We start from the raw sequence: 71,862 nt of genomic DNA, 5'->3' as shown, positions 1-71,862 counted from the left end.
GGTGTGTGTATTAAAAAATAAATTTTTTGAAACTTTATCCTTCTAGAATAACAATCATAATAAAAATACTTTGAAGTAGAAATTCTATTCTGGCTCAAATACTTCCCAAATAAATAAAACATCTTCTTCAGAGAAAGAAATATCAATGAGAGAATATTGGAGTGGCAGGGGAAAAAATGACAAGAAGGAAGATAAAAAAGCCCTGACCGTAAACATTCAGTCTAGTTTTGGTCTCGCCCTGGGTCTGAAGCAGACGTGGAAAGCGAGCTTGCTGTGGGAACAGACCTGAGAGTCCAGTTCTCTCTGGAATCCCAAGGCCACTTAAGCCGAAGCCCAGAAGAGAGTCCAGTTCAATTCCATAACTCTTCACTCCACTGGAGTTTTTGATTCCAGGTGTGTCTAAGACATGTGGTCATTTGGTCCCCTCCCGTGACAGACCGAGATACTGGACAAATCCCTGAGGTTGGGAAGGCACGTTCTCAGGTTGTAGAAGCACATGCTCTGAGAAGACACATGGATGTGCAGACACAGAACTATGTGGCAACAGTGCTCTGGGGATACAGAGAAGGGAGCAACTGTCTACCTAGAAGAATTAAAAAAGAAAAAAACCTTCCTAGAATTGAGCTGGGTCTTGATTTCAGACCTTTGGTGTTTCTTTAAGCTTGATTCTGGGTGGGTACTGGGTTCCTGTCCACACGGACCTTCCACCCACACATGGAAAATCAGCTCTGTGTCACGCGTTTGGGAAGTGGAGACATGAGCCAAGAGAAGGCGCTTGCCAGAGGGGAGGGGCTCACCTTTCCTCTGCTGGTTCCTGGCTGGGTGCCTTGGCTTCAGGATGAATTGGCCTTGTGTGTCTGGGGACTCCTGGAAGGTGGAGCCCTCTGGTCCCTGTGGCAGGAGCCCAGTGGCTGGACGATGGCTCATTTTAATTATGTAGGGATGCTCATGTCCTGTACAGAGAAAAATCTAACTATGCATCAGGATGATGGTGATGGATTAGGATCAAACCTCCTTACTGTGAGCGTGTGGGCCACACCAGTGTGTGCTGCCATTCTCCCGCAGCTTCTGGATGAAGAAGGCTGTGCTCCCGAGCAAGCGCCACGTGCACCCTCACGGGCGACACCTTGCAAAAAGCAGGTGCCCAAGCAAAAGAGTTTAAAAAGGAAAGAGAAAAAGATTTTTAACCACGTTGCTTTCTTTGGAATGCATAGATCCGTAAGTGCATTGCACAATGTTGACTTTTGCTGTGTTTCCCTCCGAGAATATTTAATGCCTTCTAGTTTCTGCCTTGACACTAACTAGATCTGTACATCTGAGGCAAATTACTTGACCTCTCTGAGCCTGACATTCATCCTTTTAAATGCTTACCCTCACACAGATTTATAAGGATCAAGGAAAATATATTAATAAACATTGGTGGTCAATGGTTTTTAAAGAATTGGACCATATATATTCAGAATTGCTGTGATCACTGTTGTCTCACTCGTAATGTCATTTTAACACAGATTTTTTGTTTCCTTTTGTCAGTTCTAAAGACAAGGGCTCCTCAAGAGCAGCAGGGCTCTGTGCCTTCAGCTGCCCTCCCACAGCTGCCCACCCTCCCAGGGCCCTGCCAGGCAGCCATCAGAGGGAAGGCTGCACGGTGTTGGAAACCCAGAAGCAAAGTGCAAAACAGTGTTTACAGAGTGGAAAACTGCCCCCAACATCACCGGGAGTTGCCTGCCATGTGATTTGTTTTGCTCTTCCATGCTTTAAATTGCTTCCTCTCCATAGAGTTCTCTGTGGAGAATTGCACTTTTCCCCAACAGTGTGGTGTGGATTTCATTCTTGAAGAATACAGGCATGCCTAGTTTTATTGTGCTTCCCTTAATTGCATTTCACAGATACTGCGCTTTTTACAAATTGAGAACTTCCGGCAACCCTATGTCAAGCAAATCGATCAGCACCGTGTTTCCAACGGTGTTTGCTCGCTTTATGTCGCTGTGTCATATTTTGATAGTTCTTGCAATATTCCAGTCTTTTTCATGATTATTATAGTTGTTATGGTGATCTGTGATCAGTGTCTTTGATGGTACTATTGTAATTGTTTTGGGGCACTATGAACACTGTCCATCTAAGATGGAGACCTTAATGGATAAATGTGTGTGTGTTCTGACCTCTCCACTGACCTGACATTCCCCTCTCTCTCCATATCCTCAGGCCTCCCTGTTCCCTGAGACATGACAATATGGAAATTAGGCCAGCTAGTAACCCTACAATGGCCACCATCTGCCTGCTGTCTCCTCACCTGCAGGAGATAGAGGCTTGGCCCGGAAAGCACAGTGGCTTTCTGGGGGTGGCCCTGCTCACCCCATCTGTAGATGGTTTCCACAGCAACTCTGCTCTGCTCTTGGAGCCAGCCCAAGTACCTGAGCCATTGCCGTGCTGCCCGGCCGGTCGCGGCACAGCCACCAGTGAACCTTGAGTGCAGGCATGGCCCTCAGGGCCGAGGTCTCCCCAGGGCCCACTGAGGGGTCTTGGGGTCCGGGCTCCTCCTGGGCAATAGAATCCTGGAAGCAGAGAAAGACTCAGACTGGTCTGCTTTTTGGGGCTGGAGCCCAGCTGCTTGCCTCCCTTGTCCCTGAGGGTCCTGCCACACCAATAACAGCTTTGAGGGAACAGGCTCTGTGGGCGTCCCCGATGAGCTGATAATTTAGGCCCCTTTAAGGCCACGTCTTCAAACATGTATGTGCCACCAGCATCCTGGAGGCCCTTGGGTGTGGTCACAGTGTCGTCCCAGTCACCTTTGAAGCAGTGCTCTCTCTTGAGGAGAAGGGCCCCTCTCTTCAGGGGCTGGGATAATCCAAATGGCTTGTGCACCCCCCCCCTCCCCCATTTAGGAGCCTGAGCCAGGAGCCTCTGGCCTGCCTCCCTCCCATCCAGCCCAGGCTAGCCTCACAGCCCTGGCACACTTCCCCTGGGCTCTCTGACTCAGGGGCTGATGCTCAGGGGCTGAGGGTCCCGGGCCCATGCCGGCGTGGCAGGCCTGGCTGTGCCGTGCTTGGTGGTCTCCTGCCAGGCCATTGCGGGAGCCACAGGTGCCCTCACCTGGTGCACATGGGCCCCCAGGGGCAGCCTGGCCCGCTGCAGCACAGAAGAGCCCAGGTGGGCAGGGCAGGCACCAGCTCACGTCCGGTGCCCCTCTCTCTGCGTTCCACGTGCCAACAGGGCAGGGCCACTGCCTGGGGTCCTGGGTGCCAGCGGGGCAAAAATGACCGAGAGGGCAGAGGTCACCAAAGGGGAGTCCCTCCTGGAGGAAGAGGGGCCTGTTGACGCTTAAATGTCAAGAGCGAGGGAGTTCTCTTGACCCGGTTCCTCCCCAAAGCCCCTGTGGGGAGGCCACCTGGCTCAGCCCGGCCCCTCCTGTTTGCTTACATGCACTGATCTGCACTGACACCTCCCTCTGGGGACTGCTCTGCGAGTTTAACGTTTCAGAAAAATGAAACAAATTTTAATGTTAAATACCCTAAACAGTCCCGACTCTCTGCCTATCTGCTAACAGCTCTGGTACTCAGCTTCAGCTGCGGCGAGGTCCCTCTGTCTATCATCCACCCAGCCATCTACCTACCTACCTATCCAGCTTCTCTTTCTCACTACGGGCCACCCCTTCAGTCCTCTGTGTCAGGACAGTAGACCCACTTATGATAATAGATACCTGGTGTCCCACTGGGTTGATATGCCATATCTCTGCCTAGATATTTTCCTATTACGGGGCCTCTGTGGTGTTTGGTGTTTTTGTTTTGTTTTTGTGTTAAAAATCTGTGGTGTTTTGAACATCTTTACGTAAATGACTTTCTTTCCCCCCTCAGGTTCTCTCCAGGAATCATTGGATCACAGGGTGGGAACTGCCTGGCGGCTCCTGCTGCATCTGCCGACTGAGTCCGGCAGCCCTGGGCAGGGCAGTGGGGGAGAGGCCCTGTCCACGGTGGTGCCTCGCCAGGGCTTCCGCAGTTGCGTTTGCTTTCAGTAATGAGTAGGTGCACGTCACACAAAAGTGGCTTCGCTTCACATGTCCTTCCTTGCCAGTCCAGCTGCGCCTTTTCCTAGTGACAGATTTGTGTTTGGTCCTTTTTCAGGTGGGAGCCGGAAGCTGACGTTAGAACTTTGGCACTTTCCTTACTGTCTCATGTTTTCATGGCCCTGTTTGATGGCTGAGGTTCCTCCAGCTCTGCCCCTGCAGTAGTTTCAGCCTATCTTCAGTGGGAGCTCCCTGTCACCCTTGGGCAGTGAGCCCCAGAGGGCAGGAGCTGGGCCTTCACCTTCTGGTATGTTCCCCTGACCCCAGCCCAGGCCTCTGTGCCGAGGCCAGCCTTGCCTCTAGGAGGCCGAGTGGGGCCTGAACTCACCGGGGTGGAGGTGTTAGAACCAGGCCCACAGTGATGGCCAGGAAGGCACAGCCCCTGGGGCTTGGCCAGGCCGGCTCTGCCACAGAAAGCCCCAGGGCGGCACGGCTGGCAGTCTTCCACGCGGGCGGCCCCAGGGGCCTCTCTGAAAGTGCCCTGGGCAGAGAAAAGGACACCGCCAAGGTCAGGGTCCTGGAGGCCAGAATGAGGGCTCCGGGCCTGGGCAGACAGGCTGCTCTGCCAGGAAAGGAGCAGGCAGGCCCTCCCACTGTGCCCCGGACAGACAGGGCTGCAGGGAGGGGACAGCCTGCACAAGGACTGAGCCCCCACGACACTTGCAAGAATGGTGGTGTTTACTTTTTGAGAGACCAAAAGTGTTTGGCAACAAAACACCCACCCAGAAGGGAATGTTGTAACCAGAACTCACAGCAGATTTTGATAGCAGGCCGGAAGAGAGAATAGAGGACACCAGGTCATCTGAAGAGGGGTGTGTATCTCTGGGAGAGGAGGCCCTCCCTGGCTTGTGGGGGAGTGGAGAGAGAGGGGCTCCCAGAGGCTGCAGATCCAAGGCTGCTGCGCCCCTGCTGGGAGCCCCTCCTGAGCCTCCTCTCCAGCTCCCCAGCCCCTCCCTCCTCCTCCTGGCTTCCCTCCCACCTCTACACCCCGGGTCACTTTGCACCTTGTGGCATTCTGCTCTAGCACCACTCTCAGAAACCAGCTGCGGGAAAGTGAGTGGTCGGGCCCTCCTCTGAATGGGGACCGGAGGCAGAGGGCTGGCATGTAGTCACGTCACAGTGAAGAGATGTCACCCATCCCAACCACCAGTACAGGGCTGGTGGCTCCAGAGCATTCCCATGCAGAAGTGAACAGACGCCAGAAGGCTGAGGGGAGCGTCTCACCACCGGGCAGGGGATGGACAGCAGGCCCCGGGCTGGGCAGTAGTGCCCGGGTGGACACGCCGTGGGGCCAGCCAGCTTCGTCTGGTTGCAAAGTGTTCCTCCTGGGCACTGCTGGCACCAGAGATGGCCTGGGCTCTGGAGAGGAGGGTTGGCCATAAGGTTGGTTTCCTTCCACACCTCTAACATTTGGTTTGGGCCTGGGCATAGCAGACACTCAGGAACCGTGTTGAATGAAAGTGGGAATGCTGCTGCCCAGGCCCCAGGCTCTGTGTGTGCACCTCCCTTTCCGAGGAGTGCGGCTCGGAGCAGGGCAGATGCCAGGAGAACTGAGGTGCTCTCTGAGCATCTGGCGTGGTCCACAGATGGTCAGTGCTGGGAGGAGGGGACCTAGGACGGAGGCTTCGCTAAGCCTCCTCACCTCCCTTTAGGAATTTAGGATCCTCCTACTTCCGGGCCCTCTGAGGGATGGCGTCTGTCCTGGGAACCCTTACTGAGAAGCTGCCAGCGCTGCATGGCCACGGAGTGGTGGTGCCGGGCTCAGGGCAGTGGTGGCCAGCGGGGCACAGCACACAGGCCGCAGCCAGCCTCGCACCTGGACTCTGGCGGGCGGTTCCCCTAGAGGAGGAGCAGAGAGCTGGAGGTGTGGCAGCCGTCCTGGGGGAGAGGCCGTGACGTTCACATGGGGTCACCATTGCCAGAGGCGGGGAGCCCTCCACTGCCCCCAGCCTCACCCACAGGGTCGAGGGCTGAGTCCCAGCCTGGCAGCAGGCCCCAGAGTCAGGCTGTGGATGAGGCTGCTGTGGCTCCAGGCATGGCCTAGTGCATTGAGAGAGGTTTTAAAACCAGGCTAATGGGCTCAGAGTGCTGCTTTTAAAAGCTGTCTCTTGCCCCACTTTGCCATTTTCTCTGTTGGTGCGGTCTCTCTCTCCCTGTCTCAGTCTTGACTGCTTTGTAAGACGCTCTGTACAATAAGGTGGTAAGAAGACAGATGCTTTTCCTGTCAAAAGTCTCTCCCTGCTTTGCTGTTTGCCTGTTAACTTGGTTTATGGCACCTTTGAAGGACAGACGCTTGAGGCCCTGCATGCAGACGCCACGTTCTTTTCCTCGGTTACTTCTGCCTTTCATGTCATGCTCAGATTTTCCACATTCTCTTAGATCTCATAAAGATGCTATATTTTGTTTTTTACATTGAAATCTGTATTTGATTTGAAATTTTTTTTGGTTAATGCTGTTTTCACTTTTTGCATGAAGAACATGTATTGCATTTTTTAATGTGGAAAACTCTAAGTTTTGTTTTTTGACTGGAGGAATAAAAGGCACATCTTCATAAAACAGTAAAATCACCAGAGAACCCCAGAGCTTGGGCCAAATGACCTCTATTGAGACCTCCGCTGGAATTAGCTTCCAGAGTGCTTGGGCTTTGGGGTGTTCTGAAGCAGCTTCTCTGTGGGGGATGGGTGCACTCCCCAGGCGACTCCAGCCCAGAGTGAGTTCTCTCTCTTTCAACACTGGGGCCCGTGGGGCTGAGGTGCAGCGCCCAGGCCAGCCCGTCCCCCTGCAGCCCTGAGCCGGGCCCACCTCTCCTGTTCCTCTGTGTCTTGTCTGAACAAGCTGCCAGGTGCCAAGGGCAGGCTGGGTGCTTGTCTCTCTTTACACATCCCTCGGTGCCCAGAACAGTGCTGGGCTCTGGCATGTACTCGATAAACAGGTGGTAACTTAACTTCATGAACAGCTACACCCCTCAGCCTCTCTTACCGTGGGCAGAGCACAGGCTTGGGGGCCCCCCTGGGGCAGAAGGCCCCTGGGGGACAGGGCAGACAGTCTTCCACCTGGCCGTTGCCTGCCTGAGAGCTGTAGGTGCCCGCTGGGCAGGGGAACTGGGTACCCCACTTTGTACCTGTTTCAGAGAGAAGGAGAAGGGTCTGAGGAGGTAAGAGGGGTGCCAGAGCTGCATCATCCAAGCACAGAGCTCCCCATTTTACTCCCTGGGGACAATTCCTCAAGGGAGGCCACTGGAGAAGCAGCAGGTGACAGGGGTGCCACTTACCTGGGACCCAACCTTTGTCTACGTGGAAATGCCCCGTGAACCCCCAGTTAGGATGCTCAGTGGCTGACCAGTCCGAGTCTGTCTCTCAGGCAGGCCTTCCTGAGATCTAACCTTAATCTGGGGAGGTGTGCAGTCTGGCCCATGGCATTCCCTTCTTGCACTCACCTGTGACCTTGCCAGGGCAGATCCTGGCCCCACTCACCTTGTGGGCAGTAATGCCCAGCTTTGCATGTCCCTGAGGGCACCTGGGCTCCGCTGATGCAGAACCAGCCCCTGGGGCAGGGTGCACACGCCCTGCTCGCGGTCAGTCCAGGCTGGTTACTCCAGGTGCCCAGGGTCACACTGGAACTGGGTTGGCTGTTTGGTGCCCCGAGGGCAATAACAGCCAGCTGGGCAGGAGATGGGGGGCCAGTTTGGACCCCCGGCTCCTGCACACACAGTCCTGAACTGGGCCCAGAATAGCAGCAGCCCCTCTAGCCGTATCCCGCTGGCAAGTGGCAGGGACACAGGCTGGGGCTGGCATTGGGGAAGGGGCATCTGGGTTGGCAGTGGCCCAGAGGCTGACCCATCTGGACAGCGGGGTGGGGACTCAGTGCTCTACATTCTCCCATCCTTGGGCATCCTAAGGTGAGGTGTACCGTGCTCTTTGTGGGGAACAAAGGGGCTGCGGGCCAAGGTCTGTTTTTTTGGCCTCCCTGCCTTGGAGTGGAGCTGGGCTTTGACCCAAAAGTAGGGTCCAGCAGGCAGTAAGCTTGCCTTTCTGCCTTCTCACTCACCCCTAGGACAGGCCAGTCTGGTGGGGCAAATCTCACAGTGCGACAGGTTGGAGAGGTTGGTGCGGTTGCTGAAGGTCCCAGGTGGGCAGGCGTGGCGGGGAGCGTGCAGACAGCAGGAGCCCACAAGGCACACATACCTACGACACCCATGGAGTTGGAGCCAGGTATGTACCCACTGGATGGAGGCTAACATCTTGGAGAGTCACAGTCAAATCCCATTGTGTCCACCAGCCTGCTGTGTGGCTTTGGCACAGTAACTTGGCCTCTCTGAGCTCCCTTTTCCCCACAGAAAAACCAGGATTTCCCTAGCTGCCTCCTGAGCATGCTCAGGCCCTAGTGCTCCTGTGGGAGGTTCTGGAGTGCCCTGGGCTGACGTGACACTGAGCCCTGATCTGGAGCCAGGGGCCCTCCCAGGACATCGAGGGGGATGGATGCTTGGAAAAGCCTTGGCTGACCCTGAGAGTCTGACCCTCTGACAGCGGTAGAGGAAGGACTCTGAGCCCCCAGCCAGTCACCCCATTGTTGAGAAATCAAACCCCCTTACCCCGGTGCACACTCCGCGTCTGGCTGAGGCAGCCCTGCCTGGGTGCAGGCCCTGCCTGCTGGGCAGGGAGCGCAGTCTGCGGCTTCATCCTGGCCTGGGTGGGGACTGAATGTGCCTGGCTGGCACGGGATGAGGTGGGTGGCCCTGTTGGGGCAGAAGTGTCCTGCTGGGCACTGCAGACATTGGCCAAGAACTGGGGAGAAAAGAACCCACATCACTGTAGTTCTCTCTGAAGGGCATGGGCTGCTGGCTAGGCGCCAGTGCTGTCGGGCCCCTCTGCTCTCTACCCAGGGCTGGGGCCCGGGGGAGCTCCCGCTGCCTCAGTGGCACAGCCCATGGACTGCCGTGATGGGGAGTCTTCCAGCTTCTCAGGCCCCCATTTTCCTTTCTATAAAATGGAGATCATAACACGTCTTCCCAGGCTTGCTGTGAGGACTAGATATGACACTGATCCATGTGACAGAGCGCTGCCCAGTGCCGGGCACATGGCAAGCCTTAGCGAGTGCTAGTTACACCAACACAGCTGCCATGCCCCTGGGGGAAGGTGACACTTTCAGGCTGCCCTGGCTCATGCTAGCCCCACGTTCACTGTCCTTGGAGGCTCCATGACTTCTCAGTTCCTACTTCGCCTGTTTCTCTGGCCCTGAGAACTGCTGCCCTCACTCTGCCCTCAAGAGAGAACTGGGCTCTTGGTGAGGGAGCTACTGTCTGACGGCAGGTGGTGCTGCTTGACCGCCCCTCACTCTCCAACTCCTGGGACCAAGGAGGAAATGGCTGCTGCCTGCCCAGCTTGGCCCTCTCCTTCAGGGGCTGGCCCTGGGTGCGGGTTGGCCTTGGCCCTGGCCTCAAAGGAGATGCCAGCATTGGGTGAGGAGCATGCTCCTGCATGGCTCCGAGGAATGGCCCAGAGGGTTGGTGGCTTCAGAACTTCATGGAAAAGTAGGCAGAGACCTCATCACAGGAATCTATTTCTTTGAGCCGTTTACTCAGGACTAGGTCCTGTCCTTGGGGAACAGCCTGAGAACTGGGTGAAATAGAGGCTCTGAGGAGTTTGTCCCTGGGATCTCTTTCTCATCCTGTCAAAGCCTGGCCAATATCCACCCTTTTCCGGGGTGGGGGACTTCCAGGCATTTTGGAGCAGTGCGGGGAAATGGGACAGATGTGAGTCTGCACTGTGACCTCACACTGTGCGACCCAAGCCACTCAGATGACCTCTGAAGTCCAGAGAGGATTATGAGTTCCAGCCCTTGGGCTCGTAGATGGCGCTACAGGAGCGAATACATGTGGTAACACTTGGTGCAGAGCCTGACATCCAGTAGATGCTCCAGCCCCATCCTACCAGCGCCTGGAACCCTGCCCCGTGCTTGGGGCCCTTCCTCACTGCCAGGTCAGACATGTACTGTGTCACACAGGGTCACAGACTCAGAATATCAGAGCTGGGTGGGGCCTCAAAGGCCATGGATGCTTTGACTAAACGAATGCACCTTCTCTTTCCCCAGACCCATTCTTCCAAGGTGGGAGGAGACATTGTTGATGGTGGTGATTGTGAAGACAACAGGAGCTCTTTGCTGAACACTCACTAGGTGCCAAGCTCAGTGCAAGGCCCTTTCCATAGGCTGTCTCGCCTGATGTTCACAACAGCCTTATCAGGCAAATATTACTGCCTTTCTTCTAAAGATGAGGCTCAGAGAGGTGAAGGAACTTGCTGATATTACACAGTCAGTAAATAGCAGATCTGGGACATCCCTTCCCTGCTCCCCACATGGTGGTTCTCTAAGCCCCTGCTCCAGGCCACTCCTGCCAAAGGCCTCCCTTGTTCCTATGAGCACTCTCGTTCCTCACTTTAAAACTGTTCATTTCTTTTTCTACATGTCCTTAGTGTTGGTGGTGCCCAGCCACATCACCCCTCTGTCTTTATGCTCTATGTTGTGTGCAAATGAATGAAAGAAACCTTAACTAAATTGGACTTGGGAAGGCCTGTAGGGGGTGCTCTCAGCCCATCACCCATCCTCAATTACACCAAACAGGAAGTACAACTACTTTACTATGAAGGAAGATTTTCCTCCACACCTGGCAACAGCTCAGCCAATGAGAAATGCTGCAGCCCAGCCAATCAGAAACGCCACAGCTCAGCCAATGAGAAATGCCACAGGTCAGCCAATCAGAAACGCTACAGCCCAGCCAATGAGAAATGCTGCAGCCCAGCCAATCAGAAACGCCACAGCTCAGCCAATGAGAAATGCCACAGCTCAGCCAATCAGAAACGCTACAGCCCAGCCAATGAGAAATGCTGGAGCCCAGCCAATGAGAAACACCACAGCTCAGCCAATAAGAAGCCATTTCCGCCCTGAAGTGTTACTTCCCCCAATGGACTTTCCTTTAGAACAGCTGCTACCTACTCCCCTTTTCTCTATAAAAGCAGCTCCACTCCTTTGTTTTCTGGATTTACCTATGGTTTCCCATAGCATGCACATCCCCAATTGTAATTCTTTCTGCTATTCCTGAATAAACTCATTTTGACATAAAGTAATAGGCAAATTTGCCTTTCAAGTTGACAGTTGAATAATTTGGGCTGCCTTTGAACTTGCTGAACAGGTCCTGATCTTCCCAGCTGAGCACAGAGAACTCTCAGAGCTGGGGGCCTGATGGGTCTGCTGGACCCAGGCTGTGGCTCTCCTGGTGTTTGGCCCTCACCAGTGCCCGGACACGCTGCTGGGCATAGTCAGCATTGTCAGTTCAGCTTCCGTTAGCCTTTGAATAAGCACCTAATTAGTAAAGTTAGAAGAAAGCCACTCTTCCCATTCCTTGCATTGTGCAAACAGCAGGCAGAATTCAGAACTGACCTGCTGAGCAGAAGCTGGCGTTGGAGTGCAGAGTCTCTCTCTTGTCCTTGAAACTCCTGGCTGGGCACAGTGCAGCAACAGCACCGTCTGGGCAGATGTGTTCTGTGAGGGGAAGCCTCATGGGTGGGTCCCACCAGGGTGCAGGGCTGCATCTTAGGAGGAGCTCAAAGGCTGAGGGAGGGTGGACTGGGAGTCCTGGACCAGGGCTGACCTCTGATGGGGTCTGCACTACCCAGGACGTGCCTGGGCCCCACCTGGGGCCCTGGGGTGGCATTACTGCCAGGTAGAAGGTCAGGGCAGCAAAGTCTTTGCTCTCTGCCTCTCTAAAAAGCTGCTGCTTCTGCTTGGAGGGCTCTCCCTGCCCTCCCTGACTGACTGAATCCTGACACCTTCTGGGCCTGGCTCCAATGTCCACTCCTCCAAGAACCCTCCCTTACCAAGCAGACTCTCAGTGGGGCCTCTGTCTGAGCTTCAGTGGCGCTGTCCCTACCTTGATTCAACCCTCTCCACAGTGCAGTGTAGGGACGGTTCAGGTGTCTGTCATTCCCCTGACGGGGAGCTCCTAGGGCCTGGGTACTGGCCCTGTGCCTGGCATGTGCAGGTGCTCAAGGAGAGTGTGCGAGGCAAAGCATGGGAGGATGGGGGGCCAGTGGGGCCCCAGGTTGGCTGTGCTCCTCTTTCCACTGCCACCCCTCCAGCCCTCCTGCCACTGCAGTGTAACCTTTGGTCCCCCTCTGAGGCAGCCCGATGCTTAGCCGAGGACCTTGCCTGACTCTGGTCCTGCCATGTACTTCCCCAGGGTGCTTCTCACTGAGGGGCCCTCTTTGTCCCACAGGAAGTGGCTCTTTAGCTTAAGTCTCCTCTCTCTCTGCTGACCACCATTTACACAGTTAGCTTTCCCCCCAGCCCTGGGACCTGGCCTGCCCCACAGCACACACCAAAAGAGCAGGTGGGCACAGGAGAGGCTGGGTAACATTGAGGTGGGGCCAGTATCCCCCACAGAAGGAGAGGGAAGAGATTAGAAGCCACGACTGCTCACACAGGTGTCAGCACCTGCCATGTCAGCCTTGCTTCTCTCCCTGCCCACGGATGCAGGTGCTCCGTCTCCATACCCCTCCCTCTACTGCCCTTTGGTCATTGCACTGGAGTGCAGACACATTTCGTTTTCAACCTGAACAAAATTAACAGGGTAAATCTTTTGCTGCTGAAAGAAAAACTTACACAGTCCCAAAGTTAACAATAGTAAAAATAATGAATGCCTTGAGATGTCCTCTTTCTGGTCTTCAGAGCCCAAGTGTCTCGTGGGCCTGTGAGTGCTGCTGATGGCCAGAGAGGCACCTTGAAGCCCAGTTCCTGGTTTCCTCTCCTCTGGCCACCCCACTCTGAGGTCTGGGGCACCCTGGTTGTTAGGGGCTTGGTACTCTCTGGTGTCCCCTCTTTTCTCCATATGGATTTTCCTCCCTCTGGCCCTCAGTGTCCTTCATGGTCTTTGTCACTCCAACCCTATCCTTGCATGGCAATGGCATCATCTGTGCACCCTTGAGTGGGACAGGGGTTCCACAAGCATCTTCTCTTGAGAGGGAAGACAAAAGGATGTAGGAGTCAGAGCAGTGGGGAGGGAAGGTAACTGGGTGAGAGGACCTCTTTATCCCTTTCCCCCTGACATTTCTGGGTTATGGGATGAAGGACAGCCCCACCCAGGCATCTCCCTAGCCCACTCCTATCTGTCTATCCTGCTCCTGCTGCTAAGAACATGGGCAATAATGGGCTTCTTGAACACTCAGAAGCAGAATAGAGGAACAGGGGAATAGAGAACAGAGGAAGGATAGGGGGACTGTATGTGTTGGAGGCTGCATGGCTTGCAGAGAAGGCTCCATACCAATGGGAAGCAGAGCCTTCTGGGAAGTGACAAAGCTCTTGTCCCTGAGATGAGGCATCTAATTGCCTGTTAGTCGTCTTTAGCCACAGAGTTCTCAGCTGGATGTGAGGAGTCTGGTTATGACTACAGGAGCTACCAGTTACTGAGTATCTACTTTGAGCTTTTGACATATGACTTTTTATGACTGTTAAAGGCATATTTATGGGCCAGCCCTGTGGCTGAGTGGTTAAGTTTGTGTGCTCTGCTTTGGTGGCCCAGGGTTTTGCAGTTTTGAATCCTGGGTGCAGACGTGGCACCGCTCATCAGCCCACGCTGAGGCAGCGTCCCACATAGCACAAGCAGAGGCACTCACAACTGGAATCTACAACTCTGTACTGGGGGCTTTGGGGAGAAGAACAAAAAAAAAAAAAAAAAAGAAGACTGACAACAGTTGTTAGCTCAGGTGCCAATCTTTAAAAGAAAAAAAGGCATAGTTAGTCACTATTATTATCAACTCCACTTTAGAGATAAGGAAAGAGAAGCTGAGGAAAATTTAAATAGCCTTCCCAAATACACAGATGACCATAAGAAAAGCCTCAATAGATTTCAAAAGATTGAAATATCACAGAGTATGTTTTCTGACCACAGTGGAGTTAAAATGGAAATCAGTAAGATATATAGAAAAGCTCCAAATATTTGGGAATTAACACACTTCAAAACAACCCATTGGTCAAAAAATGTCACAAAGAAAATAGAAAACCTTTTAACTCAAATGATGATGAAAACCCAACATCATAAAGTTTGTGAGATGTAGCTAAAGAAGTGCATAGATTCAAATTTATAGGCTTAAATTCCTGTAAATATTAAATGTCTATAAGTTAAATGCCTATATTAAAAAGAAGAAAAGTATAAAATCAATGATCTGTTTTCACCTTAAGAAGCTAGAAAAAGAGGATCAAATTAAAACCAAAGCAAGTATAAGGAAAGGTATAATAACAGCAGGAATCAATGAAATAGAAAAATTTCAAGTAAGGAAAATCAACAAAACTAAAAACTAGTTCTTTGAAAAGACAAATAAAACTGATAAAGCTCTAACCAGACTGATCAAAAAAAGAAAAGAAAGAACACAAAGTGACAAAAATAAGGGATGAAAAAGAGTTGGAGTTGTTTATACTATCCCCTTACAATCCTTTTAGTGTGTCATCTGCAGTAATGTCTCCTTTCATTCCTGATATTGTCACAAACTAGAAATAGAAGAGAACTTCCTCAAGCTGATTAAAGACATCCATAAAAAACTAGAGCTAACATCACACATAATAGTAAAAGATTGAATGCTTTCCCCCAAGATTTAGAACAAAGCAAGGACGTTCAATTCTATTTAAAATAGCATTAGAGTTCATAGGCAATGTAATAAGGCAAGAAAATAATAAAATGAAAAGTTTTCATTCACAGGTAACACGGTTGTGTGAAGAGAAAATCCTGAGAAATCTACACACACACACACACAAGAGCCATTATAACAAATAAATGAAGCAATAAGATTGAAGGATACAAGGTCAATATAAAAAAGTCAGGTTCTCAAAGAAGTATTTGTACACCCATGTTCACAGCAGCATTATTCACAACAGCTAAAACGTAGAAGCAAGCCAAGTGTCCATCAACAGATAAATGGATAATCAAAATTTGGTATATATGTAGAATGGAATATTACTCAGACTTAAAAAATAAGGAAATTGACATATGCTACATCATGGATGAATTTTGAGGATATAATGCTAAGTGAAATAAGCCAGTCACAAAAAGACAACTGTATGATTCCACTGACATGAGTTACCTGGAGTGGTCAAATTCATAGAGACAGAAAGGAGAATGGCGGCTGCCAGGGGCTGGGGGAGCAGGGAGTGGACAGTTATTCTTTAGTGGATACAGAGCTGCAGTTTTACCAGATGAAAAGAGTTATGGAGATTGATGGTAGGATGATTGGACATTAGGAACGTATTCAGTACCACTGAACTGCACATTGAAAAATGGGTAAGATGCTAAGTTTTATGTTATATGTATTTTACCACAATAAAAAAAGTGGAGAAAAATCAATATTAGCTACAAACAATTGGAAATTGAAATAAAAAATACAACTCCACTTACAATAACATCTCAAACCATGAAATGCTTGGAGATAAATTTAACAAAATATACGTAGCAGGCCCTGCCCACAACGAACTGCACAACGCTGTCAAGATCACACGTCCAGTTAAAGAGCAGAGCCAGCTCTTGGACCATCTTCTGATGCTCACGCCCTTCACCCCTCTGCATGCTTCCATCCCTCTGAGTTGTCTCATTTCATTCTCCCCACAGCCCTTTGGGTGTGTGTTTGGGGCTCAGGGATAGCTGAACTCCGCCCCTCAGAAACCACCTGGACTCCCCGGGGCGCACAGGCCAATCCGAGCACTATGGACCCCCAGCACTCTCCTGGGCCAACCTGTGCCAGTTCTTCCCAAACGTCATTCAGGTCCCCAGCCCGCTCTCACCTACCTGTGGGGAAGGGCTGGCAGCTGGGGCCTCTGTCTGTGAAGAAGTAGCCCAGGGGGCAGAAGACGTAGCCAGCATTCTGCGAGCTTGGCTTCTGTCTAGTCAGGCACCACTGAGTGACATCAAGGGAAAAAAGTTGAAAGGGTAGGTTGAGACTAACACTTGTGCCTCGATGCTGCTGACAGTTGGGATTTCAGGTCAGGTGCCTACTTTGCCAAGTATCTTTGTAGCTCACTTAACCTTTCTGTCCTCCTAATTTCCTTGGTAAAAGAAACTTACCACCAGCACTGCCTCCCTGTGTCGTGGTCATGTGACCCACGGAGCTCCATGGCTAAGGGTGGTCCTCACCTTCTCATGGAACACTTTTTGCAGCTCCAGCACTTACCGCCTTGAGCTGTAGCCGCTGCTGGGGCACAGCTCTAAAGGGTGGCAAGCTCCCAGGGCATAGAGGTCTGCCTGACCCTTGTCCTCTGTACACAGTGTGGCACACAGCAGGTGCCTGGTGCCACGTGGTGAGTGACTGAGTCATGAGGTGGCTACTGTGGCTGTTTGCTTCACAGCCCCATAGTGTCTATCTTAACTGCATGTCACATGGGAATGCTGGCTCTGAACCTTCCAACACTCCACATACAGCTTCTCATTTGATCCCCACAGCAGTCTGAGAGGTGGGCCATGCTTGCTTCCAGGTTAAGCTGGCTTAGCCAGGCCCAGGTGCTGCGTTGGAAGTGGCTGGGGGTGTCAGCCGTCTCTCCAGGGACAGCATCGCCACCTGGCCTTTACCCTGTCAGGGAGGATGAGGATTGTTCCTGATCCCAAGAGATTTAGCCTCTGCTGGGGACTTCGTGAAAACCTCCATGCCCTCCCCCCCCCCCCCCCCCAGGAATGGTTGAGACAGGAGCCGCCCTCCCCTGAGAGTCACCTGGCACTCCTTGCTGTCTATGAGTCCTGGGAGCTCAGCGCAGGTTCGGCAGGTGGGGCATGGCTGCAGAGTTGTCCTGCCACCCAAACACCTGCAAGAGCCAAAGGAAGCTGTGCGACTGGGGAGAGGCCCCTGCATGCCCAGGAGGCCACCCAGCCAGGGGACAGTGGGGCCTTGATGGCATCAGAGGTGGCACTGAGGCCCTTCACGCCTGGCCTGGGTACATTCTAGCTGCCGCCAGCCTGGGTAGACCATTGCCTGGCTGACCATCTGGGCCGCTTTCTGCCTGCCCCAACTGCGACTGGCTGCACAGAGAGGGGAGACTGTCCCCGAGTGGATGACTCAGAGCTGATGCCCAATGCCAAGGGGCCTGGGGACAGGGTCAGCCCCACATCGGCCCCTGGGAGGCCTTGCCTTGGGCTGTCTGTGCAGGGTCCCCAGACCAGTCTGACCACTTAGGGCTTGCCCTGGGGGCTGAAAGAGAAGGGATTGGAGCTGTGGAGTCATGGGCTGAGGCATGATCTTCATCTGGTGCGAGGAGGGACCACCAGCAGCAGGAGCCACTAACAGTGAGCCTGGAGAGAGCAGACGGCCTGACAGCCTGCCCACTTCCCAGGTGAGGACTCGCCAGGTCACAGGACAGGTGAAAGCAGAGCCTGACCGGAGCCCATGTCTCCTGCATCCACCATCCACCTTGGATGTGACTGAGATCAGGAGATGTAGGCATTGGGTCCCCGGCAAGCTCTGGGGACCAAGTGGTCAGGATCACTGGACCCTGCCTCAGACAGGGCTCCTCCCCCTGGGAGCTCATCACACTTGGGGCCATCAAAGAAGGGATCTGTACAGGCTGCCCTCCACGAGACCCTTTCTTCCAGGCAGAGGGCAGCCCCCAGCCTCCCCCTACCCCTCGCCCTGCAGCATTGCCCTTCCTGCCTTTTCCCTCCTCTCTGCCTGGGGTAGGAGGGTGTCTGCTCCTTACCAAAAGCCAAAGGGGCACGGCACGCAGCTTCTCTCCACGGAGTGCTGGCCTGGCGAGCGGGTGACGAGGCACAGGAGGGTGCAGTGGGCCCCACTGCAGGAAGAGAAGGTGACCATCCCTGCGAAGAGCAGAGGGGAGGGGCAAGGTTGTGGTGAAAGCGCTGCTCCCCATTCTGAGCCAGGCCTTCTCCCATGATGATGTTACTTCAGCAAAAGCCTGCAGCTACCGCAGACTGTCGTAACAAGTGGGCCTTCACTGACAACGCGGCGGGGTGGCTGGCGCTGCGGATGATGGCTCTTCTGGACACAGCCAGCATGAGACACAGGAAGAGAAAAGCACGAAGATCGTGTGACAGGGGCCACGGGTTGGCTGAGAGGCCCCCTGATCCCCAGAGGTCTGGCGCTGTGGCCCTCATAGTTTTGCTGTCACCTTCACCTCCTAGAATTTCCAGGCGCTCAGACCATCCTGCAGTGGGCAGCACAGAATCGCAGAGCTGATATTTCATCTGGGCAGCCCTCTCACTTTACGTGGGAAGAAGCTGGGACTCAAAGAGGTTGCATGACTGGCCAGAGCCACCCTGAGGCCCTGGTGGAAGGGCCAGAGTGGAGGCGGGGGCGGGGGGGCAGGGCGTGCACAGGGCTCCTGCCAGTGTCCACCTTGCTGTTCAGGGGCCCCCTCCCTTGTGCTCCTGTCACCACACTGCCCTCTAAGAAAACTCTGTTGGCCTGAAGACCCCAGGAAGGGCTTTCCCTCAAAACTGCTCAGCAAATCCTTATGGGGGAGCCCAAGGGGATCCAGGTGCTGGTGGGGAAGCCACAGGCTTTGGGGATGGACAGATCTGGTTTAGGTCCCAGCTCCTCCGCCCACTACCAGTTAGCAACTTCTCTCCACCTCAGTCCTGTTGTTTCTTATCGGGACACAATACCCACCTCCGAGAATTGTGGACCGTACGTGAACAGGGTTTCATATGTTCATGATTTATACATTAGATAAATAAATACATAAAAATTTATATCTTTATATATGTGATACATAAAATATAAAGTTATATACAAGATTTATATTTTAAATAAATATATAAAAGATATAAGATTATATACATACATATAAATATATATATAGAAAACTTTCATTTGATAACATGTACTACAAGTAGTAGTTTCACATGAGGCCCAAAAGGGCAGACAGTTCTCAGAGAAAAGCCAACACCCGTTAGGGCACAGGAGCCACTCAGGGCTGCATGAGATTCAGGCCCTGAGAGAAGGTGCAGGGTGGAAGGACGACGGGACCAGAGAAGGGGTGACTCTGAGGACTCGGAAAAGGAGGGAGTCTGTGCGCAGGAGGCAGCCTCACCCGGGTCAGGGAGAGAGTGGAGGCCTGCCGACAAGAGGAACACGAGTGCAGGTTAGGGAACCCAGAAAAGGGAGGCCAGTGGTGGGCGCCCCCCCACCCCCCTCCACCCCCGGCCCTTCCCTTAGGGCACCAACCCAGCCAAGATGAAGGCTGCAGGCTGAGTTCACACCTGGACCTGGCACTTATTGATGGCATGTGCTAGGCCAAGTGATTAGCTCTCTCTGAGCCCCCAGTGTCCTCATCTGGAAAGAGAATGTTAGTCATATGTATGCACAGAGTTGACAAGAGGTCTCACAAAGAATGCAGGTAGAGGCCAGAGGCCCCAGCACACAGCACGCACCCAGAAGTCACGGCCATTATTTCACTGATCTTGTTGCTGACTCACCTGCATCGAGGGCGGCTAGCAGAGGAGCCAGGGCCATCCAGAGCACAGGCTGCGGCATGCTGCAGCAGTGATGGGGAAAGGCTGGACAGAGAATGTGACAGATCCTTGGCCTGTCCAGGCTGGAGCATGTGACCCATCTGCTGTAACCTGACCTTCTGCAGCTGTCTTGGACCAGACCCAGTACACCTCCCACTAAGGTCCCCTGGGACCTGCAGCCTCCCTGAGAGCATCAGAGGAAGCGGGTGGGACGTGCTCTTTGCAAGAGCTCCCACTCCTCCTTCCAGGTGGCAGCTGAGCAGAGCCAGACACCAGGCTGGAGGGCCTTGCAAGACTTAGTGGCTGTGGGATAGGGGAAATAGCTTATTCTTTTTCTGTCTCAATTTCCTCGGCTATAAAACTGAGATGATGAGAGTACCTAGCTCCTAGGACTGTGGAGGGCTGCAGGAGTCCTGAGGTGTCCTCAGAGCAGTGCACACACACACTAGCTCAGCATCACTGCTAACTCACGTTTTTACTCGCCGAGTGTTTCCAGAGCTCCGACTGCTTGTCCAGCAGCATGCACGGGGCAGAGAAGTGGGAGTGCTGGCTCATGTCTCTAAACTTAACTTAAAGATTACGAGACTATTAAAACCTAGTCGTCATAAACCAGTTAGCATTATGTGGCCCTCCTGTGGGCCGATTTCATTTCCTTTTCTCAGAGCTCTGCTGGGAGGTGTAATCTCTGCGGATGCAGTGGGAACAGTGACTTGCTTGAGGTGGCCGGCGAGGGTGAGTGAGCAGCAGAAGCTGGCCCGTGTGGGCCAAAGCCTGTGCCGACTCAGCACACCTCCCGGGGTGAAGTCTGTGGCTCTGGTGGCCCCGGGCGACAGCTCGGACATGCGTGTAGATCCTCCATTATTTACGGAGAGCTGGCCCCTCTGAGGGAAGGGACCCTCACGGCTGGGTGGTGGGGGCTGGGGCTTTGCGGTTTTGGTTTGACTCGTGGGGCACGCTCCTCAGGTCTGGAGTACTGCGAGGTTGGGATGAAGATGTACCCCTACAGCCATCTCGGTGAGTATGGTGTTGGCTGTGACTGCTGATTTACGGTGGGGAGGGCCTCAGAGGACCTCAGAGCCCTCCAGGACGGGACCTGCCCACCCCTCCCGCCTCCGGCACATGACTCTCCCTCACCCCTGTGCCCAGCCAGAACACCACCTTTATGTTCCTCATGCACTTAAGGACCATTTTGGATTTGTGCTTAAAGATCACCTCTTCCCTGTCTATCTGTTAACTTTTCCCACACCGCCCTGTTTGAATTCTCTGACTTGCGCTTGGTACCACTGGTATTTATCTTATTTGTTTCTTCACAGATTGTCGATCTCTCCCCGCTGGACTCTCAGCCCACGAGAACAGGGGCCCTGTCGGTCTGTCCTCTGTGGCCCCGATGCCCAGTGCAGGGCCCGGCTAGTGACGAGTGCCTGGTGAGTCCTTGGGGCAGGGGTGAAGGCAGGACAGGTGCCCCACCCCGTGTCTCTGTCAGCTGCAGAGGGTTATCTTGCAGTCTTATGCAGACAGCCAGCAAACAAAGTGATCAGAGTGGAGCAGGTTTGGTGGGCTTGAAGGGAAGTGGGGGGCCCAGGGGCCCCTTCTCTCCCCTGTTTGCCCTACAGGAAGCTCCTGAGGCTCCGTGTACAACCCCCATTGCTCAGTTTAAGAACTACTGATCTGGTCCAACTTCCTCATTTTCTGAAGGATAAACAAAGGCATGGAGAGGTGAGCTGGTGTGCCCAAGTTCACAGAGTGAGAGGCAGGCCTGGAGGAATGCTGGGTCCCCTGACCTTGGCCTCAGGCTCTTTCTACTGCTCTCCATCACAAACCCAGATGGATGCTGCCCACATTGGTCTTCTCCCAGCTGTCTGGTCTGGGGCCACCTTTGGGTCAGCCGTACCCACACCTGCCCGGTCTCCTGTTCTCAGACAGAAGCCCAAGGTAAGCCCCAGCCCCAGCCTTCTCCCTGGAACGTTCTCCAAATGGCATCTGACACATGCCAGAGGGAAGGCAGGGCTCCAGTGCACTCACTGTCCTGGGGCCGCATGGGAGCACTGGGCCCTCAACAGGAGACCTGGCTGCTCCTGCTGTGGACATCTGCCCATGTTAGGAGGCCTGTGCACCTGTGCCCACTGGAGCCTGCCCGCTCCATCCAGTGTGATGGAGCCTAGCAACATGTCCTTCTGTGCATGCGCTTATGAAGTTCCGCATGCAACCCCTCTTTGTATAATTGGAAACTGAGACCCAGAAAGAGGCAGAGACTGGCTCAGGGCATAGTATGTGAGCAGAGTCAAGAAGAAAAGTGAGAACGCTAGCCTCCTAGGCCACAGCCCAACCCCTCCAACCCCATGTTTACTTTGGAAATGAGAGCCCTTAAGACCCTGGCGAACCCTGCCCGAACCCTCCCAATCTGGGCCATTTTCCTTCCTGCATCCCCACGAGCACACAGGAATGCACAAACAGGGCCGATGTCACAGTTGGGGACCACAGGAGGGTGGTTAAGGAGAGTAGATGCCCTGTAAGTGACAAGGGAAAGAGGAGAAAGGGGTTGGAGACAGCTCTGCAATGCAGTAAGGGCATCCATTCTCCTGGAAGATGTCCAGAGGTCCATAGCATGAGGTCGACCCTCAATTTCTCAGTCCTGATAGGGCAGGGCCATCTCCATAGTAGCCTCCAGAGGACAGGGCCTGGGGGCCTGCAGTCCACCCACTGGGCTCCTGGAACTGGGCTGAGCACACCCCATCCCTTAGTACAGACAGGGACTACAGGAGAGAAGGCCTCAGTTTCCTTCTCCACAAATTGGACGCTTGCAGTGGCTGACCCCAAGGGCTCTGCATGCTTGGAAAGTCTGCAGACCTTGGTTCTCTACCAATGACCCACTGTGCTCCGAGGACATGGGTAGGTGCTTTCCACTCCATGAAGGCCCTTGAGGGCAGAGAGGAGCTTGGGGAATGAGGCCTTGGGGTGGGGCAGAAGGAGGCAGAGCCAGGGGCTGAGAGTCGGGGGTCCAGGAACAAGGCCACTCACAGTCGGCTCCTCGGGGTCCTCATCTGGAAGTAGGGGGAGTCATTGCCCCAGCTGAGGTTGAAACTGAGGATGAAGGGGTTAAAATGTCCCCGGATTAGGGTGAAACCATGCCTGTACCCACAAAGTTAATGTGAGAAACAAAACTACCAGGGTTTCTGAAGTTGCCTTCAGAACAGCAGGAGGACCACTTAGAAGAGAGGAACTTGCTGACAGCCCCCGCCTGATCAAGCATCTCACAGGAGCATGGGGAAGCCACAATGAAGCTTTAGCCACATGCCCCGCCTCCCCCAGCTAAAACCCCAAATGAAAACCCTTGCTTGTAGCTTTTTGAGGAGTTTGGGATTACAGTGTTAGCTGCCCATTCTCCTTGCTCAGCATTTCACAAGTAATTCCTACTTTCTTCTACTACACCCAGTGTCAGAGATTGACTTGCTTTGCGACAGGTGAGTGAACCCACTTCAGGTTTGATGACAAGCTGAGGATGGCTTTTGAGCAAACTAGACACCCCAGAGGCAAAGGTGGGGGCAAGAGTATCTTCTGAGGTCTCTTCTATGGCCCTGAAACCCTGCAGGTCCTGCTCCTTTACCCCTGGGGCTTCGGAGACCTTCTGCCTTGAGGACAAGGTTCCTGCCTGGGACTGCAGTGCTGGTGCTGGCCACCAGGGGGCAGGCAGCATCCTGGTTCAGTGGTGCCCACTGAGCTTTGCTGGAGCAACTGGAGCAGGAAGTCATGCAGAGGTCATTGTGGCCATGCCCCTGCCTCAGAACAAACGTGCACCTCCTATGGTTAGTGATCACCTCTACAGAATGAGCTGGTCAGAGGCAGGAAGAAGAGTGCGAGGATCTCCCCATTTATTTATTCAGAGATTGTGCTCTGAGAGCTCACCCTGTGCCAGGTGCCTTGGAGGGTCCAAGTCCAGAGCTGAAAATGGCCAAGTGGTCTCTGTCTTCCAGGAGCTTTCAGTCTGGAGGAGTGAAGGACAAAAGCACAGAAGGAAGACATGTGGAAGAAAGAGTAAGTGCTAACCCCAAATAAAGCAGGGCATTGTGAGGGAGGGCCCGGCAGTCACTGGGTGGGAGGGTCTGAAAGGCCTCACTGGGTGACATTTGCTGGGACCGGGATGACAAGATGGAGTCAGCCCTGCATGAGTCTGAGAGCTGTGTGTCAGGGAGGAGGGACCATGGGTGGAGAGACTCACAGGCAGAAGTGAGTTTGACCGAAGGAGGTTAGAAAGGTAGCTAGAGAGAGTCTGGGAGGAGAGAGGAGCAGAGGGAGGAGGGCAGGGCCAGATCTTGGGACCTGGTAGACTGTTAGTTACCCCTTTTTCTCTGAAAACATTGCCCCAATATCTTGTATCTTAAAATTACAAATATTTAATGTAAATTTTGTGGTGAGGAATCCAGGCATGGATTAGCTTGGTTCTTCTGCTCAAGATGTCTCAAGGCTGGGGCTGCGGCCTCAACTGAGGCTTGACTGGTAGATTTGCTCCCAAGTTCACTCACTGGATTCAGGATGCTGACTGGGCTCAGACCTCGAGTTCCTTTCCATCTGTTGGCCTGGCCACTGCCGAGGTTCTCTCCCGTGTGGGCCCCTATGTAGGGCAGCACAAAATGTCTGTGCTTGGTTCCTCAGCTCAGGGACACTACAGTGAGAGACAGAGACAGAGAGACACACGGGGGAGAGAGAGAGGTGGAACACAAGAGAGGGAGTAAGAAGGAAGTGAGAGACTGTGTTTAAAACTTAGACCTGGCATCCCATCCCATTGGCTGTATTCTACTGGTCAGAAGCCAGTCACTAACCACTCAGTGGTTGCACAGGGATGTGGAAGGGAAGTGTATACCATAGGTGGGGTCACTGGGTACCACTGTGGAGGCTGCCCACCTCATAGGCTGAGGTGAGGCACTTGGGTCTCACTCTAAATATAACAGGAAACAATTGAAAGGTTTTAATCCAGAGGATGACAGTGTCTGAATTTTGTTCATTAACCCCCTCATGGTTCTGACACTCAAATGAGGCCAAGTTAGAAGTGGCTGTTCCAATATCACATTGCTGGAGCCCAGACCTGTTTTGAGTGGTGTTCCACGCTACATCCTATCTCCTCTTATAATTCTCCCATCTCTAAGTTTGTGCCTTAGATACACATGACAGCAGCCCACAGGTGTTATAGATATTATCTCCCATACACCTGGTGACTAGGAAGTAGATTCTAGTCTGATCCCCATTGTGCAGGTTGGGAGACTGGGGAGGCCCTGAGAGGCACAATGAGTTTTCCAGGACAGAGAACTGGTAAGGAGGTGTGAACTCAGCTCTGTCTCCTCGAAGCTAGGACCCTAGTTCCATTTCCAGGGAGCTGTGGCTAGGGCTGTGCTGGCTCATTGTGTATTTAAGAAGAGGACATGGGGAGGAGGGTGAGCAGTAACAGCTTGTGGTGGGGAGGAGGTGGCTTTGGGTAAGCATGTTTGAAGGAAGGGGACCAGGTAACAGAATCTTCAAAAATTGACGTCACTTCCTGGTGATAGGCCCCAACAGAACTTAGAACTCTGGTCACCAGGTACCCAGAGCCCCCTATCCAACTCATTTGGCCAGAGACATTCCAGAGAACAAGGTATTCTGCTGTTGTGTCCAGACTTTCAGAGGCTCTGGGCTGAAGAAAGCCCAGAGTGAGAGGTTTTTCTATTGCTGTAGATGTGGGCTCAGCCCTCATCCCTGATGCCACTGGCCATTTGGCAGGAGGCACCCAAAGGTAACACAGGGCAGCCTGGGGCAGCCCAGGGCAGGGTGGGCCACAGCTGTGACCCTACCTGAGCAGCCCACACCCAATTCCCTTCGTGTGTATGTGTGTGTGTTGGGGGAGAAGGCAGGGGATGAGGGGCATGCTCTTCTTGGGCAGGTTGTTAGGTGTCAGAAGCCTGGTGGGCCTGTCATGTTCATACCCCAGGTCACGGCTGGCAGCATGAGAAGGTGAGCTCCTCTGCTCCCATGTTGCCTGAGTCCTAGAGGTTTCATCTCCTTCCCTCCCTTACTAGAGTTCTTTGCAGATGCCCCTCTGTGCCTGAATTGAGGAACAGAATTTCTCATGGGAGTGTCCCACAGTGACAATATCCAGGCAGGTCCCTGATGCCTCCTGGCCTGGCTCCTGGGCTCTGTCTTTGCAGAACTCCACTCAGGAGATCATCAAGAAGCTGGCCAATGGGTTCAATTACTCCAACTCCCTGGACAAGTGGCAGGTGCCCCAGGCCACCAACCTCATCCAGTGATTGTCTGAGGTGAGAATGGGTGTAGAGTGGTCTCCACACCCAAGAACCTGAGATGATCATGTTGGGCCCAGAACTCAGAGTCAAATCTAGGGGCTCCCCTGGGGCCCTCCCAGGCTTTTCCACATGAGTGTCCCACAGGCCTGCTCCCAAAGGAATCTGGACCTCCACATGTAACCCACCCACTATGTGGCAGGGTATAAATACACTCTTCACATATTTGTTGGAATAATAGAGAAAATATTCAACGTTGTTTTCCGTTTTCAGGAGGCCATGAGTACGTTAGCCTTTGGCTACTGTTTTGACTGTTCTGATGACCCGCCCCAGGTATCCTGTGGAGCAGTCAGCTCCACTCTCTTTGAAGACCTTCTCCCAGGCTTACGAACCATTGAACTTGATAGGGTGGTTTATGCACAGAGTGGGGGCGGGATTGATTCTATACAGTTCTCTGCAACTTGTCATCTTACAGTAAACATCAAATCTTTGCTGGCCTGTCATGTCAGGAGCTGTGGCCTCATGTGACTTCATAATATCCCATAAAGGAAGTCAATTGCCACCACCATTCAGCCTTTCAATTGTTGTTAGACCTTGGCATGATTCAATTCTGTTGCCATTTCAGCAATGCTACAGGGAATATCTTAAGCGTGTCCTAATAGATTCTATTAGTTTGCCAGGTCTGCCATAACATAGGGCCACTTCCACTGTGGAAGGCTCCTGATGCCTTCTGGCTCAGTGAGAAGCCCTGTCTTTATAGAGCTCCACCCAGGATGTCCTGGAGGAGCTGGTCGATGGGCTCAACTATTCCATCTCTCCGGACAAGGGGCAGGTGCATCAGGTGACCAAAAACAGGCAACACTGGTCTGGGGTAAGTGTGGGCACATAGGGGTCTCCACATTCAGGACCCCAAGATGACTGGGGTGGACCCAGAACCCAGACTGGAATCTGGCGACTCCCCTGGGGTCCTCCCAGGAATATGGTTTTCCCAGAGCTTTCCCCTTTGTGTCAGGAACAGGCCAAGGTAATTGAGAGGGAATGTCATGAAGCCAATGCTACGTGCTATTCTCAGTTCTGACCTGTGTGATCTTCAGCAGCCACTTGAAATCCTTAACCATCTGTTTCCCAATATCTACAGTGGGGAAGTTTGTTGATGACTCATTGGGATAATGCTCTTTACACAGGCTGTTAATACAGGGAGGTGCCATTGTTTCTCAGCTGACAAAATGCCTTGAAGTTATATCATTCACTCCAAAATCAAATGATACCTTTAAAGCCTAGAATCTTTATCTGTGTGGGCATTCATATCCCTCCTCTTGCCCAAGTTCCTGGGGTGGTGGGAGTTTCCAGTCTGAGCTCCAGACACTAATCCTCCTCATGGCTCATGGTGATGCCACTGACTCCATATCCCACCTTGTCCCCTTGATGTGAAAAGGAGTCAGTCATGTCCCAAGGTGAGGCGTGCATGATGCTGACCCCCAAGGCAGGCACAATGGAGAAGGTGGCAGAGTCTCTGGTACCAGCCTTCCTGGATAGAAACATCTCCTACATCACCACCTTCCCACGTGTGTATCTGGCCTTCACCACCACCCAACAGGTCCTGGACCAGCTGTTCCATAGGTGAGTGATGCCCCCTCCACAGTGCAGTGGTGAGCCTCCAACTACTAGCTGTGTGTCTGGGGAGTGTCAATGTACCTCTCTCAGCTTCACTTTGCTCTTCTGAAAAGTAGGGTGGTAAGAAGATGAACCCATAATGTTATTGTAGGGAATCATAGGATCAGCCATGGCAGGTGCTTACCTGGTGTCTGGCTCTGCAGAAAGGGCTGTGGGATGTGCTGTGGTTGTTCATGGTACTTCCTCATAAAAAGTAGCCTGCCTCACCCATTACTGGGATGTGGCCTTTCTGAGTTTGGAAAAGCACCTGGAGAGCACCCTGTCAAACAGTTTGAGATGCCATCCAGCTGGTCCTGGTCCTTGTCCTTGGTGTAGCCAATTAGGGATCTCTGGGGCGGCAGAGGGGCCCCAGAGCCACTCAGATATCTAGGATGGTTCTGATTGGGGTTCGTTCATTCGAACATGTATATTAAACACCTACAACATACAGGACTTCTGGAGTCACTTAGCATAACTCAGTGAATGAAGCAGACAGCATCCCTGAGTCTCAACTCTGGTCTGAGAGTCAGACAGTCACACTCGACGTCATCCACAGGTCCTATCCACCATACATCCCGTGCGATGTCCTCATAGCCTCTTTGACATCTGCAGGCATCTTCCTATCTTCTGACCAGGATGACAGACCACAGGACCACCTAAAAAAGTGGGTGATGTTTGGGTCCAGAAGGAGGGCTTCCTGTCTCTACAGAACAGGGTGGAGGGAGAGTATGGGGGCTGTGATTGTGGCGGGCCTGGCAGAACACTGCTTCTCACTCATCTTTTGATTCCCATGGGACGGATGAGGTCTGGTGGCTTCCACTCCAGGAGTACAGGAGCCAGAGTGAGCTGTGGATGGGTCCCAGGCCCCCTGGGAACCAGAAGGGAGGCTGGGCTGAGTTATCCCCTAGAGACGTTAGTATCGCAAAGATAACAAGGGTTAATGCAGAGATACTGTTTTGGAGAAATGATAGATTATATTATTTGTTCACATTTACTTGGTCACTACGTGATTTTATAATTTCTTCCTATAAGTAAAATATATACTTCCCCATTGCCTTGACTCTGGGCTTGGTGATAAGCCTGCTTTGGTCCATGAAACATGAGCAGGTGTGACTTTTGCCACATTTCAGTAGAAGCTTTAAATGCACTTGTGTATAGTTAGATTTTGTCCAGACACCCCGTACACTGTCCTCAGGCTACTGTCTCTTCCCTGAGATCAGCATGCCGCAGACAGCAGCTGTTCCTTCTTCCTTGAAACTAGAGTAAAAGAATATGAAGCCCATGCCCAGCTGTACCACAACAAGCCAAGCTAGGCCCAGAAAGTTCAACAGACCCCCGTGGAGCTGCAGGCATCCCTGAGAACCCACGGGGTGTAAGCGAGAATGAATGCTGCTGAAAATCACTGAGATTTGTAAGGCTGTGTGTGGTTACACTGAGCCTGAATAATACAGGTTGGAATATTGTAATAAGTCAGCCCAAAGATGATGGTGGCTTGGGCCAGGATGGTAGCAGTGAAGATTTTAGAAGTATTTTGAAGGTAGAGACAACAGGATATGGGGGATATTTTTTGAGAAAGAGGTGAATCAAAGATTATTACAAGTGTTTGGACTTCTTGCTGGACTATGAATTTATGATTGCAAAAATATTCAAATATATTTCAATTTACAAAAATTATTCAATATTAATAAAAGAATTTCAGGCAAAAAATGTATATTTAATTAGGTTATAATTTTGTGGGTGACATATTTGGAAATATGTCTACTTTCAGAATATAGCCTGTTCGTGATTGAAGACAATGGGCATCAAATCTTCACGGTATTCAGATCCTAATGAGCACTTTTGAAAGAATGATGTGGCAGTTACATGTTATAAGGTGTGTGTTTATAATATGCTTAAAATTACCTCCTTCACAGTTAAACTTTCCAACATTTTGCATGCATAAGCAATAAAAGCAATTGGAAGCTTAGACTATGTTTTATAAAAGCTTTACAAGATCCCCTTCTGTTAAGCATCTATGTCTAGAAATGAAGACAATTTTAGTTACTTTCTATAACTCTGAGACAATATTTCCATGCCACAAACGCTTGATATTTCATCGGAGTAAATGAGAAAGTTGTGCTGTTGTCTTTCTTTTACTTTTGTACTCTGAAATAGTTTATAAGTAATATGTAAGTAAATGGGGCTTCTTGGGAATATTGCCATATGTTTAATAAGAAATATAAAAATGAATTAAGAATCTGTCCTTGTCTCTGTGTTCTCATTCTATGACAAAACTCACTCTGAGACATCATTACTAACAGACCGATCGTTTTACTGAAGCATGGCGTATAAAAAGTTCATTAACGTTTAAATACATGTATACCCTGAAAATATACATTCACAAAATTAATGTGGCCTTCACTAGTCATATTTCTGAAGGAAAGATCATTAAAGTTATATTCCTAAAAGAAAATTTCCCATGTTCTCCCCAAAGTAGGACCTCTGACATAGCACCATTGTGAATTTAATAAGGCTTTTCATTTTCATATTCTATACAGGTCTCTTTACTTAGGGCAAAGAAAAGTGGCTGAAAATGTACTCTTATCTTTAGATTCAGTAAATTCAGTGAATTATTCTTCTAGAAGCATCTGACATAGAGTGAGCCAAGTTCTTATTAAACAATCTCACTTTGTTTTCATTTGAATTAAATGGTTCAATTTGTCAGGTTTTTAGAGAGTGCTTGCCTCCTGGTCACAGTGATCTGTGTTAGTGGTTTTCTAGGTTGAACTTCATCCTTTTCCTTGACTCGTCGGTAGTGTGATTGCAATGGTAGCAGAACGTTTCCAGACCCTGACTAAGGGGCTGTGAGAAAACATGCCTCTTTTTTTTCTGCCCATAATGTCCACATTGCTAACCACTTCCAACACTGCTTCAATATGTTAATATGTGTATGTATGAGTGTGTGCCCGTGCATGCGTGTGTGTGTGTGCACGCATTTGGTTAACTTTCTGTGGAATATCTTCAAAATAATTCAATAATTATTGAATAATAATTCAAAATAATATAGACTAGTTGGTTTATGAAGTTCAGATAGCAAACGACTTGCTCAAAACAAGAGATATCATGCTAACAATGATTTTAAAGGGGAAGAGAATGGAAACATTTTTTTAAACCACTTCCTGAGTCTCAGTTCCGTTGTATGTGCTGTACACACACTCACATGGATAAGGGAGTAACGTGTGATAGCTGTCATGAGCTTGATGTTTCAAACAAGGCACGCACCTGCATTTTAGAGACATTTAATAGTTCTCAGGACTGCACAGCTTGTAAATGGTAGTCCTCAGGTATGAACAAGCCCTGACTAGAGCCTCTGCTCTTTTCAACGAGCTGCAGTCTAAAGAGATAGCAGTGCAACACACGTTTCCAAATTCCACAGAAATCAGAGCCACCAATTGGCTGTTACATCTTTTGCGGGTGAAAAATCTATATGGCAAGCAAAACGTCTTCCCTGGGGACGGTTTGCAGTCTATAGCTTGTGTGTACTTTCTAAGGGTCTAAACATGAGAGGACATTTTATTTGTTTTAAGTGGTTTAGTTTTGGAGACATGGATAATGAGCACGGGCGAGACTAGGAAAAGGCTGTCATTGGTGACTTTTCAGAAGGAGCACTGACAGTGCCTTGCCAGCAGTTTGCCCATAGCTCGCAGCAGAAGGCCGACAGAGTCTCTCATAGGTCCACTCCCAGAAGCAATGTGAAAGCCTAGGTGGGAGAATCTGACGGCCAAGGCTGGAGTACCCCCTTTTTGCATTCTGTATGCTATTTTGTGATGCATTTATTTCCCAACTTGGCTCCATTACACAGCATCCTCACAAATAGAATTCATTTTTGCATTTTGCTATTTTGAATTAATAAGACCAATTAAAATATCATGATGCAGTCCTCTGACTCCTTCCCAGTGAAGTGGGAATTTCAGTGGAATTGCTCTGTAGCTGTTGGCCATACCAATATATTCCTCCTTTGTCCTTTTTCTTTTCTATTTAATATATTAAATTCAATCCACTGCTATTTTCAAGGACATTTAATTTTCCCCAAATATCATGAGATGATTATCACTCTTATTCTATTCAAAAGTAAGATTACTTTTACTCCTTGTGTGTTGACCATTCCAACTTAACAACTTAGAATCAAGATAAAACTTTGAATGAAAAAGAAGATCCTTTGCTCCACTAATGATTTTAAAGGTAAAGGATTACAAGCAGTATTTCAAATCGCTTTATCTGTTTTTCTGTAAGTGTGGACTAGCTGTGAGGTTTTGCAGTTTTTGATTTTTAGTTTCATAATTTTTTTGCATGGTTGGCTTGCTGGCATTTTCCATTGTTAAAAAAGTGTGGATATGAGAATGCAATGATATTCAGGATCATATTTTTAATTATGCTATCTCTATAACTCAAATGAAATAAAATATTTATTATCTGGTCCCTGATTTCCCCAAATGGTTTAATGGTTTCTATGGAATACTTGTCTTCTGGATGAGTTAAAATATAGCAGATATCCCGAAGGTTAATGCTTATAAAAGTAGTAAATTAAGTTAAATGAACTTCTTTACTGAGCAATTATCAGAAGTTTTTAATGTGCTGTGAATTTCTTCTAGATCACCTCTCACTATGATCAAGCCCATAATTTGAGAAACACTTTTATTTTCAGATCGATCCACATCAGGCAATTCAAATAATACATCTTATAAAAAGAATTAGTTGGCTTTAATATTTGACTGTGAAATTGGAATAAATCTTTTTAACTTAAACTTCATTTATTAATTTACTATCCCTTCATTCTGTGTACTTTGAGGACCTACACATAGTCTGCACGCATAGATACTGAGACATATAAAGGTGAATTAGACTGAGTCCCTGACAAAAGGCACACATGACCATGATGAAACATTGTGCATGTGCCAAAGAACATGTAAGGAGGAAATATCTCATACCAAAGACTGCATCTAAGTTGTCTTTTAATAAATTAATAGTAGTTTGTTAGGTTTAGAACATGTTGAGGAAAAATATCTAGGAATAGAAAACACTATGGGGAAAGAGAGAGAGGGAAATGTCCATAATCATCATCTATTTCAGAGAACTTATGGAAGAATGGCTGGCTTTTTCTTGGATGTTTTGACATCTTAAGATGGCTTATAGTAGAGGGTTAAAAGCTGTAAGATATCTATGTTGTCTTCTAAATCATCTGGAAAATAGTTGGTTTGTTTGAAAATCATTTTTCTTGGATGCAGCAAGGAATGCTTAGGAGTGAAGCATCCTGCTTGTTCCTTTCCTGAGAATCAGCAAGTGCAAGATATTTGAGCCTTGTGTTTGTGGATTTTTTCCCCTCCCGTATTGCATTGCCAAGAAGCTATTCCTCTCTTCCAGTATAATGAAGTTCCATAAGCAGAAACCTTCCATCTTTTTTATAAGCGGGTAAAAAGAGAAAGTCTGGAAATGAAAACAAGGGGGGAGATCGTAATGCTTCGTTAGCAGTTTGCTGTGGCAAGGAAGTGTATAGATACTAGCGGGGAACACAAAGGGAAGCATGAGAGACACTATAGAAGTTTTCTTGATAATTTTCTGATTATCCGTTTACGTCTTTAAGACTTTAGAGACCCTCTACTGAGAAAAAAAGCACATTCAGCACAGGTAAAATGCACTCACTTTCAGAGTGCTCCTGGGTCTCCTGAAGGCCTTTCAAACTTAGGGGTTCCTTGGATCTCAGGTTAAAAACCCCTGATGTAGAAGAAGAGGAAAAAACAAGAAAAGTATATAAGATGTTATAAGGGGGGAAAAAGCAGTAAAAACATTCTGGGTAAGTGCAAAGAGAAGGAAACTTCTACTTGAAAGTTGCTCTGCTTCTGTGAATTTTTGAGTCCCCGATGCACTGTTTAGACAGCGTTCAGATATTGCTGCTCCAAAGGCTGTCATGGGGTTGGTGATCGTAAATGACCGAAGAAAGTTAATGTCAGTATCCAGAAGCAGAGAATCCTTTGAGGATGGGAGGAGGTTTAGGAAATGCCTGGTGAGCACAGTCTCTCTAGTTTTGGATAAAATCACAAGAATTGGAGATGAGCTCCTGCATCCTTGTTCTGGGCCCTTGTCTTGAGACACCAAGCTTAAAGTGGACACGGCATGTGTCAGGGCTTGTGTTGGTGGTCTATTTTCTTCAGGGCGCATGGTTCCTCTTCTGTTTGGGGAATGAGTCCATCACCTGATCGCCAGCGTGGGGTTGCTGTGAAGGTGGCTATGCCCTGGCTGCAGATTCTCCATGAGGAGAATCTCCATGAGGCCTTTGCTCTCACCAGCATGTGGGCTGGGTTCCCCGAGTGAGCTTCCTGAGAGTGGCTTACCCTCAGAAGTCCCATAACATCATTTCCACTCTATTCTATTGATTGAAACAGACACACGCCTGCCTGGATTCAAGAGGAAGGAACTTAAACCTCACATCTTTACGGGCTGTGTCCAAAAATTTGTGGCCAGTTTTTAAAACCACCATGAATTAGATACCAGAATTAATTTATCCTGTCTATTGTAGATGGATATTTGAGTAGTTTCTACTTTGGAGGAATGATGGAGAATAGTGCTGTAATCATTCTTGCTCCTTTCTCTAGGTTCAGGTATGTTTTCATCTGAGTTGAGTGTATATCTAAGAGCGGAATTGCTAGTCACCTTGTATGTGTATCTCCAGCTCTAATAGATAGATCCCGCCAAGAGTTTTCCAAAGTGGTTGTATGAATTCATACTCCTACCAGCAATGTATAAAAGCCTTCCAGTTGCTCTGCAGCCTCCCTCCACTTGCTGCCGTCAGCTCAGCATTTAAAAACTGTTTTTAACCGTTGCTGGTTGTGTAGAAGATCTCAGTGTGGTTGAATTGTCATTTCCCTGATGAGCTGTGCTTTGAGCACCTTTGCCTTAGCCATTGGGACACTCTGTGTTGTGAAGTGCCTGTTCAAGTCTTTTGCCTATTTTGAACCAGTTGGGCTGTCTGTCTTTTTTCTTATTGTAATGCTGAACCTTTCATATATCCTGAATATGAAGCCTTCGTTGAATATTGGAATTGGAACAATCTCTTCCTATCCTGTGGCTTGTCATTTCCCTTGTAATGTGTTTTTTTTTTTATTAATGTTATGATAGATTACAACCTTGTAATGTGTTTTTTGACAAACTGAAATTTTAAGTTTTAACGAATTCCAGTTTACCATTCTTTTCTGTTTTGGAGAGTGTTTTTGTGTGTATGTGTGTCTTCTTTAAGAAGTTTTTGCTGCCCTGTGGTCATGAAGATGTTTTCTTATGTTATCTTCTGGAAGCTTTATTATTCTACCTGTCACATTTTGGTCTAAGTGTCCAGGAATTGATTTTGATGTGTTGTGCGGTAGGGGTCAAGGTTTCCTTTTTCACCCATATGCTTATCTCTACAGGTAATAACAGGTAGCACTGGGTCAGGTGGACGCAAGCCTGAGAGTTAGGGATCCTCAGGCTTAACCTACCTTTAAAGCACCCTCTGAACTTGGGCATGTTATCTTCCCAGTTATCCCTCCTCTCAGACTCCTTCCTTCCTTCCTACTTTTCTTCTTTCCTTCCTTCCATCTATCCATCCAACCATCTGTCCAAATGTTGATCTGTCCAACCATCCTGCATGTTCACTTGATGGTCCTTCTGTCCTTCCATCCTCTTTCCTCCCATCTCTCCAACTTCTCCTCCCTGTCTTTATTCTTCTTGCTTTCCCTTTGACCCACCATTTGCCCACTCTTCCTCTGTCTATCCAGGTATTCCCTCTGTCTGTCCATCCATCTACCTGTCCTCTTTGTTCAGTCTCTCTCTTGTTCACCCACACTGCTTCTTTTGGGTTCATCTCATTCACAGGCTTGCCCATCCCCCTACTCGCACAATCACTCCTTCCTTCACTCTCATTTATAGTTCACCTGTGAAATTAACAGACTATTATAACATAAGGTAGGATGTTCTGAGGTGAGGCATCTGGCATAATTTGGAGGGGAAGGGCTTTCTGGAGAAAGTTTACCCAATTAGGCTCTTTAAGAATGAGTAGGAGCTATTTAGGAAAATAGGGTATGGAGTGTGTTCCTGGCAGAGGGAATTCCACGAGCAAAGGCCCAGTAGACACAAACACCATAGTGTGTGGGGAGAATTGATAGGAATTTGGTTTGCCTGAAGCACAAAGCCTAACTCAGAGTGAATGGATCAATGACGCTGAAGAGTTAGCAGGAGCCAGATTTGGAAGAGCCTTGAGTGCCAGGTCAAGAAGCTTGAACTTAACACTGAAGGCATTAGGGAGCCATGGGTGGTACTAGAGCAGGAGTGCTCCTAATGAGATTTTCATTTCAGAAAAATTTTTCTAATGTTCAATGCAGAGAACACCCTTTAGACAGGGCATTCAGTAAGCATGTTAGGGTGTTGGTTCAGGTGAGAAAAGATAAGACCTGAGCTGGGACATGGATGGAGAGAAGGACTGTATTGAGGACCATTCTGCAAGTGGAATTGGTGTTACTGGGAGGTGAGAGAGGAGGAGCAGAGCAGACATGCTGTTTTCAACTTGGATGACCACATTAGTGGGTGGTGGTGCCACTGGGAGAGAAGTCATCACATTATAATGAATGCAGGACTCTGACCTGGTCGCCGACCAGCTCTCGGTGATGGCCATCTCTCCTCCTCTCTTCTTGCAGCCGTGGGGCACAACCTGAAGACCTTCACACTCAACGTCACCATTTCCACTCTCCAGTATTCAACAGACATGAGCAAGGTCTCAGTCACATTCAACTCCAGAGAGAATGTCCTGTAGCACCTGAAGAGACTGGTCCCAACAGCTCCTGGTGGAATGAGTCCCAGCCAGCTGCTCCCCACCCTCTGTTCCTCCTGCTCGTCCTCCTCCTCCTTCCTCCCCAGCTTGGATCCTTGTTCAAGAAGAGCAGCCTACTTGGGTTGCAGACTGATCTCCCTCAGGTCAGACCCTTTTCTGAGCATTTGCCAGTCATGACTACTATCGGTGACTGCCCCATTTTCAGTCTTCCCACTGACTGCCAATTTATTCCTCCCTCCTCCTGGCCCCCATTATCAGAGGATTCAGGACGTCTCTCTAGAGTTACCACATCCGTCTCTCCCTGGGCCTGAGAAAGATGGGGCAGCCACCAGTGTGGATGCTGTCTGTACCTACCACCCTGACCCTGTGGCTCATGGCAGAGAGTGTGACAGAGATCCCATGTGACAGAGAGCAGCAATACTGGGACCTGAACCAGCTCATGCACCGTGTCACCCAGAGGGACCTCTACTCCCTGGTCAGGGACAGCCTCTTTGTCAGTGGTGAGTGTTTATGCTGAGTTTGGATTGACAGTGATCATTACTTATACCTGTTCTATTTTATTTCCTCTCTAACAAGTCAGCCCAGGTTCTGGTTGAGGGACACCCTCCTCAAATCTCCACAGGGAGGGTTTCTCCTGTTATTTCAGATATGATTCACATACTGCGTGTTTGCTTTTCTTTCTTAGGGTTTTCTATAAGCAATATCAAGTCATCTGCAAAAGGAAGTAGTTTTACATCTTCCTTTCCACCTGGATGCCTTTTATTTCTTTTTCTTGCCTAAGTACCCTCATGAGAACCTCTAGTTCAATGTGATAAACATATGCGATGAGGGCAGACATCCTTGTCTTGTCCCTGGTCTTTGGGGAAAATTTTCAGACTTTCACCATCGAGTGTGATGTTAGCTGTGAGTTTTCCAAGGATGGTATTTATTAGATTGATAAAGTTCCCATCTGTTCCTAATGTGTTGGGTGATTTTTTTTAATCATAAAGGATGTTGTATTTTGTGAAATTCTCTTTTGTATATGTGCATCAAGATCAGGTGGTATTTTTCCTTTATTCTATTAATATGGTGAATTACATTAATCCATTTTTCAGATATGAAACCAACCTTTCAGCTAGAGGTGAGAGGCTGACCCTTCTCAAGTCTTTCCTGGGCATGCACACTGCCCTGCGCACTTGTGGCCTCCTAGATCCTCACAAATACATTGGAACTTTTCAAAACCCTCAAAGACATCTCATTCTCCAAATTTTTATTTTATTTTCAGTTTTTGACTCACCTCTCGACTGCCTCAACTGGTATGGCTCACCCAGGCAGCTGCAATGTAAAACAATTACTGTTGATTGTTCTGGCAAGTACCCTAGGGAAAGACTTTCCTCACCGAGTAAGCTCCGAGTAAAATCAAGACAAGCTCTGACAAATGGGACATTTTCAAGAAGCTACCAGGAAGGTCAGATGGTGACAATTCAATGGAGATGGGTCTTTTGGGAACTCCAAAGCCATTATGGCTGCTAGGCTCCTGGTTTTCACAGATGCCATGGTTCTGAGACTGGTGGTTTTCAAAGTTGCTGAGGGTATTGTGAGAGCAGGATGGGACTCCTGAAAAAATTTATTTTGACTGTTTTTACCAGTGTTCTCATTGTTTGTATGGATTTTCAGAAGTCCTTACTCCAGAATTTCAGAAATGTTCTCCCTGTGGCTATTTATGTATAAATTAAATGACATGAGAAATTTAGCTCCTCATTCACACACATTAGCCACATTTTTTTTTCTAAAGATTGGCACCTGGGCTAACAACTGTTGCCAATCTTTTTTTTTTTCTGCTTTATCTCCCCAAACCAACCCCCGTACACAGTTGTATGTCTTAGTTGCAGGTCCTTCTAGTTGTGGGATATGGGATGCCACCTCAACGTGGCCTGACAAGAGGTGCCATGTCCACGCCCAGGATCTGAACCCTGGGCCGCCATGGTGGAGTGCCTGAACTTAACCACTCGGCCACGGAGCCGGCCCCTTTTAGCCACATTTTAAGCCCTCAAAAACCACATGGGGCTAATAATGACTTTATTGGATAGTGCCGAAACAAATGTTTACATTCTTGCTGAAAGTTCTCTTGAACAGGCTCCAGAAGTAGGGCATCTAGAACCAGGGTAGAATTCCAGACATCCTTGTTCATCCCTTGTGCCCTTCCAGGTCTGTCCCCTGCAGTAACCACACTAGGGTGGCCTTCCCGTGTAATTTCTCACCATTGGCACAGAGGCTACATAGAGTTGTCATCTGTGAGGAATTCCTGCAGCTGACCCAGAATGGTACCCAGCAGAGCTTTGCCCTGGACAAGAACAGTGTCCCTGTGGATGGTGAAGCTCCCTGGTCAATGGGGTGGAGTGGGGTTTCCAATTTCCACATCTGGGGTCTTTCCTGGGAATCTGGAGGCCTGGGGATGGGACAGAATTCAACTTTCTCAGGCTGGCAGGAGGTGGCATAGTCCCCCAGGCTTTGCCCATCATTGAGGGAGAGAAAAGGACTCCCAGTGGGATATAGCAGGCACTTGCCTTCTCCCAGAGAGCTCTGTGATCTCAGGCCAGTCACCTCCCCTCTCTGGACACCTGCTTCATTATCTCTGCATTGAAATCGCTTGGCTGGATGGTCAGTGAGGACCTCCAGCTGTGTGTGAACCCACGTTGGCAGGTGTGGTGGGATGGGCCTGTTTTCTGATCCACAGGCTGTATAAAAATAGGAATGGGTCTGACTTGACCCACAGGCTGTAGTTTGCCAAGTCATGCTCTAGATCAGCACGATGCACTAGAACTTCCTGTAATGATGGAAATGTTCTATGTCTGAGCTATCCAGTGCATACACACATGTGGCTATCGAATACTTGAAGGATGGAATTGTGACTGGTTTTTATGGTTACTGATTTTTAATGTTACTGAGGTGCCAGATCTTTAATATTATTTCATTAAAATTAATTTTAATTTAAAAAGGCACTTGCTGTTCCATATTGGACAACACATCTCTATGAAGTTGCCTGGAGAGAGGTTGCACAAGTAGGGGGACCTACAACCCTCCCTTGGTACACAGTGAGTGCTCTGTGTCCCTACCCCTTGGAGTTGATGGTGTAGTTGGCAGTAACAAGAACAGGCAATTAAAAATTATAAATTATTTGATGCAAACCAGTCCATACTTGGGAGTGTTAATCAGAAAAGGCTTCCTGAAGGAAATTCCATTGTAGCTGAATCCTGGAATATGAATATAAAACAACTTGGTAAAGGAGAGTGGGATAAGTGTGTTTCCAGGCAGAGAAGAAATTGTTTGGGAATTTACAAATTTAGAGAGATCGCATCGGCTTGCCAACTGGTGACCCATGCTCCCCTCACCATCATAAGATGGCCCGGCCCAATTTCAGTCCCCTGTGCCCAGAGGTATAAATTTGATTTAATGTGTTACAGTATTGTAGTGTGATAGAGGCCTTGGATTATGTAGCAAAGTGTCCTAATTATTCAGAGATGCAAACTGAAATGAGGTGAAACATCAGAATGTCTACTCAACTTTAATATTTCAGTGAGGGGCCATCCCCATGGCTGAGTGATTAAGTTTGTGCATAGCAGCACAGGGTTCACTGGTTCAGATCCTGGGCACAGACCTACACACCACTCATCAAGCCATGCTGTGGCAGCATCCCCCCTAGAAGAACTAGAATGACCTACACCTAAGATAAACAATTTTGTACTAGGGCTTTGGGGAGAAAAAATATTTCAGTGAAAATATGGGAGAAAGCAAGGGTGGCAAGTGTGAATAATTTACACATTGGATTAAATATTGTTTTAATTGAAGTTTACATTGTTAAATCTAGGCAATGGATGTTTCCAATATTGTTCCACTTTTCTGTGTGTTTGAAAAGCTTTATTTAAAAAAGTAAAACATACGTGTATTTTCCACTTTATTCACTTCCAGTGTGCTCTCCCAACAGAAATGGTGGCTTGACTGAGAATTCTGGTAAGCCTCAAGGAAGCCCCAGTCTGGGGTTGGGAGGGAATATCTCGATGCTCTGCCCCATCAAAGATAACCATGCACACAGGATCTTAGGTGATGATGAAAACTGGCCAACCCATGTCAAAGCATGTTGAGCACAGTGGGGGGACAGCAGGAACCCTGGGGGAATGACAGGAGTGGCTCAGCCCAGCACTTGTCTCCCCGGACCTCCCCTTCTGGGCCATCATCCTCATCTGCTTGGTGGGACTCATGGTGCTCATCACATGCCTGATCTGCTGTCTCCTGGTAAGCAAGGAAGTGCCACTTGTTTTCTTTCTATTGGGTTGTAAGAGCTCTTTATATATTATAAATATATGTGCTTTGCTAGGGATATGTTTTGCAAATATTGTCTCCTATTGGCCATTTGGTGTTCATTTAGAGCTTTAGAGCTTGAATCACTAGTGACATTATCATCTGCCCAACTCTGAGTGACTCACTCCCCTGTCCCAGACATTTCCATCAACCCAAAGGATCGTGTTCAAAAATAAATAATTCAGAAACATATTAACCCACCACAAATTCTTGATGACCAATTTTTGCTCAAACACTCGTACAATAGATACTAGTTCCTCAAGATCAGAAGTGATGCCACATCACCATGTCCTCAGCTTAATTTCTCTTCTCTTATTCCTACCGTTCCTGGATTTCTTAGCCTATGATCTCAATAATTCCCTTGGAATCATCCAAAATTTCTTACCACTCATCATATCTGCCTTGTAAAACTTAAACCCCAGAAGATCATGATCATCTGCCATGCCTTAGCTGCTGCTGGTCTTAGGATTTTATGACGCAACATGCTATTTTGGTACCATTGTAAATCCAAAATCAGCTGCATCAACTGAGAAGCATCCCTAATGCCTGGAAATTCTACTTTCTTTTCATGTGTTGGCATATTTACTCCTTGATTTTCCACAAAGCTTGTTTTAAATATTCCCCACATTTCTTTTTCCTTCATATATGTTCAAGGTCTCTTAACTTGCCTGATATTTCACAGAGAAATCACTGTCTCTACTCCTTCCCCTTAGCCATGAGCCATTGAGAAAAGGTCATCTACGTTATGTGTCTGTGACCTCACCTCCAACTACCTCCTCAGAAAACCTCACACTCCATCTGCCCTCACCATTCTATGTGTGCTTCCCTTGTAAGGCCACAGTGATTCCTTTCTTACTAGACCCACTAGGGACTTTTCATCATTCATCTGACATGACTATTCAGTGGAAAACTTTTATATGTTGGGAGCTCCTTAGATATGTGAATCTCGTGTTACAACAGTGACCACTATAGTATCTCAATGTAGAAGCTGCATATGTGAAAAAATTCAACGTACAAATGGAGACTGTGCTATAAATGAATTTGTAGATCCCAGTAAAAGAAAAAAAGAACATAAACTATTTCATTATTAATTTTTATATAGATTGCATGCACTAATGATAGTATCTTGGTTATAATGTGTTAAAATATACTATTAAAATTAGTTTCACCTGTTTATTTTTACTTCTTTTAAATGTGGCTACTAAGAAAATTTTAAATTCCATAAGATAGAGTGCTAAATTCTACTGTTGGACAGTACTGGTCAAGCCATGAAAATAAAGCCCAGAGAAAGTGGTGAGGCACAATTTTTCCCACGGAAAGGAGTCTGTCGACCCACATGGCAAGATGCAGAAAACACTGCCGTACACACACACAGACACACACACATATACTTACAAAACAAAACAAACATCGTCCTAGAGTTCCATCACTACTTCTCAAGTGGCAAGAGGATTGCACTCCTACATAGTCTTAAGTGGACTAACCTCAGGAAAGAAGTCAGAAGTCAAGATAATTTACCAATCAGGAAGATCTAAAACTGGAGACTCAAGGACAAGATATTTTGTGAGTTTCCCATTGACGCATTCTGTTAGTAATTCAACACATTAGGAAGACTTTTCGAAGGAGGGTTGTTTTAAAACTCACCTTTCCTTTAGTTTGTAAAAATATACAAGATATGTAAAGAATAATTACTCTAGCCCATCAATGAAAAGGAGATGATAGAACATGAATATCACTGTCATAAATCACTCTTGGATTAGTGAGCCAGTCGGGGAATAGATGACATTGGATTAATTTGGACCTCATTAGGCCTATTCTGACTTCATGACCATCATATTGATTGTCTCATGCTAGGACCTATGAAACTTGCTGGCCCCACCACTATTTAACCACCAAGGTCCACCAAGCAGGCCAGTCCTTTCCGACAAATCCTCGGACTCCACCCCTCTGCCAACACCTGGAGCATTTCCCCCAAATCCCACTCCTTCACAGCGCTCTTCCACCTGCCACCAGCCAGGGAACATTTCCTCCAAGGCTCACACAGTGTGGGCCCAGTCCTGGGGAAGACACTTCTCCCTCAAGTGAAGAAAAGGATCAGAGTGCAGCCCCTGTGGGCTGCAGCCGTTAGGACAAGGACTGGCATTTGTGACAGAGAGAAGAGAACCTTTAGTGGGTGTGGGTACCAGTGTTCCAGAAGCCCCAGTGATTCCTGGATAGAACCAAAGAAGACAACGCAGGACAGAGCAGGTATTGTTGGGTGTGATTCTGCTTGGGAATGCCCATAGGAAGACATTTGTGACATTGATAATGCATTCAACAGTGCTGTTCATTCATCGATTCATCTTACCTCATGGAGTGCTTTCTATATTCATTCCGGCACCAGCCTCACCCTCTGGAGCTTACAGACAATGTCAGAAGAATTTTTAAATTTTATTTACAATATATAGTTACAGTGCTTGTGATGTGCGAGGTGTTCCAAGCATTTTCGAAACATTAACTCCTTTAATACTCTCCGTGTTCTTACAAATTAGGTACATTTGTCATTCTTGCCAACAACAGATGAAGAAACTGAGGCACCGATGAGGTAAGTACTTTGCCCTCTACCAATAAATATCTAGGAAGTGACTGAGCTGGAATTTGAACATAAGATGTTGCTCCATATTCTCTGCTCTTAAACATGATGTTTACCCTCTAAGACTTCACACCACGAAGACACTGGACCAGCTTATCCATTTTCTTGTTACATCAAGTAGCCCCATTCTTGGATCTGTGTCTGAGAAAGATACTATTTGCATCGAAACTGTTGCACATACACACCCAAGTGACTTCTAGCAGTATCCTCTGTCCTCGAAAATTCATAGAGAACATTTCAAAACCTTTCTTGCCCAGGCTGGGAGGCCTTCTAGGGAATCCCACTGTTCCTCTAAGAAGCCAAGGGCAGGCTGGGAGTTGGGTCTCAGGGGAAAGGCAGCCTCAGGAGTTACCATGGAATTACAAAATTGATGGGATGGTCTCAGCAGTAACTGAATTCAGGATCTGGTAGTGTTTCAGGCTGGGTGGCAATTTTCTGGCTGTGGGTATAGGGGCTGGTGCTGCATTACAAGGAGAGGGGATGGCTCTCTGTGTTCTTGGGGAAACCAGGACCCATGAAAGAGCGAGAATGAGAGTTTCTTTTCACAATGGACTTGTGATGGCAAAGATTCAGCCCAGAAGAGACAGTTATGTGCCTCGGGTAACCAAAAGCTGCATTTGCTTCCACCAAAGCAGAAAGCCCTTCTTCACGGACTCATTTTATCCAAATGAGACCAAGAAGGAGGAAATAATGTGATGCTCTTGCAGGTGTGAGATCCCTGACAGTGGAGACTGTGCCTGGGAAGTTCTGAAAGGCCTCACAGAGATGCCATTTGCTGCAAGCAGAATGATAAGTGTAAGCCATGCCTGCCTATGTCTGGGAAGAGTTAGTGTGTCAGGGAGAAGGCACCACTGGTGCAGACTCAGGAAGAAGTAAGTTTGACTAGAGAAGGTCAGAAGGTGGCAGTGTGGCTGGAAGGAGCCTGAGAAGAGAGAGGAGGGGAGATGGGGACAGGCAGGGCTGGATCATGGGACTCGGTAGACTGATAGTTTCTGTTCCTCTCTGATGACATTGCTCCAAGACCTTGCACCTAGAGAGTAAAAATACTTAACATCTCACAAATTCCGTGGGCCAGGAATGAGGCACGGCTTAGCTGGGTGCCTCTGCCTCAAGGTCTCTCTGAAGCAGGGGCTGCATTTCTATTGAGGCTTGACTCGGGGAGGATTTGCTCCCAAGTTCACTCACACACATGTCGTCAGGATTCATTTGGACTGAAAGTCAGAGTTTCTATCTGTTTGTTGGCTGGGCACGGCCTCTGTTCTCTCCTATGGAGCCTCTACATAGGGCAACTGAAACGTGGGCACTTGCTCTCGCAGTTCCAGAGACAGGCGAGAGAGATGGAAACAGGAGGAGGGAGAGAGGGAGAGAACTCAAAAAAATGAGTAAGAGGGAAGGCACGGGCTTTTTTTCATTGAGCCTTGGATGTGACATCCCATCCCCTTGGCTGTATTCTGTTGTTCAGAAGCCAGTTACTAACCACTTAGAGGTTGCACAAGGATGTGCACTAGAAGACAGCGAGCCCGTTGTGGAGGCTGCCCGCCACATAGGCCAACATGAGGCACTTTGGTCTGATTCTAAGTCAAACAGGAGACCATGGAAGTTTTAATGCCAGTGAATGACAATATCTGACTTTCCTCTAATTTCGGCCCTTTAAAGGTGCAGACCTAAAAACAAGGCCAAGAGGGGCAGTGACTTTCCCAAGATCACAGAGCTGGAACCCAGGCCTGCTTTGAGAGGTATTCCACGCTACATCCCACCCCTTCTTGTCATTCTTTCATCTCTAAGTTTGTGCATCAGACACATGTGACACCAGCCTGCAGGTGTTGTCAGTATTATCTCTTAGACACCTGACAATGTCCCTGGGAAGCTATTTCTAACATCATCCCCATTGTGCAGGTTGAGAGATTGAGGAGGCCCTGAGAGGCACAATGATGTTTTCAGGACACAGACCTGGTTGGAAAAAAGAGATCTGGACTCAGCTGTGTGTCCTCCAACTGGAACCCTGGTTCCATTCTCAAGGTCCTGTGTGGGGCGCTGTGCTGGATATTTGCCTACTGCTATGGAGATGACATGGGCAAGGAGGGTGAGAGTCAAGAGCCGAGAGGGGGTTTTGGGTGGGTGTGGTTGATGGAAGGGGACCAGGTAATGGAGCCTTGGAGAAGTGTTCACCTCCTTGGCGACAGGCCCCAACAGAACTTAGCACTCTGGTCTCCAGGCACCCACATTAGACATAGCTTCCTATTGAGCTCACTTGAGTGGAGACACTCAACACAACAGGATGTTCTTGTCTTGTATCCCAACTCGTGGAGGCTCTGGCTTCTGGAAAGCCGAGAATTAATGAGAGTCTTTTCAGTCACTGTAGACATTGGCTCAGCCCTCACCTGCAACATCTCTGGCCGTCTGGCAGGAGGAGCCCTCAGGTAACACAGGACAGGCCACTCCAGGTCAGGCCACAGCTGGATCCCACCTGGAGACCCCCACAAACCTTGACCCTCATTTTGTGTCAGGGGAGTACAGTGAGGGACGGTGGGGCTGAGCAGGGACCCACCCTGGGCAGGAGCAGATTGCTCGGTGTTGGAAGCCTGGCAGTGTCATGTTCCTAGCCCAGGTTGTGGCTGGCAGGATGGGAAGGTGAGTGCTGGAGACCAAGCTCCTTTACCCGTATGTTAATCCTGAGCTCTCTGGGTGTCATCTCCTTCCCTCTCTGGCTGGAGGTCTAGGCAGATGCCCCTCTGTACCTGATCTGTTGTGGGAGTTTCCCCCCGTGGCCAAGTCGAGGCAGGCCTCTGAGACCTCCTGGCCTGGCTCTTGGGCACTGTCTTTGCAAAGCTGCACACAGGAGATGGTCGAGGAGCTGGCGGATAGCTTCGGCTACTCCCTCTCTCCGGAGAGGGGGCAGGTGCACCATGCCACCAAGAATGACCAGGGCTGGTCTGAGGTGAGAGTGGGCACAGATGGGTCTCCCTATCCAGGACCCTGAGATGACCAGGGCTGGCTCAGAATCCAGAGTCAAACTGAGATTTCCCCGGGTACCTAACAGGGCTGTCCCACCTGAGTGTCCCATGTTCCCATTCCCAAAGGAATCTGGACTTCCTCTCCTCCCCACCAGCTGCCTAGGAGGGTGGGAAGTCCCTCTTTGCACATTCCTAGGAAGATTAGCAGAAACATTGGCCTTGTTTTCACTTCCCACTAGGATGTGAGTATCTTTGAATTTTGCCTTTTTCTGAACCTGGGACCCCCATAATGAGGGTCTCAAAACTCCCTTTAATGTAAGAGAAAGAACCATCAGTGTCTTTTAGAAGTCAACAGGATTCTCACAGGGTATGTCTGCCCTCTACATTGTCTCCAAACTAGGGAGGGGTGGGCCTCCCACAGAACATTTCCCTCCAGGTCAAGGGCAAATGAAGCTTCGGGCAGTTTAGAGGGAAGTTCTGTCAGCCTTCATTTGGGGCGGTTCTCAGTTCTGACCCACAGGACCTTGAGAAGCCCCTTGGCATGCCTAAGCCTCTGTTCTCATCTCTATAGAGGGGGTGTCTGTTGAGGATTCACTGGGCTGGTGATCATCATACAGGGAGGTCTGTTGTTCCTCAGAGAACAAATGGCCTTGAGGGAGCTCACTGGAGAATCCTTCCCCCCCAAACTCAGATTGTACTTTGAAAGCCCACAACCTTGTTCAGTGTGGGAGCTCCTGTCCCTCCTGTAGCACACGTCCCTGAGGGGCTGGGGGTTCCTGGGTGAGATGTAGACCTCCATCCTCCCGGTGGTTCACGGTGATGCCACTGACTCTATGTCCCTCCTCGTCCCACACAATGTGAAGATGAGTCCACTGTGTATCTAAATGAGGTCTGCAGGATGGGCACCCTCTAGGCAGGTGTGATGGAGAAGCTGACAGAGTCCATGGTCCCAGCCTTCCCGGGTAGAATCATCTGCAATGTCACCACCTTTGTGTGCAACTACTCAGCCTTCAACACTTCCCACCAGGTCCTGGACCAACTGTTTACCAGGTGACTGCCCGCCTCCTCCTCAGCACAGTGGTGACTCTGCCCATGGCCAGCTGTGTGTCTCGGGAATGTCACCACATCTCTCTGAGCCTCAGTTTGCTCCTCTGAAAAGTGGAATTGGGGAGGATGAACTTCCTAGGGTTCTCCCAGGGATGAATGGGGTCAGCCATCCAGGTGCTTCCCTGGTGGCTGGCTCTGCAGAGAGGGCCGTGGGCCATGCTGTGGCTGTTCTTGGTGAGCATTTCTCTGTCCTCCATGAAAATTAGTCTTCCTCTCCCTTCACTGGCTTGTGGCTTTTTGAGTTTGGAAAACTACCTGTAGAGCACCCTGTCAAGGAGTTTGAGATTCCATCCAGCTGGTCTTAGTGCTTGTCCTTGGTATAGCCAATTAGGGATCTCTGGGGCCACAGAGGGGCCCCAGACCCACTCAGATACCTGGGGTGGTTCTGGTTGGAGTTCATTCAACAATTAAGTGCCTACTCCACGCAGGACTTTTGAAGACACTTAGCATAACTCAATGAATGAAGCAGACACCATCCCTGGTCCTCAGTTCTACTCTGAGAGTCAGGCAGTCACACTCGAAATCATTCACAGGTACTGTCCACTATACGAACCATGAGATGCCCTTGTATCTTCTTGGACATATGGAGGCATCTTCCCACATTGTGAGTGGGATGATGGACCAAAGGACCACCTAAAAAAATGAGTGGTCTTTGGGTCCAGAAGGAGGGCCTCCTGTCTCTAGAGAACATGTTTGAGGGAGAGTATGGGGCTGTGGCTTTGGCAGGCCTAGCAGAACCCTGCATCTCACTCATCTTTTGATTCTTATGGGAGGGCTGAGTTCTGGTGGCTTCCACTCCAGGAGGACAGGAGTCAAAGAGAGCTGTGGATGGGTCTCAGGCCCCCTGGGAACCAGAATGGAAGCTGGGCTTAGTTGTTCCCTAGAGACCCATCCCACCAGAGTCTCATCTCACTCTGCCTCCCTTTCTCCACATCCACCCCTTTTGGCCACCACCACCAGGTCCAGAGCAGGAGATGCATGATAAAGTTGCTCACAAATCTGCCTGAGTCTTCAGTCCAGTGGCCCTCGTGCATGGAGGGTTGGGGTGGGCTGTATCCAGGCCCTTTGGGAGAAGAGTGTCAGTGGGAACAAGAGACTCCCACAGACTCTGTGTTCAACCTGGTGGATGAGCAGGCCTGCCACTGCAAGGACAGCCACACAGGGTTCAGGGCTGGGATGGGGCTCTCCTCTGGAGGAGAAGAGGCAGGCACAGGGGTCCAGATCCAAACAAGGGTGCTTCAGGAGGGCAGTGTGGAAAGAAAGGCCAGGTCTCTGACTCTGCGGCCCATCTGCTGCTCCTCAGTGCTATCTCTTTTATGGTGGGAAGCTGGCTGGACCAAGGGCAGGATTTCTGGGAGCGCCTGCACTTTCCCTGTTTGACAGTGAAGCTGGCCATTGTTCATGTCAGCTTTGGTGGCTGAAGGGAAATGGAGGTACTGTAGACAATCAGACTGGAGCAGCTTCGGTGCAGATGTGACTCAGCATGTCCCCTGCAGGCAGTGCACACGCCAACCATGTATGTAAACACCTTACGTAACCTGCATAATGTAAACATTGTATGTCATCTGCTGGCTGTATGCCGCCTTTGTCTAGTAGTCATTTAAAAGTGGCCACAAGGGGAGCTGCTGTGCTCCCACCGTCTGTGGGCCAGAGTAAACAAAGAGTATGTCTCCCTTGCCGTTGGCTGCTCACAGCTTTTTTCTTTTCTGTTTTTTTTTTTTTTTTGAGGAAGATTAACCCTGAGCTAACATCTGCTGCCAATCCTCCTCTTTTTGCTGAGGAAGACTGGCCCTGAGCTAACTTCTGTGCCCGTCTTCCTCTACTTTATATGTGGGACACCTACCACAGCATGGCTTGCCAAGAGGTACCATGGCTGCACCCAGGATCTGAACTGGTGAACCCTGGGCCGTGGAAGCATAACGTGCACACTTAACCATTGTGCCACTGTGCCAGCACCTTGCACCTTTTTCAATTCCCCAAGCCCCATAGTCCAGTCCTTGGCTGTTTTTCTCCTGCTTACAATTGACCTAGTCAGCCAGATTCTGGGGTGAGTGGACCTATGGCTCCTGAGGCTGACGGGACGGACATGTGGCCACCCACTAGTATGTGGTTCCTGGTGGTGGAGGTCCTGCTGAATTGGGCTCCTGCAGAAGGATGGGAGTCTGTGGATGGTACCCCAGTCAGCACTGAGACGGCTCTGCGTAGCCTAGGGGAGCAGGTGCCGGAGAAGGCCCAGCGTGCCATGGGGCCGGCTGGCTGTTTTTGACAGCGTTATGCTGCAACATGGATTCTGCCCTGCAGGATGCAACCTGCATACAGGAACTCCAAGCCAAGGAGCATGCCTTGGAGGTGCGGGTGTGGCAGTTGGAACTGGAGCTGGAAATGGTGCCTCGCAGTGAGACAGCAGAGGACACTGAGGTTGGGGACTGCCGAGGATGGGGACGTGGAGGAAACATGCCCTCTCCATGCTTGGCCAGTAATCCAGCAAAAGGTAAAGCATGAGCAACCCTTGGGTCTAGGAGGTGTCGCCCAAGGAGCCTCGATCGTGACAGAGTTCATGGCATAGTCCCCTTATACGCCAATGGAACTGTGGGACCTGTGTAAGCAGTGCAGGCAACAGCTGGGTGAGCCCATACTGGCCTGGCTCCTGTGGCTATGGGATGAGGGGGCGGATAGTATAATCTGTACTTCTGACGAGATGGAGAAGCTGGCCTCCATCACGTTGCCCCCCTCCATCTGGCAGTGGTTCCAGAATAGCTGCCAGCTAGGCCAAGGGCAGGGAAATCACTCCATGATGGAGTGGGTGACAGCTGCCGCCCGGACTGTGTGGGATAACGCCGGGGAGCTCCTGGAGACTGTGAGCCAATGGCAGACCTATGCGGAACTGGTGCAAGTTATCCGTGAGTTGGAAATGTGGCAAGCCATTTTTAACCTTCATACCCGGGGGCCCAATGATGAGTGCTTTATGTCCAGGATGAAGGACTTGGTCCTTAACTCAGCCCCATCTAATGCTTTTGGGTCCTTGGTGGCCATGAGGTAACCACTGCAATGGCCACTTTGGGGGATGTAGAAGGCTGACAGAAGGAGAAAACCAAGCGTGTCACACGGTGAGTGGTGCCAAAGCTGAGAGCAGGCTTGGCAGAGAAAGGGCCTAAACAAGTTACCTGCATGTAAAAGTGGGTAGACCTGCTAGCCTCAGGCATTGATCAGATGAAAATAACTGGCAGCCGAATGCTGTCTTGGTGGCACTGTGGCATCAGTTGAAGCCTGAGCAACAGTTCTAAAAGACTGTGGAAAGGCGAAAGAATCCCAGCAAGAACAGGCAAGTAAGCCTCCAGGACTTTACACAGCCCTGAGGTGAGGAGCCCATGTACCTCTTTGACTAGGGGAGAGGCCGGAGTGCCTGGCTTGGGGGACCCCTGGAGGACTGGAGGCCACATGTGGAACTTGCGATTTACCGGTCCCCCACAAATGTGCAGCGTGCGCTGGCATTGGTAGATACTGGAGCTGAGTGTAGTCTGATTTATGGCAACCCGGATAAATTTCCAGGGAAGCTGGCATATGTTGATGGCTTGGAGGCCATACTGTGAAATTGAAGCCAGTGTCTCTGTCCCTTGGCATTGGCTGTTTGCTGCCCCAAGTGTACACAGTGTCTGTGTCTCCTATCCCCGCGTATGTTCTGGGGGTAGACGTCTTGCCAGGACTGCGCCTGCAGATGACCATGGGCGAGTTCTGCCTACGAGTGCGTGTGGTTAAGTCTGTTGTCCAGGGGCATACACACCACCTGCTGCAAGTGTTGCCGGTGCCACGACATGTAGTGACCACCCAACAGTATTGCCTCACAGGTGGACATGAGGAGATCACACAGACCATTGCAAAAGTAGAAGAGGCTAGGATCTTGCAATCCACCCAAAGCCCTTATAATTCCCTGGTTTGGCGAGTGAGGAAGGCTGACGGCACATGGTGTATGACTGTGGATTACTGGGAATTAAATACAGTGACTCCTCCATTGCATGCTGCTGAGCCCTCAGTGCATGACATAATGGATCAACTGACAGTCCAATTGGGACAGTACCACTATGCTGTGGACCCTGCTTTTCCACCGATATTCCAGCTGAGAGTCAAGATCAGCTTGCCTTCACCTGGGATGGCAGACAGTGGACATTTTGTGAGTGGCCACAAGGGTACCTGCCTAGCCCCACTATTTGTCATGGCTCATGGCTCAGGATTTAGCTGCTTGGACTCACAGTGATACAGTGCTTGTGTTTCACTATATTGATGATGTTATGTTAACCTCTGACTCTTGCAGATCTACAGCAGACTCCTGAGTCCCTGTGGAAGCATCTGGCAATGTGGTTGGGCGGCCAATGATGCCAAAGTCCAGGGACCTGGCTTATCTGTCAAATTCTTGGGGGCTGTCTGGTCGGGTAAGATGAGGGTGATACCTGAAGCAGTCATTGACAAAATACAGGCGTACCCCCTGCCAACAACTGTAGCTCAATTGCAAACATTTCTGGGCCTGTTGGGGCACTGGTGAGTGTTTATCCCTCGTTTAGCCCAGGTGGTGAGGCCCCTATATGCTGTGGTAAAGAAGGGAGCCCTGTGGGACTGGACAGATGCTGCAGACCAAGCATTTAAGGCTGCCAAGAGTGCTGTGCAGCAGGCACAAGCTTTACAGGTGGCTGACCCAGGACAGCCATATGAATTGGACGTCCATGTTACCCAGGAGGTTTCGGCTGGGGCCTGTGGCAGCTTCACCACTGGGTACGAGCCCCTGTCGGGTTCTGGTTCCAACTATGGAAAGGAGCGGAAATACAATGTTCTCTAGTGGGGAAACAGTTGGCAGCCACCTATGCCACCCTGATAGTGTGTGAGGCTATCACACGAATGGCCCCTGTTCAGCTTAGAACCATGTCCCCTATTCAAGGATGGCTCCGGTCATGGGCTACCCGTCCACAGTCTGGCGTGGCCCAGACCCCTACCTTGTCACAGTGGGGGGCTTATCTAGAACAAAGGAGCTCGGTGAGTTCCAGCCCCCTGAGTATGGAGCTACAGAGGGTGTTAGGGTCGGTTGAGTTCCTTGCTGTGGGGGAACAGACTCCTATGGCTCCTCTAGGCATAGAGCCCATGCCCTGTGCTGAGGGAAAGCTCCCGGTCCTGGAGGGTGCTTGGTACACTGATGGTTCTAGTAGAGGGCCAGCTGCTATGTGGACAGCCATGGTTATGCAGCCAAGCCCTGATACCATTTGGTTTGATACTGGCACCAGCCACAGCAGCCAGTGGGCAGAATTATGGGCTGTCTGGATGGTTATCACCCATGAACCAGGGCCCTTAGCTGTTTGTACAGAGAGCTGGGCAGTGTACCGGGGATTGACCCTGTGGTTATCTGTGTGGCAGGCTCAGCAGTGGTTGTCCAGAAACCACCCCATGTCGGGGCAGGCCATGTGGCAGGAACTATGGGCCTTGGGCCATGGAAAAGAGGTGACAGTGTATCATGTTCCCGGCCATATGCCTCTGACTGCTCCTGGGAACGATGAGGCTGATGCTCTGGCCCGTGTGAGGTGGCTGGAAAGAGCCCCGTCTGCAGATGTGGCGCACTGGCTACATTGATGCCTAAATCATGCAGGGAGCAAGACCGTGGGAACAGTGAGTAACACTGGGGGGTACCCCTCACGTGGCAACAAATAATGACAGCATGTCAAGAATGTGCTGTATGTGCCCAGGCCTTTCCTAATAGAAGGAAACCAGTGTCCACACAGCAGCAAGTAGCTGGAGGGCGTGTGCCCTTGGTCTGACGGCAGGTGGACTACATCGGACCATTACCGAAGACCAAAGGCGCTGTGTACGCCTCTACGGCTGTCGATAAGGCCACCGGTTCCCTCTTTGCACGGCCCTGTGCAGCCACAGATCAGAGGCAGACACTTCAGGCCCTGCAGGTACTCTGTGCCTTTTATGGTTGACCCTTGGTCGAGGAGAGCGACAAGGGGACACATTTTACAGGACAAGAAGTCCAATGGTGGGCCAGCACCATGGATGTTCAATGGCTTTTCCATACTCCTTATAACCCGGCTGCTGCCAGGATGATAGGAAGGTATAATGGGCTTTTAAAGCAGGGCTCACACACAGCCACACAGCCTTCCTCCCTGGGAGGCTGGGCAACTCGGTTGCGGCAGGTGCTGATGGTGTTCAATGAACAGCCTCAAAAGGGAGGGCCAGCTCCCACAGAGGCTGTGTCACAGCCCCCACACAGCTGCAAGCAGTGACCACTGATGAGTTACTAAAGCCTGGCTACGGCCGAAATTACGGCCGAAATGGAAACATTCTTTTGCCGGCCCCAACATGTCTCAACATGGGGGAAGTACGAGAATGAGAATGGCCTTGAAGATAAAAGCCCTTCACGGCAAGCGGCTGGTGCCTTGAGCACCCTGGGGACTTGGGGAACAACAAGACATGTCACCTTGTGGGTGACTAGGACTTGGACCCCTCAGGTAACTGTCAGGCTGCCACAGACCGATGCCAGTTCTGTCCTGAAGGGAGCATATGTGATTTCCATGTGGCCAATAATGAGTTCCCCTGTCCTGCTGCATGTGGAGCCAGCTCTTGCAGCGCCTCTGCAAGCAGGAAAGGTGTGGTATCATCAGCTGGGATGGCCCCTGTTGGCAGCCACCCTCTTGTCTCAGGATAAGTGGCTAGCCTGTGTTCTGCCTGAAGGACGTGATTGGCTCCTCCTAGTTCCTATCACTGCTTTGTCCTTTCGCCCATAGACGGAGAGTGGTGAACAGTGTTGCGGAATGGGCGCACACCTAGCTGAGGTGACCAACATAGCTAACTGCTGGGTGTGCACAGAACTGCCCACCAGCACTGCAGAAGGCTCGCTGTGACACATCCACCCTGCTTCAGAAGGGAACTGGACCTGGCTGTGTTCCTGAGGACCTGCTGATGCTCAGTGGGACCAAAGAAGGCACCAAGTGGACCAGTAGCTGTGCTGACAACATGGACGAAAACGGCCCTGGGTGACCCCGAGCCTCTGGGATGACTATGGGTGGTTATGTGGGGAGGCTGTTGTGCTCTGCGTGTCTGTGCCCCCGTGCATAGAGCAACAGAAGGGGGATGTGATAGCAGGATAGGTACCCAAGGAGCTGTGTCAGAAGATCCAGTGAGTGACCCAGCCCAAGTATTGGTGGAATGCCCATCCCTATGTCGGGACAGTCCCCATGGACAGAGTGCCCACGGGCAGTCTCTGGGTCTGTGGTAGTTATGAATGGCCTTATCTCCCGGCCAACTGGACAGGGTGATGCACTTGGGGGTGGCCCTACCTCCCAGCTGCTGTTCGGAGAACTTTGGATGTGTGACCCAGCAATTGGGAGAGGGTAAAAAGGCGCTGTCACTGGGAGAAATGAATGCCCTGGTGGGTTTACCTCCTGGCTGTTCTTAGTCCGTCCGCGGGGACTATTGCTGTGAAGTGGCAGGTTACTGCCTTGACAGAGCATAACGCCCGAGCCCTCAGTCATACAGCCCGGGCCCTGTCTCTCTTAGCTGATGAAGTAGACCAGACCCAGAAGGTCATGCTGCAGAACCACATGGCTCTAGACATCCTTACTGCAGCACAAAGGGGGACCTGTGCAGTTACTGAGGTGCAATGTTGCACGTTTATACAAGATAGTGCAAGGAACATATCGCAAGCCTTGCGACAGGCCAGGCACAAGATCTCGTGGATCCAGACATTGACAGGAGACCCCCTGCAGGAACAGTGATCTAAGTTGTCCTCCTCGTGGCGGTGGGCTCTGACCACATTAGGAGGTATATCCTGTCTCCTGATGGTCATTTGCTGTTCTCTGTATTGCTGTTGTGGAATGTAGGTCCAAGGCATTGGGCTGTGTGCCCATGCCTCCCGCAAACTCCCCCCACTGCTGAGGTCTGATGAGGGTGGAGGGAAGGGAAATGGAGGTACTGTGGACAATCAGACCGGAGCAGCTTCCGGGCTTCTGTGGCTCAGCATGTCCCCTGCAGGCAGTGCATGTGCCATCCATGTATGTAAACACCTTATGTAACCTGCATAATGTAAACATTGTCTGCTGGCTGTATGCCACTTTTGTCTAGTAGTCATTTAAAAGTGGCCACAAGGGGAGCTGCTGTGCTCCCACCATCTGTCTGCCAGAGCGCATAGAGTATGTCTGCCTTGCCACCGGCAGCTTGCACTTTTTTTCAATTCCCCAAGCCCTGTGGTCCAGTCCTCAGCCGTTTCTCTCCTGCATACAGTGGCTCAGACCTGGAGGGCCATGCCTATCTTTTCCCAGTTGAGCTGGAGCATCTCGAGTCCATTGAGGCAGAGTGGGTAGGTGGGGGGACTACAGACTGGGAAGACAGTCTGTGCAGGGGTTCATGGGCTGGAGTTCTCTTAAAGGCAGTGGAGTCTTTCCTGTCTTTGGAAAGGCACAGGAAATGTCAGGTATGTGGGTGAAACTTTCTCTTTATCCTGCTCCAGAGCCAGCTCCAGAGCTCCTGCCACTTCCAGAGCCAGAGCAAGGGCCAGCTCCTGGGCTAGAGACAGGTCCAGCTCAAGTCCCACCACCTGTGGGAGAGCTGGAGCCAGCATCACCTGCGTCGGCCCTTCCAGGACTGGAGTTAGGGCCACCATTGACTTCAGCCCCAGAGCCAGCTCCTTTGCTGGAGCCAACTGGACTCTGGGCTCTAGTGACATTTCCAGTTCCATCTGCACAAATAACGAGCATGCTGGATCCAGCCCCAGAACCCTTCTGGCCCTGGGCTGTGACCACCAAGAACCAGCTGAGGGAGGAGATGCCAAACCTCTTGGACTTCCCTCCCCAGCTGGTGGCAGAGCAGCAGACGAGGATGGCTGCGGTGAGCAGCGGGGCTGGCAGTGGGGGTGGGCCCTGCTGCCATGTGCCTGAGCTGCCCCACACCTGCCATTCCCTGATCTGGAATCCGATGATCTGGGTTCAAATCCCTGCTCCCTCCCTCACCAACACTGTGACCTGGGCAGCTTTCTTTACCCCCAAGCGCTCGCTGTCCCCGCGGGGACAGTAGAGATGGACACTAAGAGCACCTGCTGCACAGGGTGGAGGCAGAACAGAAGAAGTTGGGCAGAGTCTGGCCCTTTGGTGGGGGAGGGGAGCACACTGAAGTGCTGCCAGGTCCTTGGGTAGACCCCCCATCCGCCCAGGTGGCCTCAACAGTCTTAGCACTCATTAGGCATGTGATGCGAATTGATTCCGGGGGAGACAAAAAGCCAAAGCTGGTGGCTGTCCCTGCCTGACTGAGCACTCAGCACAGGGCTGGAGCACAGAGTGCAGTGGGGGCGGGGAGGGGAGGGCGGGCTGTGATTCTGGGGCAGGCCGCCAGGTAATGATTCTCTTTATCCAGACTCCAGGCCCCCAACAAAGAGCCCAGTGGCGGTGGCAGATGACCCTCCTGAGAGCAGCTGAACTACAGCCTTTTCCTCAGCAGGGAACACAGCTGGGACACTCAGGGTGCACAGGGCCACCTCCTTCCATTCTGATGGGGAGAACTTTGTGATCCTTTTCCCAGGGGTCCCCTGAAGGCGACAAGGGAGGCCATGACCCCCCCATCTCCCTCACACCTTTTCCCTAGTGCCTATTTACCTCTTTGGAGGGGCCATATTTCTGTCGTCAGTGGTAAATGCTGCTTTTGAATGTTATATTAAACGCCTGTTTCCTTCTCAGCCTGGGAGTGCTGGTGTGGTTCTTTGACTCTCTGCGCTCCTGGAAACGAAATCCAGAATCTCAAATTCCTCATTGATTTAGGAACCTTGCAGAGTCATCAGCTCAGTGTATGTGGAGAAGGGAGAAGGGCCAGTTTCCTCCCTGCCTACTGAAGGACACCCCCAGGCCCCCTTCCTCAGAGGACAGGTTCATTGCAGTGAGGTGCCCCTGGTCCAGGAGCAGAGACGGCCCCGCAGATCTCCGGGGACTGAGAGGTTGGAGGGACTTTCTCAGGCAAAGCAGCAACCACTGAGATGGAGGCGTCTTTAAAACTAGCACCTGCCTGGCCCTGGCACATGTCCTGCCCAGGACGGTGACAGCCTTTCTGCACTTGGAGGAGGAGGGAACATTGTCCCGGTTTCTCTTTTGCAAAGATTAGGAACTTGCTGTTTTCTGATTTGGTCTCTGAATTTGCATCAGCTCTAAATGGGGAAAATAATGTAAAAAGCTCAAAATGTGCACGTGGAGAGGACGAAGCCAGAGGAAGGTCTTGCACAGATGGACTAAGGGTGGGCGGGACTTGCCTCCTCCAGCCCCTCTAGGGGCTCCCTGTTCACCCTTGACCTAGACTTAATCCTGCTGGGATTCTGGTCTGTGACAGATTTGTGATGTGGCTTTTAAGGCCACAGCCGGGTCTCCCTCCATAACCCTGGTGCTCCCTGTGAGCTGGGATTTTCAGCATCACTGTACTTCTTCACACAATTCTTTCTCAGGGCAGGCATTCTCTAGACGCCCCTAGCCTTTTTGTCAGGTCCCTCATGGCCACTCCTCCCTGGCTGGGCCTGATGGATCCCAGGTGAGCTCTGGTTTGCCAGCTTAACAGACCATATGCTGACCAGTGTATGACCCCACAGTCTCCCTTGCTGCCCAGGGTGACATCTGGGTCTGGGTGGTTCTGAGATTCATAGTCTCAGACAGTCACCAGTTTACACACTCTGGTGTATTTTTACTGACGTTTCCTAAAGTGGTAGCTGGTAGCCCCTCGGCTGGCTGTGGTCTTTTCCACAGTCTTGTGCTGTGGTTCTGTCATGGGAGTGTGCGACTTTCCTGTTGGGAGCTTTGAAAGAGGAGGCCTAAGAAGGGTGTGAGCTGGAGGTCCTGCAGGGAATGCCTCCAAACTGATGATCCATGGACGTGCATGGACACAGCTTTACCAAGTGAAATGCTGAAACATTTCCCATCTGGGTGGCACACAGACACGCTCTGAGCTCAACCTGAGAACCCGCTCCAGAACCAGGAGCTAAACCTGGCCACCTGGCCTTTTGAACCTCATCCCCTGGAAATACCCTGAAAGACAAGGGCCAGATGAATCGCTTGGCACTTCTGAGTTATCCCCTTCTTCCTGACAGCTGCAAGTGTCACCTGGACACACAGCCAGCTGGACTCTGCCAGGGAGGGCTTGTGAGGACAGCCAGAAGCTGAGGATCAATCCTGGTTCCCGACGGCCCAGGCCCTTCCTAATGCGACACAGCCAGCCAGGAAAGAGACTTGCCAGAGGAAGGTGGGGAAGGCTGTGCTGTCCCTCCAGGGAGAAAGAGTCGTGGCAGGTCTCAGGGCTAGTCCAGGGCCGGGATGAAGACACGGGTGTCCCAAGAGTGTCTCCTCCAGCACTGGGATGCTCCTGAGAGCCGACCCGGCAGGTAGCAACAGTTAGTAAGTCTTGTGGGTACAGCTGTGGCAGAGGAGGGACAATTTAGTGCATCTTTGAGCTTCCACTGGCCAAAAGTGCAGATAGTCACCCAGAAGAGACCCATATTTGCAGTGAGGGTCACATTTCAATCTTCTGTTTTTTACACTTTCATCTCCAAAATTTGGGGGTTTTTTAAATGTTTTTATGTTTCCTGTCTTTGAACTTTTTGTTTTGTTCTTGTCTTTTTCCCCTCATTTCATTGAGTTGTTCAGCTTTCTGAGCTGCTTTTGAATGATTATTTTGATCCTGTTTTCTTCAGCACACCAAGGACGCTCCATGTTATCTTGTGTTCTCCACATTTTCGTCCACGTTAGAGCCAGTCAACTCATCAGACTGTTGGAACTCCTTGTACCCCCTCAAGACACAACATTGAATAGAGAACCTCTGCTGAGTGGGGCCAAATCAATTCATTCCACCGAATCAACTGTGTGACGTTTCCACCATTATCCCAACCCTCTAATAGCCCACTTCTTCACGGTTGTCCCAGGTTTCTGTCTGTGTGTCCTAGGAAAAGGATGCGGTAATTTTGGAGTGTAGCACAATTCCTCGTGGGTCCCCTTTTGTATCTTATGCTTTGGGGCCTGCTAGGAGTCAAGTTCACCTCGACTGAGTCTTGCTCTAGAAGCACCAAGGCTGGTGGGTATAGGTCCTGAGGAGGATCAGCAATGTCTTGCCCGGCAATGACCTCAGGGGACATGATGACAGGATCCTCAGGAAAAGCAGAGTTCACCTCCTCAGACAGGAGGAGGAGGAGGGCTGCTTCCACTGACAAGGCCAACTCTGTGCCATGTGGGAGTGAGTTAAATGTTCCAGCTTAATCAGGAACTGACTTATGTTCCCTTTCCAGTTTTCAGGACCCAATTACTACTAAATCAATGCCATCACTTTCACCACTGTGCAGATGGGGATTCAACCTGTGTTGTAATTCAGCCGCTTGCAGGAAGAGACTCCGGGTTAGGTTTTCAGAAATCTCAGCTCTGAAGCTACAGGAAATAAGGGTTTGTTTCAGGGAAGGTACAGACACTTCAGGTCAGTTATGGTGGTTGAGCTGACCTGGGAATTTGACACCCTGTGCTCATCGTTTTCTTTTCTCATTTAATCAAGTGCAATTAGGAACAGCTTGCTGATTTCATTACATTTGTTAATTTGTCAAGAATGATTAACGTATCAAATACATGATCACTGAGAACTTTCCCCTTTATAAACATTTGGTTAGGAATCTCCGGTGCTGGTATTTTGTGTATCTCTGTTGCCACAGCCTGCCATCAACTGTCAGCACCCTCTCTAACACTGGAAATAGGGTCTCTGGTGCCTTTCAATATAATCAGATTAGACGACAAATTCCAGAAACCCGAGAACCATTTCAGAAAACACATCTCTAAGATTCTATTCCTCTAGAACCATCCTTGGTACCAAAATCTGAATTAGAGTTCTCCAGAGAAAAGAAACATATTTATTTATAACGTGAACATATCCATTTCTGAATACAAACATACAGTCATGCCTCACCTAATGATGGGGACATGTTCTGGGAAATGCCTCATTAGGCAATTTTGATGTTGTGTGAACATCATAGTCTGTGCTTAACAAACATAGATGGCATAGCCTACTATACACCTGGGCTGCAAGGTACTAATCTTATGGGACCATCATTGTGTAAGCAGACCATAATTGATGGAAACATCATTATGCAGTGCATGACTATATGTATGTGTATATATACACACACAGAGAGACACAGATACACACATTTCTTTCTAGAGATTTATTCATGGAATTATTCTTGATTATGGAGGCTGGCAAGTTTGAATTATAGGGAAGGCAAGCAGACTAGGATGTCTAAGGCAGGATTTTTTTTTGAGGAAGATTAGCTGTGGGCTAACTACTGCCAATTCTCCTCTTTTATATGAGGAAGACTGGCCCTAGGCTAACATCCGTGCCCATCTTCCTCTACTTTATATGTGGGACGCCTACCACAGCATGGCATGCGAAGCAGTGCCATGTCCACGCCCAGGATCGGAACAGGCGAACGCCAGGCCACCGAGAAGTGGATTGTGCACACTTAACCACTGCACCACCGAGCCAACCCCTAATGCAGGATTTTAAACTGCAATCTGAGGCATAATTTCTTCTTCACCAGGAAACCTCAATTTTTCCTCTTATGGGTTTCAACTGAGTATCTTAGTCCCACTCACATTTTCAAAGCTAACATTTTCCAAAGTCAACTGATTTTAGATGTGCTTGATTAAATAACTGGGTACTGTAACCTACCCAAATTGACACGGAAGACTACCCATCACAAGCTGTAAGAGTTCTTTCTATATTCTGAATATTCCACCCTTAGCAGATATTTGATTTGAAAACATCGTCTCCCTTTCCATGGTGTAGTGGACTCCCTAACATTTGTTTGTTTGTTTCTTTTTTTGTAATGCAAGTGCCTGGCTTAAGCTTTGATTGTGGAGGCATCCATTTCAAAGAGGTGTCCTCCTCACAGATGGCCATCCCCAGTAAACACAGTGTCAGCCCCAGGGCCAGATAAAGAGCCAGGCCCCTCTGCTCCACTGAGGCTTTTTTGTTTCAGAGAAGCTGGTTGATTTAGATAACTGGCCATTTGGACCACTTGGTTCTTTCTTTCTTTTTCTCTCGTCTCACACTTTGTATTCCCACTCTTATATTTTAAATTTGCCAATAAAGAGTGAGCCCTTGAAGCCCTAGGCTCCCACTCTCTGCCCCAGTAAAAGCAGAACCCCAGGCCTGTGCCCTCTTTTTCTCTGTCTGCAGCCTTGCTGTGTGGCCTAAGGCCTGTGAGTAATAAACCTTTATTTTTTCAAGGTTTCCTGAGAGTTATTGCTGAAGGGCATCTTGCAAATAAGAACCCCAAGGGCTAGTCCACCCACAACACTGGTTATTGATGGTCTGAGACTGGCACAGAAGAGCTCGTTGTTAAGTTTTAGGAGTTCTGTACATAGTCTAAGTACAAGGTCTTTATCAGAGAGAGGATTTGCGAATCTTTTTCCCAGGTTTTGACTTGTGTTTTCATTCTCTATATAGTATCTTTCAAAGAGCAGAAGTTTTTAATATTGATAAATTCTAATTTATTAATTCCTTCTTTTGTGGATTGTGCTTCCGGTGACATATCTAGGCCCTAATCCAAAATCATAAGGAATTTCTCCTTTGTTTTCTTGTAGAAGTTTTAGAGTTTACATCTAGACCTATGGTCCATTTTGAGTTCACTTTTTATATAGTTCAAGGCGTGGATTGAAGTCCATGTCTTTGCACATGGATGTCTAATGGTTCCAGCACCATTTGGTCAAATAACTATCTTTTCTCCATTGAATTGCCTTTGCAATGTTTTTGAAAACCAACGTTCGGTATATGTCTGGCCTATTTCTCTCCATACGTGATGTAAATATCGCACTGTCCTGAAAATTGTCTTCATAATAATTTCAAATCCAGCGCTATTAGTCCTCCAACTTTGCTCTTCTTCGAAGTTGTGATGGCTGTTTTAGATGCTTTGAATTTTAATATAAATTATGAACAAGCTTTTCAATTTCTACCGGAAAAAGCCTGCCAGGATTTTGATTGAGGGTTCCTGGAATCTGTAGATCAATTTGTGGAGAAATGACATATTAAAAATATTCAGCCTTCCAACCCATGAGCAAGAATATATATATGTATTTATTTATTTAAATTTTGGGGGCAATGTTTTGCATTTTTCCATATACAAGTTTTTCTTAGAGTCATCCTTAAGCATTTCATACTTTTTTTTTTTTTTTTAAATATTTATTTTTTCCTTTTTCTCCCCAAAGCCCCCCGGTACATAGTTGTGTATTCTTCGTTGTGGGTACTTCTAGTTGTGGCATGTGGGACGCTGCCTCAGCGTGGTCTGATGAGCAGTGCCATGTCCGCGCCCAGGATTCGAACCAACGAAACACTGGGCCGCCTGCAGCGGAGCGCGCGAACTTAATTGCTCGGCCACGGGGCCAGCCCCAGCATTTCATACTTTTTGATATATTATAAAGGATATTTTTATTTCATTTTTTGATTGCTCATTGCTAGTATATAGAAATAGGACATGTTTAGAACCTTCAGATTAAAGGAAAGTCATTTTGGGAGAGAGTATAAAGCATGAACTTGGTGACAGCTTTCATAAAAATCTATTTTTAGAGTTGCACGGAGCTAACAGAGAACAAGTGTGTGTTTGACCCATAAACTGCATTAACAACATTAAAAATCCATGGTTCCATCTTCAAAGCATCAATGAAAATATTCCATGACCAATCTATTAGTGAAAATTAGAGTGAGTTTATTATCAGCTAGATCTGAGGACTAGTTTAGCCCAGGGTCTTCTTTCCCCGAAGAAGGAAGGGAAGCAAAGAAGTGGGGTGTACAGAGTGGTTATATACTGGATCATGTTTGACTGATCACGTTTGACTGAAATGTCTCTTTTACAATAGTCGTGAGATTGCTCTGCCAGCACAGTGATTAATAATGGACACAGCAGCTAGCAGGTCTGCTGTCTCATTGGACACAGCAGGTAGTCCAACTGCTGTCTTGACCTGGGTGGTCATAGGTGGGCGCAGTAATCACTTCCTAGCCTAGGGAGAGATGCTTATCCTTAAGGAAATGCCAATGTCGGGGAAGTTGCATCTTTATCTTAAGGCCATCTGTTCTTGTCTTTGGGGCATAGCAAATGCTTAAAGCAGATATACACTGCAAGCCACATCAGGCCCTTCTGGAAAACAAAGTCAGGCTGAATTAGGGGTACACCAAAGGGCTTCCTCACGTGCTCCCATATATCCTACTGTCTGCCATTTGTTTATCAGAAGGATTTTTCTAGAGCAAGAAGATTGTGTAAGCAAAAATGGGCAATTTTTCAAAGTGGAGGAAGAGTTCTAGACACAAAATAGGAAAACGAAGCATGTACTTGAAGCCAGCTTGCTGCACTCTGCCCGAGCCCAGGAACCAGCCCTGCCTGGTGGGTTTGTGCCCCTCCCAATGCACTTTCAGGCCTTGCTGTGCCGTTTTCTTAGTTAAGCACACACATCCACCTACACACATGCATACACAAGTGCAAACACACACGGGGAAAATAATGTTCATAGAGCCGTGCCTGCAGAACTTCCCCAGAGGAGCAAGATCAATGTTTCTTCCCTTTAGTTCTTACTTTTGAGAAGTCCAGACTCCTCTCTTCCAGCAAAAAGATACCATGACGCCAAGTACCTGCCAGCCTCTACTTTCTGTCCTGTTTCTTAGAAAAATGACCAAATTAAATGAGGAAATTTGGAAATCACTTTTGCAAATGTATAAGGCACTTTGTCTAGAGTCTGATTTTCTATTAAACTCTACCCACTTGTGTAGGTGATGTGGCGGTGTAACCAGACATCCACTCGCTCCACCGACAGACCTCAGTTGGTGGAGAGTGTTGAAGCTGGGAGAGACCTAGATAGTCATCTACTCTGGAAGTCAAAAGCCAAATTTGGCTTCAGAGACTTTTTTTTTTTAACTCTGGTCATAATAGTTGATAACATTGTGAAATTTCAGTTGTACATTATTATTTGTCAGACACCATATAAATGTTCCCCTTCACCCCTTGTGCCCACCCTCCAAACCCCTTCCCCCTGGTAACCACTGGACTGTTCTCTTTGTCTGTGTGTTTGTTCATCTTCCACATATGAGTGAAATCATGCAGTGTTTGTCTTTCTCTGCCCGGCTTATTTCGCTTAACCTAATACCCTCAAGGTCCATCCATGTGGTTACGAATGGGACAATTTTGGGTTTTTTTAATGGCTGAGTAGTATTCCATTGTATCTATATGCCACTTCTTCTTTATCTAATCATCAGTCGATGGGCACTTGGGTTGCTTGCACGTCATGGATATTGTGAATAATGCTGCAGTGAACAGAGGGGTGCATAAATCTCTTTGAATGATTGATCTCAAGTTCTTTGGTTAAATACCCAGTAGTGGGATAGCTGCGTTATATGGTATTTCTATTTTTAATGTTTTGAGAAACCTACATACTGTTTTCCATAGTGGCTGCACCAGTTTGTATTCCCACCAGGAGTGTATGAGGGTTCCTTTTTCTCCACATCCTCTCCAACATTTCCTGTTTTTTTGTCTTGGTGATTATAGCCATTCTAATGAGCGTAAGATGATATCTAAGTGTAGTTTTCATTTGCATTCTCTGAAGATTAGTGATGTTAAACATCTTTTCATGCGCATATTGGCAATCTGTATGTCTTCATTGGAAAAATATCTGTTCATATCTTCTGTCATTTTTTGATTGGGTTTTTTTTTTTTCGTAGTTTGGTTGTGTGAGTTCTTCATATATTATGGAGATTAACCTCTTGTCAGATACATGGTTTGCAAATATTTTCTCCCAGTTGGTGGGTTGTTTTTGCATTTTAATCCTGGTTTCCTTTGCCTTCCAGAAGCTCTTTAGTCTGCTGAAGGCCCACTTGTTTTTTTTTCTTTTTTCCCTTGTCTAAGTAGACATGGTATTCAAAAAGATCCTTTTAAGGCTGACATCAAAGAGTGTACTGCCTGTATTTTCTTCCAGAAGTTTTATGGTTTCAGGTCTTACCTTCAAGTCTTTGATCCATTTTGAGTCTCTTTTTGTGCATGGGGAAAGATAATGGTCTACTTTCATTCTTTTGCATGTGGCTGTCTAGTTTTCCCAGCACCATTTATTGAAGAGGCTTTCCTCTCTCCATTGGATGTCCTTACCTCCTTTGCTGAAGATTAGCTGTCCGCAGGTGCGTGGTTTTATTTCTGGGCTTTCAATTCTATTCTATTGATCTGCGTGTCTGTTTTTGTACAAGTACCATGCAGTTTTGATTACCGTAGCTTTGTAATATATTTTTAAGTCAGGGATTGCGATGCTACCAGCTTTGTTCTCGTTTCTCAGTATTTCTTTGGCTATTTGGGGTCTTTTGTTGCTCCATATGAATTTGAAGATTCTTTGTCCCATTTCTATGAAGAATGTCATTGGGATTTTGATTGAGATTGCACTGAATCTGTAGTTAGCTTTAGGTAGTATGGACATTGTAACTATATTTCTTTTTCCAATCCATGTGCATGGAATATCTTTCCATTTCTGCATGTCATTATAGATTATATAATTTATTACTGAAATCATTACTGATTTATTTCAGTAATGTTTTCTAGTTTTCTTTGTATAGGTGTTTCACCTCCTTGCTTAACTTTATTCCTAGATATTTTATTTTTTTTTGTTGCGATTGTAAATGCGATTGCATTCTTGGGTTCTTGTTCTGTTCATTATTGGAGTTTAGAAATGCCGCTGCTTTTTGTAAGGTGGCGTTGTACCCTGCAACTTTGCTGTAGTTGTTGATTATTTCTAACAGTTTTCTGGTGGATTCTTTAGGATTTTCTATACATAAAATCATGTCATCTGCAAACAGCAAGAGTTTCACTTCTTCATTACCTGCTTCGATTCCTTTGATTTCTTTTTCTTGTCTAATTGCTCTGGCAAAAACCTCCAGTACTATGTTGAATAAGAGTGGTGAGAGTGGGCACCCTTGTCTTTTCCTGTTCTCAGAGGGACGGCTTTCACCTTTTCTCCATTGAGTATGATGTTGGCTGGGTTTGTCATATATGGCCTTTATCATGTTGACGTGACATATCTATATCCATTTTATTGAAAGTTTTTATCATGAATAGACATTGGATCTTGTCAAATGCTTTCTCTTTGTCTATTGAAATTATCATGTGGTTTTTTTCCCCTTATTTTGTTAATGTGGTACACATTATTGATCAATAATGTTGATTGATTTGTGGATGTTGAGCCATCCCTCTGTCCCTGGTATGCATCCCACTTGATCATGGTGTATGATCTTTTTAAGGTACTGCCATATTTGGTTTGCCAATATTTTGTTGAAAATTTTTGTATCTATGTTCCTCAGCAATATTGGCCTGTAATTTTCCTTCTTTGTGTTGTCCTTGTCTGACTTCGGTATCAGAGCGATGCTGGCCTTGTAGAATGTGGTAGGAAGTGTTCTGTCTTCTTCAATTTTTTGGAATAGATTGAAGACAGATAATAAATTTTCTTTGAATGTTTGGTAGAATTCTCCAGAGGAGCCATCTGGTCCTGGACTTTTATTTTTGGGAGGTTTTTTATTACTTTTTCAATCTCTTTATTTGTGATTGGGCTATTCAGATTCTCTCTTTCTTCTTGATTGAGTTTTGGGGGTGGTAAGAATCTAAGAATTTATCCGTTTCTTCTAGATTGTCCAGTTTGCTTGCATGGATGTAGAGCACATAAAAAAATTAGCGTGGTAATAAAACATGTGATTTAAAATTTTGCTTCCTCATTTTAAAGGTCGTTTCTGATACTAAGACCATATTACGTCAATCTGTGTATGCAAATTTGTCTTTCCATGTAGACTCCACTGGAAGACATATACTGGATAGTCAGTTTTTGCCAGGGACCATCATGGGCATTGTGGACACTGAGCTGAATAAGACAAAAACCAGGAGGCCAGTTATAAGACTGTAGCATGTTAAAGTCTATGTCACGAGTAAGAGGTAAGAAGGGAGTGAAATTCGAAAAAAAGGTGGACCCAAAGTGAAAACTGCAGTTTCATATTTTGCTGAAATGAATAGTATAAATGCCCTTAGCTGTCATGTGTAGGGTTTTTTTGTATGATTAATACAACTAATGACTATCCGTTCAGGAAAACTAAAGAAAATTTACTTGAGATGATAGGTGACTTGAGAAGAAATTATTATTAAGCAACCCACATTGTCCCAAGAGATAAATGAGAATTTCCAAATATGACTGACCTAAGGTAGGATAGTTTGTGAAAGTAAGAAAATGGTCAAGGGGGAGAACTGCCTATACATCAGAGAGAGCAGAAAGCTTCCAAAAGTGAGTTATGCAAATTCTATAAATGGTGGAAATCAAAGAAATGGAAATTCCAGGAAATAATTAGAATCTGATCAAAGAATAGTAATTTCTGGTTCTGAGGCTTCGAGGTCTGCAATCATGGACAATTCTTCATCCCCTAAACAATTTGCTTTTCTATACCTACCATTCAATTGACTCTTTCCACAGCCCCCATGTGTTTTTGTTCCTCAGAATGTAGATGAAGGGGTTTAGCATGGGTGTGTCCATCGTGTACATCACCGAGGCTGTTGCACTTGAGTGTGACCTGTGAGCAGAAGCAGAGATAATGTACACTCCTAGTCTTGAACAATAATATAAGGAGACGATTGAGAGGGGGCAGACAGGTGGAAAGTGCTTTATCCTTCCCCTGAGCTGATGAGATTCCACATATGGAAGAAACTATCAGAGTATCATTAATGGATACCAGTGAAGGGACCACCATCCAGCAGCACTGCTGTAAAATAGAAAATAAAAATGTTTAATTAAGAAAAGTGTCAGACCAGGCAAGTCGGACCACCTGTTTGATTTCCCAAAGATATGGAGGATTTCCACATTGGTGCAGAAAGACAGCCACAATGCCATTAAGCTTTCTAACAATGAATGCAGGGAACTTATGAACCAGGACACCAGAACCAGCAGCTGAAAGAGCTGGGGGCTCATGATGACCATGAAGTGCAGGTGGTGGCAGATGGGCAAGAAGTGATCACAGGCCATCACCTTCAGATGAAAATTCTCCAACACTGCAAACAGAATGTAAATATACATCTGGTCGATGCAGCCTTTATGAGTTAGAACTTTTCTCTGTGTCTACATATTCACTAGCCTCTTTGGCATGGGGACGGAGGTGAAACAGACGTCTACAAAGGGCACTTTGGAGCAGAAGAAGTACGTGTGTGTGGAGGTGGGAGTCTGAGATGGTGGCCAGGATGATGAGCAGGTTTCCAAACACGGTGATCCAGTATGGAGAGGAAAAGTGAAAATATGAGTGGTACCATTTCTGGTTCTTTTCATAATTCTGAAAGAACACATTTTGAATTTTGAGTATCATTGCCTGGGACTATGTAATAAAGGTTATGACTAGGAATGAAAAAGTAGCATGATTAATTTTCACACAAATGGGCATCAGTAATAGTGAAAAATGCTACAGTTATATATTACAGTCAAGAAATCAATACATATTCTTTGTATGGACCTCATACCATTTAAGGGATCTCCCCTGACATGTCTGACTATAAATTCCTGTCCCACTCAAATTTTTCCCCAAGAGGTCAAGTATTATACAATTTTCAGTACATATTATTTCATGCCTTGAGGAATACTTGTTGAGTACTGACTGTCTTCTAGGCAAAAAGTATAGGATGCTGAGAAACAAAAACCCAAAAACATGATGGTTGTGACAGAATATAAGCAAATAAACATCTTATATCATGTCACGTGGTTACAGATGCTATGAAGAAAAAGAGTAGGTATTAAAAAGAGTCAATTGAGGTGTTACTTTTTACTGGGAATTCAGGAAAATCTGCATAAGAGGAAGACAAATGGGAGAAGGTTGTCTGGGGAAGTGTGTACCCTGCAGCGGATAGAGCCAGAGGAGAGACCCTAAGGAAGATGCTTCTCTCAGATCTTCAAGACTCAGATGAAGCCAGAATGGTGAGGGGAAGGAACAGGAGGGAGGGCGATGGGAGATGGTGTCAGAGGATGCTGGGAAATGAGGTGGTCCCCCAGCACAGCTGGAACTGCAAGACGCAAGGAGTCACTTATTCACATTGTTCCCTGTACTTCTTAATTTTGTTCCGGAGGAATTCTCTGAGAGGAAATTATCCCCTCATTTTGCTCTGTTGGCTGACATTCTTGCGTCTGTATTTTCAGGGTCACACTTTGGAATACATGGGCTAGGTGCCACTCCACTGAGAACTGCTCACGCCTCGCAAAATACACAGGCATACACACAACAAAAACGCACGCAGTGCACTATGACCTCCAGGGAACATGTTACTACAAGGCTCTTCTCTCTCCAGCCACAATAGGTAGGAAATAAATGAAGCAAGGAAGCTGTCAACAGTAGATTATCTTCACCTTAGAGAATTAAAAATAGTACCCAAATTCCAGTTATAAATCCTCCCATGAACATGTAAGCATGAGGCTCCATAATCATATGACCATTTTGTTTTCTGTATCTAAGAAAGGATGAAAAGCACTTCACAACCATAGAGAGGAAAGAAATAGACACGATTGGAAAAAGAAGATCTAAAATGCCCAGGTGACCCTGTGAAACTGTGATGGGGAGAAAGCTTCCGTGGTTCGGGCAGCATTCCAGCACACTTATATCCCTTTGACCGCCAGAACAAACAATACAGCAGAAAAATCAAATAATTCTCAGAAGAAAGGAATGGTATCTTACAATGTTAAGACACTTACTGATTGAACATCCCACTCGAAAAAATAGGAAAGGGAATGAACCCTCCTTTTATAACAAAAAAATACAACATTAAATAGTAGAGGATTTTTTTTTCCGCAAGGATAGATTCATATCTGTTGCCAATCTTCCTCATGTATTCTCCACCGCAAAGCCCCAGTGCGTGGTTGTATATCCTATTAGTAAGTTATTCTTGGTCTTCTATGTGGGCCACCACCACAGCATGGCACCCAACAGACGGGTGGTTCTGCAACCAGGAAGCAAACCCGGGCCGTGGCAGTAGTGAATGCCAAACTTTAACCACTAGGGCATCAGGGCTGGTTCAATAGTGGGGGATTTTAAAAGATGAAATGGTAAATGACTTTCTAAATAATATTAAATGCAAAACATTGGAAATGGAAAATGGAGGTTTGAACTTGGATCTACCACATACTAGCTGTTTGTCAAGGAGACCAATCAGACCATTCTGAGTGTTAATGTTCTCACTCCGCTAGTGGGGATGGCAGTGTCCTTTGCCTAGAGATGGTCAGCAAATTTAGTCAATACATATAACATGCTTGGCATAGTTAACAAATGTTGGTTAGTGAATGATTATCACTGGTGATGAGCTGAAGCCAAATTTTTCCTTTTACCTCTCAGATGTTTCCATTGCTCCTCCAGGTCTAGGTATTGAAATACTTTTAAAGTAAAGCTCGTTAGCATAATTCTTTTTGCATACTAAATATAATTTTTTATGTGAATACCCAACATGCCAGACAATACTGTGAAATGCATGCCAAGACTGCTGTTGCAAAGTAACATCTACCTTCCCGATCTGGGATTCCTAGTAAATACAGAACATGCTCAAATGCATTCCGTCTCAAACATTTTTAAAAACTGCAGTCAGTTCACTGCACAGGCCTTAAAACCTAACACTCTATTTTACAGCTCCTCTTCAGTGCAAAGCTCCTCAGATAGGTTTTAATTTTACTGGAACCACTTTACACCTCCCATTCCTTTTTCGTTCTCATCCACCCAGATGTCCTTTCCCATCACTTAATTACAACAATAATCTTTATACTTCTGAGTCCAAAAGACACTTCTCTTTTTATTATACTAAATAAATTAATTGTAAATTAGTCAGTCTACCTAGCAAACAAACATGGCAATCTCTCAGTTCTGGGCAAGGCTGCTTTGGCTCTCAGGTGACCTGAGATAAAAGCTCTCCTCCCCCACTGTCTCTGAACCTTTCATGAGGTACCTGCTGAGCTCTCAGACTCACCTGGATGGAGTCTCGGAGAGGAAGGGGTCCATGTGGAAGTCTGAATTCCTTCCTGGATGGTTGACGATGGAGACTGAAGCTCTGTTCCAAGAGAGGACAGCAGAAAGGAGTGAAACATCAGTTCCCCTGCAAGACTTAGGCCCCCAAAAGCAGCAACCATGTTGATTCAGCTCAGCGTTGCACACGTTCACGGCCTGCAGCAGAGGAGATGTTTACAGCTCTCTCCATCTGCTCACTAGGCACTGTTTCCAATGTTACTCCCATCTCCGAGCACATCATTTTCTGTGGGACACTGATATGGACACAAAGAAAATTATTCCTGCTGACTCTCTGTGCTCAAGAGACCAGATTAAAAGTCAAGGTAAATCTAGTTTTTATTACAACTTCTCCAAGAATTTCCCTGTCTTCTGGAGGTCTAAACCTCCTTGCATCTTATCCCAATCTTGAGTTAATGTTTCTTCCAAATCTGAGACTGATGAATCTGTTTAGACTAGATCCCTTGGGTCTCCA

General features: G+C 48.5%; 1 long non-coding RNA gene across 1 annotated transcript; it reads left to right on the top strand.

Annotated features, from left to right (window-relative positions):
- The first annotated feature begins 20,281 nt into the window (after positions 1–20,281).
- On the top strand, positions 20,282–57,035 carry LOC139046583 (uncharacterized). Its single transcript, XR_011506740.1, has 7 exons — positions 20,282–20,567; positions 20,867–21,485; positions 23,525–23,585; positions 36,172–36,805; positions 37,570–44,070; positions 44,932–45,011; positions 49,638–57,035. It is a non-coding gene; the product is annotated as an uncharacterized lncRNA (long non-coding RNA).
- The last annotated feature ends 14,827 nt before the right edge of the window (positions 57,036–71,862 follow it).

Source organism: Equus asinus, chromosome 11 (genome assembly GCF_041296235.1).
Source record: "Equus asinus isolate D_3611 breed Donkey chromosome 11, EquAss-T2T_v2, whole genome shotgun sequence".
NCBI lineage: Eukaryota > Metazoa > Chordata > Mammalia > Perissodactyla > Equidae > Equus > Equus asinus.
This window is presented reverse-complemented; position numbering and strand designations above follow the sequence as displayed.